The following is a 72,089-nucleotide window of genomic DNA, read 5'->3' as shown; positions in this document are numbered from 1 at the left end:
ATCCCAAGCGCTCAAACTCACAAAACACTCTAAATTCCTAAGTCTTCATAACTCTTTCCTTAAGAAATTTTCTAATGATCATTTTTAGAGGATCAGGATTAGCACACTCACTTTTGTAAGTCTCCGTCTTTGTAGACTTTCTTTCACTTCTCGGCCAATCTCCTCGGCCCATTTAGTTCTTATTTCTTCACCTACAAATTCCAGTCGCTTTTTCTTAGGTTGACCAAATGGGTAGATTTGTGAACCTAGTAGACTCCCCTTCAAAATAGAAGCCTTTAAAGATAAGTACCACATACCCCAGGAAATTGGCCTACGATATTGTTCCTCAGAAAAAATCGTGTCACACAGAGAGGAAGGGGAAGTCATCATACCCATCATAGCTTTCATAGAAGGAGGGATGACTCTTCCCATGGGTAGGATAACACAGGACTACCTCCTCAACCATAGGTTATGCCCTCATCAATGTGCACCAAATATATTTAGGATCCTAGGCTGTGTCGATGCTCTTAACGAGCATCTCCAATTAGGACTCACCTAGCACGATGTGGTCCACCTATACAAATGCCATTCATAAGTCGACAGAAGGTATTACCTCAAGTCCAGGTCGCCCATCATCAGGCTTATCTTGTGCCTTCCCAAATCTAATAAGGGGATGAGGACAATTACCTCATCGCTTCGGGGACGTGGCATGATGGTCTTCATTGCCCAATCCAAGAGGGAGTGCCAGGTGGGATACCTTAGAGTTAGGTTTCCTAGCAATAGACTTAGATTCTTTAACCCTAACCGTCCTATTATCTCTCTGTTATTCTGCTGTCTTTTGATGATAGAATTAGATTTTCAAACTGTGTTTTGTTTCTCGGCTATGTTTGCAAATAAGAATCAAGTTGCTCCTCAGCTCAACGTTGTGGCTCTTAACTACCTGCTCAGATCGAAAATATTTGTGAGTGAGGACGGACAACTGCAAGTCGTCCACCTGGTTCTAGATTTTGAGCCCATATCGAAGATATTCCAAGAGGACGAACACGCTATTAAGGCAGGAGACCCATGATTGGCCAAAATCGATGTATCAAAGCTAGATTTCCTTGCCCAAGATGACCTTCCCCCAATCGTACTACCGATCCAGCAGAATCCTCCACCGTTCGCAATACCACTCCAACAGGTTCCTCCCCAAGCAACTGCAGTAAAAGAAGAGATAGCATCCTCCCGTTTATCTCTTGAAAATGAGATAGACAAATTCCATTTCGAGGAGGAAGAAGGAGCACCAGAGAGGCCTGTGTAGTTATTGGACTCTGAAACCGAGTCTAACAAATTTTTGGTAGCTCATCCTCTAAGATTAATTGTTACCCGAGTCGCCACCAGCTCGGAAGAAGAAGAAGGCATGGATTTGAAGCCGAAGACTGGCTTGAGGGGCCTAATGGCCAACAGGAATAAAGGGGGGTCAACCTCAAAAGAAGTTCCTAAGACCCAAGTTACTCCCAATCTTCCTCCTCCTCCGCCTCAGCTCCCTACTGGCCTTGGAATGAAGGCCAACCTGAACCTAAGGAAGAAAAGGCCAATTGAGGTCTTGAAGGAAGGTGAAGTGGCACCTCAAAAGAGTGCCAAGCAACAGAAGAAAACTAAGGACCCTCAGGACAAGAAGGCCAGATCAGTGGAGAGCAGGGACGAGGTTGAAATGCGCCGAAGGCAGAGCTCCTGAGCCCCTCAGCTAGAGGTGGAAGGTGCTCCCATCTCTTAGGACGCTACAATCTGAGAGTCCCAAAAGGGGCACGCCGGCATCCTCGTCGAGGCCCTAAAGCAGCCCCTTCTCCTCCCTAAAGACATGGAGGGCCTTAGGCGTATTAAGCAACTTGACCTCTTTATGTCACTGAAGAGGGACCTTGCAATGGTAAGTCAATTAGCCCCCTTTTTCGCTAACTACTAAGCTGCACGTTTATTCATGTATGGATACATTCTTTATAATCCCTTTGTTACTTTTATACAGGTCACCCAGCAGATTTATGTAGCTGAAGAATGGGTCAAGAACGCTTATGATGAGGTCAAGGCTAAGGCCCACTCCCATCTTGAGGTAGAGAAGGCGTTAGGAGCTCTGAAGGAGGAGCACACATAGCTGTTCGAAAAGCTGAAGAAGGCGAACAAGGCTCACCTAAGTGCCTTGGCGAGTTTAAAGACCGCAAAGAGGCAGGCTGAGGATCAGCTCCAGAAAATGCACGTAACTGAGATTAACCTGGCCACTGAAAAGCAAACCATTTTGGATCTAAAGGCAGAGCTGCAGAAAGCCAAAGACGCAGCTCAAGTGGCCAGGGAAGCCACTGAGGCCGCGGTGACGGCATCCACAAGTGTGGGGTGCGTGACACGAAGACCTGGCTGGCCGAAGAAGTGGCCGTAATGTGCAGGGACTATTGCACTAAGTCATGGGGAGTAGCCATAGACCGAGTGAGAGTCCCTGTAGACTCCGAGATGAGGAAGGTCGAGAATATCTTTTTCCCGACGGATATTCGAGAAATTTCGGGGTTGGACCCTCCTCCCAAGCAGCTCCCTTCCACCCAAGCTCCCCTTCTTAAGCCTAAAGTTTCTAAAGAGGCTGGAATGGATAAGGAGGCTTAATCTCCGACGAAGGCCAAGCCATCTAAGGATGACCTCTCAATCAAGGAAGTGGTCTCCTAGGCCAAGGATGCGGAGGCTAAGTCCAAAACTGGTGATGTCCACTCCAAGGCTGCTGATCCCAAGAAAGACACTCCTTAAGCCAAGGCCTAGCGTCTCGAACATAGGATTTTCTTTTGTAGTAGTTATATATATATATATATATATATATAACTTTTTGTAATGGCGTTCTATCCCTAAACAATGTATTCCCTTTTTTATTTAATGAAAAATGTTTTTCTTTTTATCTCCCATATCTTTATTGTTGTGTGCTTCAAAGCTTATTAATACTGCCCTCAACAAAATTTAACAATAGTATGCTAACAACAATCTACGCAATTTGATTAAGTACCAGTAATAAAGAGGTCTAACACACACATTTGTATTGAGAATCGAATCTTCTGCAATGAAATAAACATATACCTTTGGGAGAAAAGAAAGGGAGAAACAACCTTCATCCTGCTCATCACTTGGATAAATAGGCAAGGACTTCAACTTATTTAGAGCCATTGATAGACCGGTAGGTATCACAGTGTTAACTTTTCCCAAGCATGTGACCCTAGGAACCATGCATAATTAAGATTCTATTTTATACTTAGAAAGATGCCTGTAAGTGTTAGTTTTCCCCAAGCATTTGGTTCAAGGACACAAGCATGACTAAGGTTCTATTTAGGCACTTATAAGGATGTCATAGTGTGTTAATTTCCCCATAGCATCTAGTCCAAAGACTTCAAGCATGAATATGGTTCTATTTAAACACTTCTAAAAATGTCATAGTGTGTTAATTTCCCCATAGCATCTGGTCCGAGAATTTCAGGCATGACTATGGCTTTGTTTAAATACTTCTAAAAATGACATAATGTGTTAATTTCTCCATAGCATCTAGTTCGAGGACTTCAGGCATAACTATAGTTTTGTTTAAATACTTCTAAAAATGTCATAGTATGTTAATTTTTCCATAGCATCTGGTTCGAGGACTTCATGCATGACTATGGTTCTGTTTAAACACTTATAAAAGATGTCATAGAGTGTCAACTTTCCCAAAACATCTGGTTCGAGGACTTCAGGCAAGACTAAGGTTCGGTTTAAACACTTATAAAAATGTCATAGTGTGTTAATTTTCCCATAGCATTTGATCTAAGAACTTCAAGCATGACTATGGTTCTATTTAAACACTTATAAAAATGTCATAGTGTGTTAATTTTTCCATAGCATCTGGTCCGAGGACTTCAGGTATGACTATGGTTCTGTTTAAACACTTCTAAAAATATCATAGTGTGTTAATTTTTCCATAGCATCTGATCCGAGGACTTCAGTCATGACTATGGTTCTGTTTAAACACTTCTAAAAATGTCATTGAGTGTTAATTTCACCCAGGTATGTGGTCCGAGAGATCTAACATAACTTAGGATCTCTTTAACACTTATAAAAGATTGAATAATGAGAAGTATATTGTCTTTGATAATTGAACATATTGACAAAAAAGACTTTCATTAATAATAATACATTTTCAGGTTATTTACATTCCACGGACGTGGTATTACATGCTCATCTAAGTCTTCCAAAAAATATGCTCCAATACTAACCACCAAGGTGATGCGGTATGGTCCTTCCCAATTAGGCCCTAACTTTCCCCACATTGGGTTCTTCATAGTACCCAGAACTTTTCTCAACACCAAGTCACTAGGCACTAATGGTCTTATCTTTACGTAGGCATTATAACCTTGCTTAAACTTGTGTTGGTAGCATGTCAGTTGGACCATTGCATTTTCTCTCATTTCCTCAATCAGGTCTAGGCTTTTTTCCAGCAATCCGTTGTTATTACTCGGATCAAAAGTACTTGTCCTCAGCATTAGGAAACTGGTCTTTAAAAGGATAGTGGCTTCGACTCCATATGTCATTGAGGAAGGAGTCTCCCCTGTCGACCTGCGAGGTGTGATTCGGTATGTCCACAGGACATGTGGCAGTTCTTGCACCCATTTTTCCTTCGCATCATCCAACCTCTTCTTGAGTCCGCTTACAATGATCTTGTTAACAGCCTCGACTTGTCCATTTCCATGGGGATAGGATGGGGTAGAATATCTATTTGTAATTCCTAGATCACAGCAGTATCTCCTGAAAGATTTGCTATTAAACTGAAAGCCGTTGTCTAAGATGAGGATACGAGGGACTCTGAATCTTGTGACGATCTTCCATACAAACTTCTTGGCATCCACGTCTCTGATGTTTGCTAAAGGCTCGGTTTCGACCCACTTAGTGAAGTAGTCCGTGTTGATCAGTAGGTATCTTTTGTTTCCTACTGCCTTAGGAAAGGGGCCCACTATGTCTAAGCCCCATTGAGCGAATGGCCAAGGGCTGGACAATAGATTAAGGGCTCTCCCGGGTTGGTGTATGTTTGGTGCGAATCTTTGGCATTGGTCGCACTTCTTTACATATTCTTGTGCTTTCTTTTGCATATTTGGCCACCAATAGCCTTAAGTGATGGCTCTGTGTACCAAAGATATGCCTCTAGTGTAGCTCCCACGAATTCCCTCAAGTAACTCCTCAAGGAGTAATTTTGTTGCCTTGGGGTGTATACATAGTAGTTATGGCCCAGAAAATAAGCGTTTATATAACTTCTAGTCCTCGGACAGCCAGAACCGAGGAGCCTTTCTACATACTTTGTCTGCTTCTGATTTCTCCTCAGGTAAGGTGTCTTCTTTTAAGAACAGTGCTATAAGGTCTATCCAGTTAGGCCCCACCTTAACTTGGTGAACATGAACCACCTCTCTGTTCATCTCTATAGGCTTGCATAAGTCTTCTACAAGGATGACCCAAGGAGGTTACGAGCATGGCTAGGGTGTAATAACCCAAGGAAAAGCGCTAGCCACATCTGCGCTATACCTCAAAAGAACTAATCCTTTTGAGGTATAGCACAGATATGGCTAGCACTTTTCCTTGGGTCATTACATATGGTATCAGAGTCGGCTCGGTAACTCCATGTGGGCTCGAAGATACTACTTCACAAAGTGAGCCCTAACGAGAACGTTAGGGATTTAAGTGGGGGAGATTGTGATGCCCCAATTTGATTGATTGTGTGATATGTGTGGGTGTGTGATGAGTCCCACATCAAGTATTTACTGGGTAGATCTGGGCTTTATTAACAACTGCAAGGAGCCTCAATAGTCACTAGTCCTTTTAAGGTATAGCGTAGATGTGGCTAGCACTTTTCCTTAGGTCGTTACATAGGTTCCGCTCATTGTAGTGACCCAAAAAAGAGGGGTCTTGCATTCCATAGAATCCCACATTACCTAGGGAAGTACATGCAAATGTGTTTATAAGGAATGACTTCCCTTCAATGTGTAGAGGCCTTTTCCCCAGCGCAACTTGGGGAAGAACAAAACCGTGAGGGATATGGGTCCCAAAGCGAACAATATCTACACAGTTGGGGTGGGGTCGTTACAGATGGTATCAGAGCCGGCCCGGCAACCCCGTGTGGGCTCGGAGATACTACTTCACAAGATGAGCCCTAACGAGAACGTTAGGGATTTAAGTGAGGGAGATTGTGATGCCCCAATTTGATTGATTGTGTGATGTGTGTGGGTGTGTGATGAGTCCCACATCGGGTATTTACTGGGTAGATCTGGGCTTTATTAACCACTACAAGGAGTCTCAATAGTGACTAGTCCTTTTGAGGTATAGCGCAAATGTGGCTAGTGCTTTTCCTTGGGTCGTTACATATGGTATTAAAGTCATGCCCTAGTCGGAAGTGTGAGTCCCACACGCGAGGATGCGTGTGCTCGTAAGGGGGGTGGATTGTAGAGACCCAAAAAGGAAGGGTCTTGCATTCCATGAAATCCCACATCGCCTAGGGAAGCACATGGGAATGTGTTTATAAGGAATGACTTACCTTCAATGTGTAGAGGCATTTTCCCCAGCGCAACCTAGGAAAAAACAAAATCGTGAGGGGTATGGGTCCTAAAGCGGAAAATATCTACACAGTTGGGGCGGGGTCGTTAAGATCTATCCAATTAAGCCCTACCCTAACTTGGTGAACAGGAACCACCTCTCTATTCATCTCTATGGCTTGCATAGGTCTTCTACAAGGATGACCTGAGGAGGTTATGAGCGTGGCTAGGGAATTGACATGTGTGTTTTCGCTCCTAGGGATGTGCAATAGGTTGAAAAATTCAAATTCTGATTGTAGGTGTCTAACCTGACTCAAGTACCCCTACATTCTTTCATCCTTCGCTTCAAAATCTCCTTTCACTTGGCCGACGACCAATCTGGAGTTTGAAAACATATCTATGGCCTTTTTGCCCATTTTTCAGACCATGACCATTCCCATTAGCAAAGCCTCATATTCAGCTTTGTTATTGGTGGCCGAGAATCCCAATCTTAATGATTTCTTGATGGTGATCCTTTCGGGGAATACTAGTACTAACGTCACTCTGGAACCCTTTTGATTGGCTGCACCATCAATGTACACTTTCCAGGATAAGGGGCCCTGTTTGGAGATCATGCCAACCAATTTTCCATCCATGTGTTGTGTTTCTGTTTCTTTTTCTAACGAGGATTCAGTAAACTTGGCTACCAGATCTATGAGAACTTGACCCTTGACAGAGGTGCGAGGCCTGTATTCGATGTCGAAAGCCCCTAGGATTGTGGCTCACTTAGCAATCTTCCCCGTGTAATCAACACTACAGAGCAGAGCTCTAAGGGCAAGCTGAGTTAAGACAATAACCGTGTGTGCTTAAAAGTAATGGGGAAGTTTGCATGTGGTGTATACCATTACTAAAATAGCCTTTTCCAGTGGTAGATAACAGATCTCGGTCTCATGTAGTGACATGCTCACATAATAAACTAGCATTTGTGTGCCGCCATTAACTCGTATCAGGACTAAGCTTAGGGGCCACAGCAATATAAGCGAATAGGACTTTGTCAACTTCAGGGTTGGACATGATAGGGGGCCGAGAGAAATAATCCTTAAGCTGTTAGAAAGCCAAGGCACACTCCTCAATCCACTCAAACCCCTTCCATTTATTCATTAGTAGGAAGAATGTTCTACACCTATCTGCCGACCGAGAGATTAGTTCATGGCAGCAGTCATTCCGGTCAATTTCTGGACTTCTTTGGGATTCCAAGGTGGTTATAAGCTGTTGATCACTTTAATCTGGTCAGGGTTAACTTCAATTCCCCTATAGGTTACCATGTAGCCCAGAAATTTGCCTGATCCCACACCAAAGGAACATTTGGAAGCGTTGAAGTGCAACTTGTGTTTCCTCAGAATTTCGAAGATGTTCTTGAGATGCCCTAAGTGCTCAGATACTACCTTACTTTTTACCACCATATCGTTTATATAGACCTCGATGCTCTTACCTAACTATGGTTCAAACATCCTAGTCATCATCCTTTGATAGGTAGACCCTGCATTATTCAAACCGAACAGCATCACTTCGTAGTGGTAGTTTCCAGTGGGAGTGACAAAAGCTGTCTTCTCTTGATCATCCAGTGCTAGTGGTATTTGGTGGTATCCTTGAAAGGCGTCTAGGAAGCTCATCCGAGGATGGCCTACGGTTGCATCCACCAGCTGGTCTATCTTAGGCATAGGGAAGGGATCCTTTGAGCAAGTCATATTCAGATCTGTGAAGTCCACACACACTCACCATTTCCCACTTTTCTTCTCCACCACCACTTTATTGGCAACCAACTCAGGGTAAAATACCTCCTTAATAGCCCCTGCTTGCTTTAGTTTATTCACCTCATCTCTAACAGAATCAGAGTGGTCCCTAAACGAGCGCTGAGGAAGTTGCTTCTTGGGAGTGACAGAGGGATTAACGTTTAAATGATGACAGATGAAGCTCAGATCCACCCCCGGGGCTTCGTAAGCACTCCATGTGAAGACATCAACATTTTTTCTAAGGAACTCTATTAGCTCTTCCTTCTTTGGAAGAGGTAGTCTAGCCCCGATCTGAAAGAATTCTCTGAATCGTCACCAATAACAACATTTACCAAACCTTCACATTTTTCCTCCTTGTCCGACCCATCAACAAGCAACGTAGGAGCTTTTAATTGCTATAAGCCCCCTTCGGCATGGACTGAGGACTCGGCCTCGGGCTGATGCCAGATGGCAACTACCAGGCATTGCCTGGCCACAGATTGATATCCCAAGATCTCTTTAACTTGGCCCTCAGAAGGATATTTCACCTTCTGGTGTAGAGTAGAAGAAACAGCTTCTAGGGTATGAAGCCAAGGTTCGGCCACAATGGCTGTGTAGGGTGAATAAGCGTCTACCACGATAAAGTCCACCTCCACTACTTCTGAACCAGTCTACACGAGTAGCCTAATTTGGCCCTTTGGGATGATGATCTTTCCATCAAAACTTACTAGAGGCAAGCTGTAGGGTGTAAGGTCCTCAGGTCTCAAGCTCAGCCCCTTATACAGGTAGATGTACATTATCTCGGCATCATTGCCTTGGTCTACCATCACCCTCTTCCCATCATACCCCCTAATCCTGAGTGTGACCACCAAAGCGTCATCATGGGGCTATATGGTTCCGATCTTATCCTCTTTCGAAAAACCCAGTGTTGGTTTGGTGTTCCTTTTAGCCCTCTTCGACTATGGATTGGGGTCCTCGGTGGTCAACCGAGTCATAGACATCACTCTGGAAGGACAAGGCCTAGTCCTCCCTTGTGCGGCAAAAATGACTTTTATCATGCCTAATGGAGGTCTCGAAGGAGCATCTCTCCGTGGTTCCTAGCCAGTCTAGCTCCCCTAGCCACTGGAATGATGTAAGAGGTGTCTTCATTTTCCTTCCCGGACCAGCTGGTCCAAATGGTCCTACAAGTTCCTACAGTCTTCTATAGTATGTCCCTAGTCTTGGTGATATTGGCAATAGAGGCTCTGATTGCGCCTCATAGGGTTTCCTACCATCTTGTTTGGTCATTTGAAGAATGGCTCATTTTTAATCTTCACTAGAACATAATGCATCGGCTCTGAGAACACCGCATTGACCGCCTGAGCATTAGTAAGCCCTGGCTACTCAACGTAGTCCCTCATAGGCTGATTGTTATTGGACCTATCTGACCTGAAATCCCTCCTCTCTTGAGAAATAACCTTTGCCTTACCTTTCCCCTGCTGCTGGCCTTCTTCAACCCTCTTATACTTGTCAATCCGTTCCATGAGTTGGCGCACGCTAGTGACAGGTTTTCCTATCAAGGACTTCCTTAAACCGTGATCGGTTGGGAGGCCACTCTTGAAAGTATTGATGGCGNCCCCCCTTCCTTTCATTTCTAGCAGCAATGAAAAAAATATATGATCCAAATTCAAGGCACTTCGTTTTATATTAAAATACAATTGTTTTTCTCGGTTGATGAAACACATTGATCACAGTTGTCTCAATGTATTTTTGGTTTGATGTAGTTCTCCATGTCTCTGTTGTCTGTATTAGGTCTAGCCTAATGTCATAAAAATTATGAAGGTAGCAGAGATAAGCATATTCATTTGATGAGAGAGTACCATTTGCTCACTGCAATGAACATGCTAGCCTGAGTATTTGTGAATTACTGTAATGTTAAAAAACATGGCACCACGGTTTACTTTCATTAAATTCATCACATTTCAGAACACCCGTTTCTTGTTTTCTTTATGTCCCATTGTATAGCATTTGCTTACCAGAAAAAGTCATGAGTGAAAATGACCTTAATTTAACTGTACAGGAAATTGATCTATGCATGATGTCCTTTCCTATATGCTTTGATATCTTATTGTGGATAAAATAGTCAACTCTTGTTTGATTGAATGTGCTGGATGTTTTTGCAGTCATTGATATCCACTCAATCGCGACTTGTGATCATGTCCTCTGAAAGTGATTCAAATGCTGATAGTGTACTTTGCTCTGATGCAATATGTATTGAGGTTCCAACTGATGACATTCGAGTTGGAGACTCCGTGTTGGTTTTGCCTGGAGAAACTATTCCTGTAGATGTAAGTGTTCAGAATGCTTATGGATTTCCATGGTTTAAAATCAATTGTTATGAGAAATCACATTTGAATCTTCAATCAGCTCCTGCCAGTGAGCTATAGTTTGATTGTCACTTCCCCCTCCCATAATGTTGAGATGGAGATGAGGTCATGGTTTTAAGACATATTGGTGCATTTAACATACCATTAAATAATTAAATAAAATCTTCAATCGGTCTTATAGTCTACCTGATGTGGGAGACGCAAGAAGATTTTTATTTAGTATTATTTATATTTGCAAGTCAATTGTATTTTTTATGTTGGTCCTAGTAGTTTATTAGGCTATTAATATTTTAATTTGGAAGCAAGGTTATTTTCATAATAAGGCAATTAGGGTTTCCTAGCCAATTAGAACTAGGGTTTAGTAATCCTTTATAAGTAACTTATTGTACTTTTTGAGGAGATAGTTGATATTTTGATGAATGAAAAATAATGGCCGTTTGGTCTCCTTTGGTCTACCCTAGGTGTTGACTCCTAGTGGTTTCCCCGCTTGGTGCTGACTCCAAGCAAAACTTAGGTGCTGACTCCTAGATCATATCCATTTATTTTATTGTTGTTTCAGTTTTGTTTTGGTTGTCTTGCGTCAGTACCCTTTCCTCAATGCAATTTATCTCTAACTTGATATGTTTTACCCTTTTAACATAAAAACCATCGTTGTTATGAAATCAAATAATTTCTTGTTAGGTCAAACATTTGTGTATAGCCTTAAGATTTCATTAATATGTTGTATGAATACATATTAGAGCAATATATGTTAGAGCAATACATATTAGGTGTTGACTCCTAGTGGTTTCTCCGCTTGGTGCTAACTCCAAGTAAGGCTTAAGTGCTGACTCCTAGGTCATATCCATTTATTTTATTGTTGTTTCAATTTTGTTCTAGTTGTCCTGCGTCACTACCCTTTCCCCAGTGCTTATCTCTAACTTGATATGTTTTACCCTTTTAACATAAAAACCAACCTTGTTATGAAATCAGAAAATTTCATGTTAGGTCAAACATTTGTGTATAGCCTTAAGATTTCATTAATATGTTGTATGAATACATATTAGAGCAATATATATGCATAACATGTTTTGCTGTAAAAATTGATTTGTTGATTATTTAAGATAGTGTCTCATTCATTTTTTTTTCCTTTGTGGAGCCTCTTTCCGTTATATATCGACACAAGATAGAGAAAACTATAGTTAGGTTTCTTAATGAAATGTGGGTTGGGAATTTGATGTAAAGTTTATATATATGGCATTATGGCTAAGTTGGTTGAGAAGGAGTAGTGGATGAAGGCTTACACATGAGTTTCAAGCCACCTAAAAATGAGTACTCAGACCTCGAAGGTAGCTCTAGTCACACATAAAGCCAACATCTAACTCACTTCTTAGCTAGGAAGCATGGACATGGCCAAAAAAAAAAGTTCTCTTATTTTTTGTTTTTCATTTTTTATTTCGGATACAGTTAAGACACTTCTGGGACATGGTTGCAAATGGTGATGATAAAACTAGGGGAAAAAAGGTGGATTGATTTGACCCGTCAATCAGTGTTTAGATTGTAATACGCTCTCTCTCACTCTCTCTCTCTCTCGTTGTCATCCTACATCTACACTCCGACAAAGCTCATCAGCACTTGTCTCAGCCCATCGATGTTGCTCTCACCATTCTCTCTTCTCTATGTTCTCTGTTATGTCTTTTTTTATTCTTTGCTATTGCTTATGTTCGAGAGCCAGAGGCTTCTCAGTGAAATTTTACATTCAATTTTTTTAGACTGAGCTGATTGTGTATTTTCCAATCATTAAGACAGCTGAATGTAATTAATGCTTTATTTCTAACTCTCTCAGTCAAAACAAAGCTATATGGGAACAGGGATTAGTGTTAAGCAATTAAAACTTAAAAGTTGTAATATTGCGAACAATATTTTAATTATCATCACTAGTTAACATAAAACATGCTTAAAAATATATATAATATGCATAAAAATAAAAATTATTTATTTATCGTTTCCCACTATGTCGTGTACTAGCTTCCCCCCTCTCCCCTTTTGATAAGTTGTGAAAGAGGAGTGGTCAAGTAGGACAACACCACACGAGGTTGGCTTCATAGAGTAGCAATACCTCTCACTCATGGCAGTGGAACAATAACAGGTCAGTGCCAGTTATAAAGGGGCTTAGGGGTAACTAGGTGTTTAAAAAAAATAAAACGGATCTTGATGATTTGGTGCTCGATAAAACCAATATGGAAAAGAAGAAGGAAACAGCATAGGCAATCACACCTTAAAAGCTCAAAAGCTACTGGAATATGTATTAAAACATTCTCTGAGTTTTTGGCCTACATAATGATAAAGGTCTTTATATAGGCTGTTATCAATCCTATTACAACAAAGACTAGGATTCCCAAGTTAAAAATGGAAAAGAACCGCTAACCAGGTAGAAACTACTAGAATAAAATAGAAAAGGATTCCAAAACCTAAAATAAGACTCACAAACCTTTAGTACTGCTCATTCCAAAAATATAAAAATTACCAGATCACCCCTAGCTTAGAAAAATTAAATAGAACTGAACTAACAGCTTACTAGTACAAATAGAGATAAAGTTAAGGCCAAATTTTTGTTTGAGATTTTATTACTAGTTTTTTTTTTTTTTTTTTTTTGTTTAGGGTTTATTGATGAGATTTTATCACGATGGTGGCAAAAATTTTCTTTCGTGATTCGTGGGTCCGTCGTGTATTTTTGGGTGGTTGTTCTGGGTTTGGGTTGGTGGTGGGTGGATGAGAAAGAGAGAAAAACAGAGAGACGGAGAACAAAGATGAAGAGAGAAAAGAGAGAACTTTTTTATATTATTTTATTCTATAATTTATATTATTTTAATATATTGTAGGTAAAAATAAAAGTTGGGATGTTGGGTGTATTATAAAATGGTATTGTATAATTAATAAAGTAATTTTTTGGGACGGTAAAATATGATAGAATAGCATTTGAATGCTCTAAAAGATTTTCCCATACTTTTAGCAATAGCAAGTCTGGATAATATGAGCACAAACTGATCAACCATTTCCAGAAGAAAAGGACTTGATGAGTATGATTTCTTTTGAGTTTCAATAAACTTGCTAAAATATACGTCTTATACCATTTGTACTTACGAGTGTGTACGTATTTTTTAAAACAAATCGTTTATTGAGTAAAACAAAAGTATTCTAAAAAATAAATATTTTCTATAACTAAAAGTATAGAACACATATTAAATATTTTTCATATTAATATTTATATACAAATATTTTAACTTGACTACTGAACAGTGAACATTGATATTGTTATCGATAGTATAATTGTTTATTTTGCTAAACTATGTCATTATACATGATGTTTAATTTTCAAAATCAATATTCTTAGTTTCATTTTTTACTAGTTATATTAAACAATAATATTTTCTTATTTTAATTTTGGTCTTGAGTTTTTATTTATTAAAATTGTAGGGACACAATTTGCAGCATAAGCCCAAGATGTATGGGATGTTAGCCAAGTGAGCCCAATACAATAAATTTGTAGAGAGTGTGTCAAAGAATTAGGCCCTAATGAATTTGACAACAACTAGTATAGATTTAAAAGATAATCAAGCAGGAACAAGACACATAAGACTGAATGAATTCACTGTCCGAGGAGGCAAATCTTGCATAAATCGATAGAACTGATTACAAATACAACTTCGATTGCTACAGTATTCTTTCTCTATTTTTTCGATTCCCCTTCCTTCAGGGGTCTCTTACATTATATATCTCATTCCTAGTGATCTTGGCTCTCCATTTGTCAATCGTCCAAGCCACTACTCGAATGCCCATCCCATCAGACACCCTTTCTAGCTCTCTGTGAGTTGCGGTAGCCAAGGAAGCACTGTTCAGGGGTCTTCTCTACATAAATGCAGCAAAAAAAGTAGCTGCAGTGCATTTAATGCGGAGATAGCAGTTTTTCCTTAGATATTTTTTGGTTTTCTTCCTTCTCATGTGTTCATAAGGTACGCTTCTAACACTGGAGCTTCTATGAAGGTCATTTTCATCATTGGAATGCGTATCTGAGCTATATTTGTCATGGCTGAGAAGGAATTCTTCCTCAGACCACCTTCTACTCCTTTCTTACTCATGAAACTCTAAACTGGAATCCCTCATTACTATTTGTCCCTCCTCGGATATGCCAACGTCCTCGGATATGCCAACATCCTCGGATAAGGCCCAAGGCCCAATATATAATTTTGGGCCCTTATCCCTACATTAGCCTCTCAAAACTCTAGTTTTTCCCTCTCGTCCAAAGAGAAAAGGTAGGGTTTTGATTTTTAAGAGATAAAACCATTTATTTCTCTGGTTCACACGTGTGGGGGTGTCGTTTTATGTGCCCCATGATTGCTACTGACGCTTTATGGCTTGCAAGGCGTCATTAATTGCTCAAAGCAGCATTATGTTTCCCACATCCAACGGCGAGGCGTAGATCCAATGGTTGACATTTTTCCTTGGGTTTTGAGTGGGATGACTCCCACTCAATCCCGCCTCTATATAAAGCATCCGGAGAACTCATTTCCCTCATTTTACAAGTCTTCAAGCTCTCTAGAGATCCCAAGCGCTCAAACTCACAAAACACTCTAAATTCCTAAGTCTTCATAACTCTTTCCTTAAGAAATTTTCTAATGATCATTTTTAGAGGATCAGGATTAGCACACTCACTTTTGTAAGTCTCCGTCTTTGTAGACTTTCTTTCACTTCTCGGCCAATCTCCTCGGCCCATTTAGTTCTTATTTCTTCACCTACAAATTCCAGTCGCTTTTTCTTAGGTTGACCAAATGGGTAGATTTGTGAACCTAGTAGACTCCCCTTCAAAATAGAAGCCTTTAAAGATAAGTACCACATACCCCAGGAAATTGGCCTACGATATTGTTCCTCAGAAAAAATCGTGTCACACAGAGAGGAAGGGGAAGTCATCATACCCATCATAGCTTTCATAGAAGGAGGGATGACTCTTCCCATGGGTAGGATAACACAGGACTACCTCCTCAACCATAGGTTATGCCCTCATCAATGTGCACCAAATATATTTAGGATCCTAGGCTGTGTCGATGCTCTTAACGAGCATCTCCAATTAGGACTCACCTAGCACGATGTGGTCCACCTATACAAATGCCATTCATAAGTCGACAGAAGGTATTACCTCAAGTCCAGGTCGCCCATCATCAGGCTTATCTTGTGCCTTCCCAAATCTAATAAGGGGATGAGGACAATTACCTCATCGCTTCGGGGACGTGGCATGATGGTCTTCATTGCCCAATCCAAGAGGGAGTGCCAGGTGGGATACCTTAGAGTTAGGTTTCCTAGCAATAGACTTAGATTCTTTAACCCTAACCGTCCTATTATCTCTCTGTTATTCTGCTGTCTTTTGATGATAGAATTAGATTTTCAAACTGTGTTTTGTTTCTCGGCTATGTTTGCAAATAAGAATCAAGTTGCTCCTCAGCTCAACGTTGTGGCTCTTAACTACCTGCTCAGATCGAAAATATTTGTGAGTGAGGACGGACAACTGCAAGTCGTCCACCTGGTTCTAGATTTTGAGCCCATATCGAAGATATTCCAAGAGGACGAACACGCTATTAAGGCAGGAGACCCATGATTGGCCAAAATCGATGTATCAAAGCTAGATTTCCTTGCCCAAGATGACCTTCCCCCAATCGTACTACCGATCCAGCAGAATCCTCCACCGTTCGCAATACCACTCCAACAGGTTCCTCCCCAAGCAACTGCAGTAAAAGAAGAGATAGCATCCTCCCGTTTATCTCTTGAAAATGAGATAGACAAATTCCATTTCGAGGAGGAAGAAGGAGCACCAGAGAGGCCTGTGTAGTTATTGGACTCTGAAACCGAGTCTAACAAATTTTTGGTAGCTCATCCTCTAAGATTAATTGTTACCCGAGTCGCCACCAGCTCGGAAGAAGAAGAAGGCATGGATTTGAAGCCGAAGACTGGCTTGAGGGGCCTAATGGCCAACAGGAATAAAGGGGGGTCAACCTCAAAAGAAGTTCCTAAGACCCAAGTTACTCCCAATCTTCCTCCTCCTCCGCCTCAGCTCCCTACTGGCCTTGGAATGAAGGCCAACCTGAACCTAAGGAAGAAAAGGCCAATTGAGGTCTTGAAGGAAGGTGAAGTGGCACCTCAAAAGAGTGCCAAGCAACAGAAGAAAACTAAGGACCCTCAGGACAAGAAGGCCAGATCAGTGGAGAGCAGGGACGAGGTTGAAATGCGCCGAAGGCAGAGCTCCTGAGCCCCTCAGCTAGAGGTGGAAGGTGCTCCCATCTCTTAGGACGCTACAATCTGAGAGTCCCAAAAGGGGCACGCCGGCATCCTCGTCGAGGCCCTAAAGCAGCCCCTTCTCCTCCCTAAAGACATGGAGGGCCTTAGGCGTATTAAGCAACTTGACCTCTTTATGTCACTGAAGAGGGACCTTGCAATGGTAAGTCAATTAGCCCCCTTTTTCGCTAACTACTAAGCTGCACGTTTATTCATGTATGGATACATTCTTTATAATCCCTTTGTTACTTTTATACAGGTCACCCAGCAGATTTATGTAGCTGAAGAATGGGTCAAGAACGCTTATGATGAGGTCAAGGCTAAGGCCCACTCCCATCTTGAGGTAGAGAAGGCGTTAGGAGCTCTGAAGGAGGAGCACACATAGCTGTTCGAAAAGCTGAAGAAGGCGAACAAGGCTCACCTAAGTGCCTTGGCGAGTTTAAAGACCGCAAAGAGGCAGGCTGAGGATCAGCTCCAGAAAATGCACGTAACTGAGATTAACCTGGCCACTGAAAAGCAAACCATTTTGGATCTAAAGGCAGAGCTGCAGAAAGCCAAAGACGCAGCTCAAGTGGCCAGGGAAGCCACTGAGGCCGCGGTGACGGCATCCACAAGTGTGGGGTGCGTGACACGAAGACCTGGCTGGCCGAAGAAGTGGCCGTAATGTGCAGGGACTATTGCACTAAGTCATGGGGAGTAGCCATAGACCGAGTGAGAGTCCCTGTAGACTCCGAGATGAGGAAGGTCGAGAATATCTTTTTCCCGACGGATATTCGAGAAATTTCGGGGTTGGACCCTCCTCCCAAGCAGCTCCCTTCCACCCAAGCTCCCCTTCTTAAGCCTAAAGTTTCTAAAGAGGCTGGAATGGATAAGGAGGCTTAATCTCCGACGAAGGCCAAGCCATCTAAGGATGACCTCTCAATCAAGGAAGTGGTCTCCTAGGCCAAGGATGCGGAGGCTAAGTCCAAAACTGGTGATGTCCACTCCAAGGCTGCTGATCCCAAGAAAGACACTCCTTAAGCCAAGGCCTAGCGTCTCGAACATAGGATTTTCTTTTGTAGTAGTTATATATATATATATATATATATATAACTTTTTGTAATGGCGTTCTATCCCTAAACAATGTATTCCCTTTTTTATTTAATGAAAAATGTTTTTCTTTTTATCTCCCATATCTTTATTGTTGTGTGCTTCAAAGCTTATTAATACTGCCCTCAACAAAATTTAACAATAGTATGCTAACAACAATCTACGCAATTTGATTAAGTACCAGTAATAAAGAGGTCTAACACACACATTTGTATTGAGAATCGAATCTTCTGCAATGAAATAAACATATACCTTTGGGAGAAAAGAAAGGGAGAAACAACCTTCATCCTGCTCATCACTTGGATAAATAGGCAAGGACTTCAACTTATTTAGAGCCATTGATAGACCGGTAGGTATCACAGTGTTAACTTTTCCCAAGCATGTGACCCTAGGAACCATGCATAATTAAGATTCTATTTTATACTTAGAAAGATGCCTGTAAGTGTTAGTTTTCCCCAAGCATTTGGTTCAAGGACACAAGCATGACTAAGGTTCTATTTAGGCACTTATAAGGATGTCATAGTGTGTTAATTTCCCCATAGCATCTAGTCCAAAGACTTCAAGCATGAATATGGTTCTATTTAAACACTTCTAAAAATGTCATAGTGTGTTAATTTCCCCATAGCATCTGGTCCGAGAATTTCAGGCATGACTATGGCTTTGTTTAAATACTTCTAAAAATGACATAATGTGTTAATTTCTCCATAGCATCTAGTTCGAGGACTTCAGGCATAACTATAGTTTTGTTTAAATACTTCTAAAAATGTCATAGTATGTTAATTTTTCCATAGCATCTGGTTCGAGGACTTCATGCATGACTATGGTTCTGTTTAAACACTTATAAAAGATGTCATAGAGTGTCAACTTTCCCAAAACATCTGGTTCGAGGACTTCAGGCAAGACTAAGGTTCGGTTTAAACACTTATAAAAATGTCATAGTGTGTTAATTTTCCCATAGCATTTGATCTAAGAACTTCAAGCATGACTATGGTTCTATTTAAACACTTATAAAAATGTCATAGTGTGTTAATTTTTCCATAGCATCTGGTCCGAGGACTTCAGGTATGACTATGGTTCTGTTTAAACACTTCTAAAAATATCATAGTGTGTTAATTTTTCCATAGCATCTGATCCGAGGACTTCAGTCATGACTATGGTTCTGTTTAAACACTTCTAAAAATGTCATTGAGTGTTAATTTCACCCAGGTATGTGGTCCGAGAGATCTAACATAACTTAGGATCTCTTTAACACTTATAAAAGATTGAATAATGAGAAGTATATTGTCTTTGATAATTGAACATATTGACAAAAAAGACTTTCATTAATAATAATACATTTTCAGGTTATTTACATTCCACGGACGTGGTATTACATGCTCATCTAAGTCTTCCAAAAAATATGCTCCAATACTAACCACCAAGGTGATGCGGTATGGTCCTTCCCAATTAGGCCCTAACTTTCCCCACATTGGGTTCTTCATAGTACCCAGAACTTTTCTCAACACCAAGTCACTAGGCACTAATGGTCTTATCTTTACGTAGGCATTATAACCTTGCTTAAACTTGTGTTGGTAGCATGTCAGTTGGACCATTGCATTTTCTCTCATTTCCTCAATCAGGTCTAGGCTTTTTTCCAGCAATCCGTTGTTATTACTCGGATCAAAAGTACTTGTCCTCAGCATTAGGAAACTGGTCTTTAAAAGGATAGTGGCTTCGACTCCATATGTCATTGAGGAAGGAGTCTCCCCTGTCGACCTGCGAGGTGTGATTCGGTATGTCCACAGGACATGTGGCAGTTCTTGCACCCATTTTTCCTTCGCATCATCCAACCTCTTCTTGAGTCCGCTTACAATGATCTTGTTAACAGCCTCGACTTGTCCATTTCCATGGGGATAGGATGGGGTAGAATATCTATTTGTAATTCCTAGATCACAGCAGTATCTCCTGAAAGATTTGCTATTAAACTGAAAGCCGTTGTCTAAGATGAGGATACGAGGGACTCTGAATCTTGTGACGATCTTCCATACAAACTTCTTGGCATCCACGTCTCTGATGTTTGCTAAAGGCTCGGTTTCGACCCACTTAGTGAAGTAGTCCGTGTTGATCAGTAGGTATCTTTTGTTTCCTACTGCCTTAGGAAAGGGGCCCACTATGTCTAAGCCCCATTGAGCGAATGGCCAAGGGCTGGACAATAGATTAAGGGCTCTCCCGGGTTGGTGTATGTTTGGTGCGAATCTTTGGCATTGGTCGCACTTCTTTACATATTCTTGTGCTTTCTTTTGCATATTTGGCCACCAATAGCCTTAAGTGATGGCTCTGTGTACCAAAGATATGCCTCTAGTGTAGCTCCCACGAATTCCCTCAAGTAACTCCTCAAGGAGTAATTTTGTTGCCTTGGGGTGTATACATAGTAGTTATGGCCCAGAAAATAAGCGTTTATATAACTTCTAGTCCTCGGACAGCCAGAACCGAGGAGCCTTTCTACATACTTTGTCTGCTTCTGATTTCTCCTCAGGTAAGGTGTCTTCTTTTAAGAACAGTGCTATAAGGTCTATCCAGTTAGGCCCCACCTTAACTTGGTGAACATGAACCACCTCTCTGTTCATCTCTATAGGCTTGCATAAGTCTTCTACAAGGATGACCCAAGGAGGTTACGAGCATGGCTAGGGTGTAATAACCCAAGGAAAAGCGCTAGCCACATCTGCGCTATACCTCAAAAGAACTAATCCTTTTGAGGTATAGCACAGATATGGCTAGCACTTTTCCTTGGGTCATTACATATGGTATCAGAGTCGGCTCGGTAACTCCATGTGGGCTCGAAGATACTACTTCACAAAGTGAGCCCTAACGAGAACGTTAGGGATTTAAGTGGGGGAGATTGTGATGCCCCAATTTGATTGATTGTGTGATATGTGTGGGTGTGTGATGAGTCCCACATCAAGTATTTACTGGGTAGATCTGGGCTTTATTAACAACTGCAAGGAGCCTCAATAGTCACTAGTCCTTTTAAGGTATAGCGTAGATGTGGCTAGCACTTTTCCTTAGGTCGTTACATAGGTTCCGCTCATTGTAGTGACCCAAAAAAGAGGGGTCTTGCATTCCATAGAATCCCACATTACCTAGGGAAGTACATGCAAATGTGTTTATAAGGAATGACTTCCCTTCAATGTGTAGAGGCCTTTTCCCCAGCGCAACTTGGGGAAGAACAAAACCGTGAGGGATATGGGTCCCAAAGCGAACAATATCTACACAGTTGGGGTGGGGTCGTTACAGATGGTATCAGAGCCGGCCCGGCAACCCCGTGTGGGCTCGGAGATACTACTTCACAAGATGAGCCCTAACGAGAACGTTAGGGATTTAAGTGAGGGAGATTGTGATGCCCCAATTTGATTGATTGTGTGATGTGTGTGGGTGTGTGATGAGTCCCACATCGGGTATTTACTGGGTAGATCTGGGCTTTATTAACCACTACAAGGAGTCTCAATAGTGACTAGTCCTTTTGAGGTATAGCGCAAATGTGGCTAGTGCTTTTCCTTGGGTCGTTACATATGGTATTAAAGTCATGCCCTAGTCGGAAGTGTGAGTCCCACACGCGAGGATGCGTGTGCTCGTAAGGGGGGTGGATTGTAGAGACCCAAAAAGGAAGGGTCTTGCATTCCATGAAATCCCACATCGCCTAGGGAAGCACATGGGAATGTGTTTATAAGGAATGACTTACCTTCAATGTGTAGAGGCATTTTCCCCAGCGCAACCTAGGAAAAAACAAAATCGTGAGGGGTATGGGTCCTAAAGCGGAAAATATCTACACAGTTGGGGCGGGGTCGTTAAGATCTATCCAATTAAGCCCTACCCTAACTTGGTGAACAGGAACCACCTCTCTATTCATCTCTATGGCTTGCATAGGTCTTCTACAAGGATGACCTGAGGAGGTTATGAGCGTGGCTAGGGAATTGACATGTGTGTTTTCGCTCCTAGGGATGTGCAATAGGTTGAAAAATTCAAATTCTGATTGTAGGTGTCTAACCTGACTCAAGTACCCCTACATTCTTTCATCCTTCGCTTCAAAATCTCCTTTCACTTGGCCGACGACCAATCTGGAGTTTGAAAACATATCTATGGCCTTTTTGCCCATTTTTCAGACCATGACCATTCCCATTAGCAAAGCCTCATATTCAGCTTTGTTATTGGTGGCCGAGAATCCCAATCTTAATGATTTCTTGATGGTGATCCTTTCGGGGAATACTAGTACTAACGTCACTCTGGAACCCTTTTGATTGGCTGCACCATCAATGTACACTTTCCAGGATAAGGGGCCCTGTTTGGAGATCATGCCAACCAATTTTCCATCCATGTGTTGTGTTTCTGTTTCTTTTTCTAACGAGGATTCAGTAAACTTGGCTACCAGATCTATGAGAACTTGACCCTTGACAGAGGTGCGAGGCCTGTATTCGATGTCGAAAGCCCCTAGGATTGTGGCTCACTTAGCAATCTTCCCCGTGTAATCAACACTACAGAGCAGAGCTCTAAGGGCAAGCTGAGTTAAGACAATAACCGTGTGTGCTTAAAAGTAATGGGGAAGTTTGCATGTGGTGTATACCATTACTAAAATAGCCTTTTCCAGTGGTAGATAACAGATCTCGGTCTCATGTAGTGACATGCTCACATAATAAACTAGCATTTGTGTGCCGCCATTAACTCGTATCAGGACTAAGCTTAGGGGCCACAGCAATATAAGCGAATAGGACTTTGTCAACTTCAGGGTTGGACATGATAGGGGGCCGAGAGAAATAATCCTTAAGCTGTTAGAAAGCCAAGGCACACTCCTCAATCCACTCAAACCCCTTCCATTTATTCATTAGTAGGAAGAATGTTCTACACCTATCTGCCGACCGAGAGATTAGTTCATGGCAGCAGTCATTCCGGTCAATTTCTGGACTTCTTTGGGATTCCAAGGTGGTTATAAGCTGTTGATCACTTTAATCTGGTCAGGGTTAACTTCAATTCCCCTATAGGTTACCATGTAGCCCAGAAATTTGCCTGATCCCACACCAAAGGAACATTTGGAAGCGTTGAAGTGCAACTTGTGTTTCCTCAGAATTTCGAAGATGTTCTTGAGATGCCCTAAGTGCTCAGATACTACCTTACTTTTTACCACCATATCGTTTATATAGACCTCGATGCTCTTACCTAACTATGGTTCAAACATCCTAGTCATCATCCTTTGATAGGTAGACCCTGCATTATTCAAACCGAACAGCATCACTTCGTAGTGGTAGTTTCCAGTGGGAGTGACAAAAGCTGTCTTCTCTTGATCATCCAGTGCTAGTGGTATTTGGTGGTATCCTTGAAAGGCGTCTAGGAAGCTCATCCGAGGATGGCCTACGGTTGCATCCACCAGCTGGTCTATCTTAGGCATAGGGAAGGGATCCTTTGAGCAAGTCATATTCAGATCTGTGAAGTCCACACACACTCACCATTTCCCACTTTTCTTCTCCACCACCACTTTATTGGCAACCAACTCAGGGTAAAATACCTCCTTAATAGCCCCTGCTTGCTTTAGTTTATTCACCTCATCTCTAACAGAATCAGAGTGGTCCCTAAACGAGCGCTGAGGAAGTTGCTTCTTGGGAGTGACAGAGGGATTAACGTTTAAATGATGACAGATGAAGCTCAGATCCACCCCCGGGGCTTCGTAAGCACTCCATGTGAAGACATCAACATTTTTTCTAAGGAACTCTATTAGCTCTTCCTTCTTTGGAAGAGGTAGTCTAGCCCCGATCTGAAAGAATTCTCTGAATCGTCACCAATAACAACATTTACCAAACCTTCACATTTTTCCTCCTTGTCCGACCCATCAACAAGCAACGTAGGAGCTTTTAATTGCTATAAGCCCCCTTCGGCATGGACTGAGGACTCGGCCTCGGGCTGATGCCAGATGGCAACTACCAGGCATTGCCTGGCCACAGATTGATATCCCAAGATCTCTTTAACTTGGCCCTCAGAAGGATATTTCACCTTCTGGTGTAGAGTAGAAGAAACAGCTTCTAGGGTATGAAGCCAAGGTTCGGCCACAATGGCTGTGTAGGGTGAATAAGCGTCTACCACGATAAAGTCCACCTCCACTACTTCTGAACCAGTCTACACGAGTAGCCTAATTTGGCCCTTTGGGATGATGATCTTTCCATCAAAACTTACTAGAGGCAAGCTGTAGGGTGTAAGGTCCTCAGGTCTCAAGCTCAGCCCCTTATACAGGTAGATGTACATTATCTCGGCATCATTGCCTTGGTCTACCATCACCCTCTTCCCATCATACCCCCTAATCCTGAGTGTGACCACCAAAGCGTCATCATGGGGCTATATGGTTCCGATCTTATCCTCTTTCGAAAAACCCAGTGTTGGTTTGGTGTTCCTTTTAGCCCTCTTCGACTATGGATTGGGGTCCTCGGTGGTCAACCGAGTCATAGACATCACTCTGGAAGGACAAGGCCTAGTCCTCCCTTGTGCGGCAAAAATGACTTTTATCATGCCTAATGGAGGTCTCGAAGGAGCATCTCTCCGTGGTTCCTAGCCAGTCTAGCTCCCCTAGCCACTGGAATGATGTAAGAGGTGTCTTCATTTTCCTTCCCGGACCAGCTGGTCCAAATGGTCCTACAAGTTCCTACAGTCTTCTATAGTATGTCCCTAGTCTTGGTGATATTGGCAATAGAGGCTCTGATTGCGCCTCATAGGGTTTCCTACCATCTTGTTTGGTCATTTGAAGAATGGCTCATTTTTAATCTTCACTAGAACATAATGCATCGGCTCTGAGAACACCGCATTGACCGCCTGAGCATTAGTAAGCCCTGGCTACTCAACGTAGTCCCTCATAGGCTGATTGTTATTGGACCTATCTGACCTGAAATCCCTCCTCTCTTGAGAAATAACCTTTGCCTTACCTTTCCCCTGCTGCTGGCCTTCTTCAACCCTCTTATACTTGTCAATCCGTTCCATGAGTTGGCGCACGCTAGTGACAGGTTTTCCTATCAAGGACTTCCTTAAACCGTGATCGGTTGGGAGGCCACTCTTGAAAGTATTGATGGCGACGTCATTAAAGTCACCATCTATCTCATTGTACATTTTCTAGTATCTGTTCGAGTACGTTTTCAGGGTCTCCCCTTCTCGCATGGATAAGGACAGTAGGGAATCTAAGGGCTGAGAGACTCTGCTACAAGTGATGAAGTGAGAGCCAAATGCTTAGGTGAGCCTCCTGAAATCCCTCCTCTCTTGAGAAATAACCTTTGCCATACCTTTCCCCTGCTGCTGGTCTTCTTCAACCCTCTTATACTTATCAATATGTTCTATGAGTTGGCGCACGCTGGTGACAGGTTTTCCTATCAAGGACTTCCTTGAACCGTGATCAGTTGGGAGGCCACTCTTGAAAGTACTGATGGCGACGTCATCAAAGTCACCATCTATCTCATTGTACATTTTCTAGTATCTGTCCGAGTACGTTTTCAGGGTTTCCCCTTCTTGCATAGGTAAGGACAGTAGGGAATCTAAGGGTCGAGGGACTCTGCTACAAGTGATGAAGTGAGAGCCAAATGCTTGGGTGAGCCCCCTGAAATCCCTCATCTTTTGAGAAATAACCTTTGCCTTACCTTTCCCCTACTGCTGGTCTTCTTCAACCCTCTTATACTTGTCAATCTGTTCTATGAGTTGGTGCACACTGGTGACAGGTTTTCCTATCAAGGACTTCCTTAAACCGTGATCAGTTGGGAGGCCACTCTTGAAAGTACTGATGGCGATGTCATCAAAGTCACCATCTATCTCATTGTACATTTTCTAGTATCTGTCCGAGTACGTTTTCAGGGTCTCCCCTTCTTGCATAGATAAGGACAGTAGGGAATCTAAGGGTCGAGGGACTCTGCTACAAGTGATGAAGTGAGAGCCAAATGCTTGGGTGAGCCCCCTGAAATCCCTCATCTCTTGAGAAATAACCTTTGCCTTACCTTTCCCCTACTGCTGGTCTTCTTCAACCCTCTTATACTTGTCAATCTGTTCTATGAGTTGGTGCACGCTGGTGACAGGTTTTCCTATCAAGGACTTCCTTAAACCATGATCGATTGGGAGGCCACTCTTGAAAGTACTGATGGCGACGTTATCAAAGTCACCATCTATCTCATTGTACATTTTCTAGTATCTGTCCGAGTACGTTTTCAGGGTCTCCCCTTCTCGCATGGATAAGGATAGTAGGGAATCTAAGGGTCGAGGGAATCTGCTACAAGTGATGAAGTGAGAGCCAAATGCTTGGATGAGCCCTGAAGGAATCTATGGAACTTGCCCTCAAGCCATCGAACCACCTCATTGCCACGGGTCCTAGACTAGAGGGGAACACCTTGCACATTAAGGCTTCGTCCTTGAAATGGACGATCATTCTCTGGTTGAAATGGCTCACATGCTCCACAGGATCTGTTCAACTGGTGTAGATGGTGAACGTTGGCTTATTGAACCATCGAGGTAGTTTTGCACCCTGAATCTTGTGCGTGAAGGGTGAATTGGAAATATGGTTTAACACCTTGCTCATAGGGTCATTTCCCAGGCTTCCACATGGCGGACTCTTATGCCTACGCTTGTGGTGGTGCTCCTCCTCGTAGGAGAAGGACTTGCTAGGCGGGATGCGAGACCTTCACCTATAGCTGACATCCATTTCATCACCAGAAGAAACGTCTGAGTTAAAGGGGGTTCGCCTTCGCCGTGCATGGCGCAACTCCTTCTTCAACCGATTGATCTCCAATTGCATGCCCTTGTTACTCTTCGCATGGGAGATACGACTTCCACCTCGAGGTTGACTCCTATCAGTATGTGTGGTATGCACACTTCCTTCACTGTCACCTCTCCGCTTAAGGTTGACAAAGGGGTCGCCTTGCTGGGATCCCATAGATTCTGCTCGGTGTGGACCTGAACCTATCATAATTAACCGCTGCACGCACTATCGCACAAGTTCTCCCCATAGATGGCACCAATTGTAAGGACACAGTTTGCAGCCCAATCCCAAGATGTATGAGATCTTGGCCCAGTGAGCCCAATACAATAAATTTGTAGAGAATGGGTCAAAGAACTAGGCCCTAATGAATTTGACAACAGCTAGTATGGATTTAAAAGATAATCAAGCAGGAACAAGGCACATAGGACTAAATGAATTCACTGTCTGAGGAGGCAAATCTTGTATAAATCGATAGAACTGATTACAAATGCATCTTCAATTGCTACAGTATTCTCCTTCCTGGTGACCTTGGCCCTTCATTTGTCAATCCTTCAAGCCACTACTCAAGTGTCCATCTCATCAGACACCCCTTCTGGCTCTCTATAAGTTGCGGTAGCCAAGGAAGCACTATTTAAGGGGTCTTCTCCACATAAATGCGGTCAAAAAATAGCTGCAGTGTATTTAATGTAGAGGTAGCAACTTTTCCTTAGATATTTTTGGATTCCCTTCCTTCTCGTGTGTTCATGAGGCATGCTTCTAACACTGGAGCTTCTATTAAGGTCATTTTCGTCATTGGAATGCGCATCTGAGTTATATTTGTCATGGCCGAGGAGGAATTCCTCCTCGGACCGCCTTCTACTCATTTCTTACTCATGAGACTCTAAACTGGAATCTCTCATAACTATTTGTCCCTCCTCGAATATGCCAACATCCTCGGATTAAGCCCAAGACCCAATATATAATTTTGGGGCCTTATCCCTACAAAAATTTTCTATAATTTGAATGAATCAATCTTATAATCATATACAATATGTATATATGTATTTGAGATTCCAAATAAACAAAAATGAAATTATCTTAAATTATACTAATATGAAACCATAAATACTTTTTATTTGTCTACGTGAATGAATGATTTTTGTACTATTAGGTTAGATTTATGCTCATTTGCTCTCTCATGGAGCGGCATACCCACACAAAAAAAGGGTATCAATCATTCTCTCTATAGTCAATGCTTAGCTTAGCTTCGAAGATTGACAAGAAGACCTCCATTGTGCATCTTTCTTTCAGAATACAAGAACACATTATTTACTAATAGAATATAAGGTAAGGCAAAAGCAAGAGTGAAACTACAAGCTAAAAGCAGCCATCTCAAACATCCTAGTAGGAAAGACAAATATAATATTCTTTCTAAATAATCGCTTTACTGCATCAAAACACGTAGGTTAACAACACTGCGGCTTCAAAAACGTACTTGGTAGAAGAGCTTTCCAAGCTTGTATTCAAGATAACCCTTAACGAAGAGGTATCAAGGAAAACCTAGGAATATATTGTTGCAACAAAGTGGGGAGATTCATCTTAATGTCTCCGATAATATCATAGACATAATCCAAATTTGTTGGTGTTGTTATAGACTCAAAAAATAGAGTTATCTATCATCTTTGCCAGCTTAATAACTTTATTAATGGGAAATCGAGACAGATAGAACTTCACCAACAAATCTACCATGTCATCACGCTCCTAATTGTCTTTATATGAAAAAGAAGGAATTATGCGAGGCATCCCAAATCGAGTGAGGGATAACAACATTGGTAGGAGATCATGGGGTCACTTAATACCACCATAGGTGTTCTGTGTTGAGTCCATTGCTTAGTGATAGCTCGAAAATGTGTTAAAAACATAAGAGTTGTTTAGACCCCCAAATTAAATATTACGGCTCGATTGATTTTACTATAACTTATATTAAGTGCGGAATTAAAGCCAACATAAAATAGTTGTAAATTACTAAAGGGAGGTTAATATGAACGTTCACACACCCTTTAGTGGAGTTCAATAGAAGCCATTAATCCATAGGTTGAGGGGTTAAGCTAGAGCCCTAATAAGGAATAGTTAAAGACCCTCATACTACTAAGGATCGTTACCCCCCTTAAGTCTCCCTTGATGGGATATTGGAAGAGCATCAAAACTCCTTAATTCCCGTGTTGTTCTGTTAAGGAGTAGGTCCTCCTAAATCTTAACTGAAATCATAAAGATAATAATTTACAGTAGTTTATTATGTAATAACTCGAGAGGCCCGATTTAGTGTAAAGCCCAATTGTGACTAACCCTATCTTCTAGTCTATATATATATATATATATATATATATACCCTACTTAGGGTTAGTTGTAAATAGCACTTGAGCATACAATAAAAATGCAACCGCTAGAGCCTTTATTTTATTGACGTAAGTTGTCAAGCCAAACCACGTAACTCTCCATGTTCTCTATTTTTCTCTTTTCTTATTTCTGCTCCCTCTACAATTTTTCTTTATGAAATTTTCTATTTCATTTTAATTTCAACATAGTGTCAAAGCAAATTTAACAATCTTAAAAATTAAACAATAAAATTATTATCATTTCATTATTTATATTAAAAATTTTAACATTGTACTAAAGACTAAAGTAACAACATCACATTCTCAACTTCACCTTAAAGCCGTAGCTTTAGGGTGGGGGGCGGTTGGGAGAAAATACTCTTTACTAATGGTAAATTTGCTAAATAGCTTTAAGGGGCTTAAAGCTTTTTAAGCCCTTCTAAATGCAGAGTAAGGCTCTTAAGCTCCGTCCAAAGTCAAATCAAATTAATTGTAGAACTAAGTAAAACCAAATCAAATACATTTGGGGTAGTGTGTATATATATATATTAGAGATAAGTTGATAGTGAGGAGGGGGAAGGGGAGGGAGAGTTCTAACCAATATATGTCATTACCACTATATTACCACTTTTTTTTTTTAATGGTCACACTATATTACCACTTGAACCCACCTTTATGCTCGTTTTGATATACGTTGGTTTGGTCCAAATTTTTTTTTATTTTAAAGACCCGTTTAGTCTATTCACTATACAATATAAAATAGAGATGTAACCCTCTTCTTTTACCAAAGTCCTCCAACCCATTTGGCGTAGGTGGACATGTGACAAGAAACTTTTAACAATTGTATCAACTAACACTTATCTATTTTTAATATGGTTAAATTTTAGGTATAATATCTTAGATGTAGTACGTTAGACTTCTCAATTATATTCAAACACATGGCTATGTTGACTAATAAAGCACAAATAATATTATCTTTTTAAAGGACAAGTAAATTCAATACAACTATATCTATGTGATTAAATTTTATTGAAAAACCTAATGTATCGCACCTAAGTACCTATGCCTAAATTTTTCCATTTTACTAAAATCGTAAAAATTTATATTAGAGAGAACCAAAAAATATGGGGGAAAAAAAAAAAAAAAAAAACCCAACAACAACAACAAAATACAAGACAACCCACAATATTTGAAATATGGAGGGTTTTTAAGTGTAGAGCATGTATAATTTAATATTGAACAATACCTTAAAAAAAATTAAGGGTTTTGTAGCTAAGTTGACACTTTTTCATATACAAAGTGTTTGGGGGTTTAGGGGGAAAAAGGTAGTTGCAAGGTTAGTAGCATGTTGTAATTATCTCTAAAAAAAAATGGTATCTCTTGGTGCATTCAATAAATATGTTTAGCCTTCAAGTACTCATTCCTAATGTTTTAACTATGGAATTATCTTTACTCAAAAAAAAAAAAAAAAAAAAACCTAAGGAATTATCCTTGCATCCATATATAATATGAAGATTTTTATTTTCTTCTTTTGGGATAAAATATATAAAGACACGCACATACTAACATAATTGAGACAATATTATACATACGAAGTTCGATTTTGATTTGTCAAAGTAATAGTGCGTTTGGATACCGCTTATTTTGTTAAAAACTAAAAACTGAAATTAAAAAAAATTAAAAAAAATCTGATTACTGACTACACTAAAAACACTGTTTATATATCTTGATACACTATTCATACCAGGCGCTGGTCCAAAAAAAAAAAAATATATATATATATATATATGGCTGAAATGCAAAACGTCCAAACGTGGACGTTATCTAAACCAACCCTATAATGTGACCTTGGAGGGGTTATCATAAACGAATGGCCCCAAAAGCTTATTATTATCTATAACGAGCGAGCCTTCATTGTCACAAACACTTTTTGTCCACAATTGACAATCCACACCATGAACACAAAAGAAAATAGGCATCAATTGGTGGGGGCTTTTTTCATTTATGGGTAATACGAGTAAAAACGAAAGTATTGCTTACCTCCACGTGGCCTGCACTGGTTGGTGGACCAAATAGAGAGTGTTGCTCTATGAGGAGCATACCCATAATCCAGGAAACATTACTGCCTGTTTAAGAAAAAGACTTCTTAAGAAATGTTAATGATCCCCCCCCCCCCCCCCCCCCCCACAAAAATAAATAAATAAGTTAATGAATGTTTAAAGACATTAGTTTAAGAATTATTAATTAATTTTGTTGACAGTTTTTTATTTTTTATTTTGAAAATGATCTTAAAACTTTTTTAATATAATTTATTAATAATTATTTTAAAGACACTCGTTATCGTTACCTTATTTTCATGAGATTAAATTCTGTAAAGATGTGATGTAAAATTCATGTTTTAGCGTTCCAATCTTAATATGTCATATCATCTTATCATATATTTAAGAATAAGTATAACCACACTAAATTAATTATAATACTTATATATAAATCCAACCAAATTGAGAGTTTATTCAGATGTTATTAGGATTGGTAAAACGTATTGAATTTTAAGAAAAATGCTAACGTGACAATTTCTTATTGGATAATGTAGGGTTAGGATTTGTGGCCCAAGCCCAAAATAATAAATTTGTAGAGCGTGAGTGATAGAGCTAAGTTGACTGTGGAATTCACAACGGTTGATTACAACGTCCAAGTATAAACCAGCATAAAGATACACGTAAAAATGAAATAAGTTGAAGTCCGAAGAGGCTTATGATAAATTGGATAATGATTACAATTCTTAGGGCTACAGTAAGACCTTTCTTTTTTTTTCGTCCCCTCTCTTATCAGAAGCCCTTCTTCTTTATATAGCATCCTTCCCCATCATCCCCCTCGTCCACTTGTTCTTCATCTGGGTACCTACTTGAGTGTATGTCATGTCATGTATCTTCTTTAACTTTTTGTGAGTAGCGGTAGTTGAGGTTACACTGCTCAGGGGTCTTCTCCACATAAATGCGGCCAGAAAAGTTGCTGCAATGTATTTAATACAGTGGTAGCAGCTTTTCCTTTAGATATTTCTTCGTTCTTATCGTCTCCAGATATACTCAGAGCTTATCTTGATCACTGGGGTTGCTAGGAAGATCATTCGAACCTTCCACACGTTTGATTAATCAATATTATTCGTATCCGAGGAGTAGGACATTTTTGGACCGCTGGTGACCTCTTCGGATTGTACTCCTCCTTCGTTTCTAGGTATCCTTCTTCCAGATGGACTTTATCTCAACCGGTTTCTTCTCTTCAGACACACAGTAATCCTCAAGTAGGGCCCTATGCCCTCTACGTTAGATTGGGCTTTTCCCCCCACAATAGCCCCTCAAAATTTTAATTTTTCCCTCGCATCCGAGGAGAAAAAATAAGATTTTGACCTGTCACGCAGTAAAAAAATTGAAAAAACACATAAATATCCAAGCTTGCACGTGTGTAGGCATAGATGCAAGTGCTTCATCATTGCCGCTGTCGTTTCCGCATTCCCAAAACGCTGTATTAATTACTCCTGGCGGCGTTTTGTCTTTTACATCCAACGATGGGTCATTGATCTAACGGACATGGTTCTTCTTCGGGATTTGGGCGGGATGAGTTACACCCCTTCACCTGTCCCCGTATATAAGCCCTCAAAGGAGGTTATTTCTTCTTTACCTTACGAATCCTCAGACCACCCAGCAAACTCACGCACTCAAATCCTTCGATCTTCTTCAATCACCTGTCTTATTACTTCCCAAAATCTACAAAAAATCCAGTTCGAGTTCAGAGATCATTCTCCAGTTCCGTCTGTGTAAGTTTCGACATCCTTAATTCATCATTCTCTTCTCGACCAGGGTTCTTAACCTTCAAACCCCTATCTCCTAGTTATTGCTTCGAGTATTTCTTAAAAATGGGTAGATTTCAATACCTCGTCAATAGTCCTGCCTTAATAGAAGAATTTAAGCAAACCTATAGTATACCGTAGGGGGTAAATCTGAGGTATTGCCCTCCAGAGCGGATATTAACTGACCGAAGAGAGGGGGAAGTCATAATCCCCATGATAACCTTCATTGAAGGGGGAATGACCCTTCCAATGGATTCCATCACCATGAACTACCTTCGCAATCATAGACTTTCTCCCGAGCAGTGCGCGCCCAATACCTTTAGGATCCTAAGAGCCATTGATGCCCTGAACCTTCATCTAGGATTAGGACTGACCTGGTGTGACTTGGTACATATGTACGAGTGTCATAGCCAAAAGGGAGCGGGATATTACCTTAAATCCCGGTCCGACACCGTTAGACTTCTCTCCTGCCTTCCCAAGTCAAATAAAGGGATGAAAGACGACTATTTAATCATCTCGGGCATGTGGCATGATGGTCTTCACTGTCTGACCCAACCAGGAAAGCCAGGTGTGACTTCCTAGACTTAGGATCTCTAACAGTAGATTTAAGATCTTCACTCTTCATAATCTGTCTTTTCCTTTATGTCATTATTTTCCAGTTTTCTGACTAAGTTTTTTTATTTATTATTATTATTTTTTTAATGTTTATAGATAAAGATCACACTTCTCCTCGGCTTAGCCTCACCAATACAGCCGCGCTTAATTATTTATTACGCTCGGAGATCTTCGTGAGTGAAGACGGGCAGCTTCGGTCCGTTCCTCTCATCCTCAGCTACACACCAAAATCAACCGATATTCAGCCAGTTGGCAACGCCATTACACAAGGTGATTATCAGCTCTGGCAAATAGACGTCGCTCGGCGTGGCTTCTTAGTGCCATACGACCTTGAACCCGTACCATACCCAAATCCACAAGGTGTGCCATTGCTTGTTCAGCCAGTTCAGTAAGTCCCCCTTGAACCGGTGGTTATAGGCGAGAGGGTTGGCTCCTCGTCCTCTTCACTAGAGGAACAAATAGACAAATTCAAATTCGAAGGAGAAGCTTCAGGAGGGGTTCAAGTGATACCATCCTCAGACTCCGAGGAGGAGATTGATAGGCAGTTCAGTGTCCATCCTCCCATTCTGATAACTGCTCTTCCAGAAGACTCTTCGGAAGAGGAAGACATGTCAGACTTAAAGGCTTTGATGAAGAATAGAGGCAAGAAGGCTGAGCCGAAAGGGACTGGGACTTCCCAACCAGTGGTGAGTTTGCCTCCACCGCCACCTCAGGTTCTTGATATTGGCTTAAAGCCCTTACCGGATTTGAAGAAGAAGAGGCCCCTCGAAATTGAGGAGAGGGAGGTGGTGGTGCCACCAAAAATAACCAAGCAACAGAAGGAGGCGAAAGACCACTGGAGCAAGAGGGCCTCATCTACTGAGAGCCGAGATGACCCTCATGTTGCTGATGTGCGCCGAGGGCCATGCACATGGTCTCCTAAGTTGGAGTTGGACGGCGCTCCTATTCCTTGGGATACTTCCCTCAAACACTATGATAGGGGAAGAGCAGAACTAGTAGCTGACGCCTTGGAGCAACCATTGCTCCTTCCCCAAGACATGGATTCATACAGGCGCTTTAGCCAGTATGAACTCTTCGTATCCCTAAAGAGGGATTTGGCCATGGTAAATGAGTTACTCTAGCTCTTCAATTTGGGATGTTAGTTTTTGTTTGTTTTGCGCTAACTCTTTCACTTTACTATGCAGATTACTCAGCAAGTCTTTGTGGCTGAAGAGTGGAACAAGAAAACCTATATCGAAGCCCAAGCGGAGGCCCACTCTCTGTCCTAGGCAGAAAAGTCTTTGGGCAGCCTAAAGGAAGACTTTTTTCAACTCTCTGAGCAGCTCAAAGAGGTAACTAATGAAAGAAATAGTCTTAATGCGAGCCTACAGAATGCTGAGAGCCAAGCCGAAGCCCAACGCAAGCTACTAAATAAGACTGAGACCAATTTGGCAGCTGAGAAAGCGCTTGTGAAGGAACTTTGCGCTGAACTCCAAAAGGCCAGAGAGACTGTCAAGCTGGCTCAAAAGAATGCTCAGCTGGCTAAGGAGGCGACCGAGGTTGAAAGAAAAGCAACATATCAGCTGGGGGTGGAGGAGACCGAAAAAGGCCTCACTGAGCAGTTTACCTCGGTCAGCCGAGACTATTGCGATATAACGTGGGGCAAGGCACTGGATGCTGCTGGGGTCCCTGCGGACTCAAAACTGAAACTGCCTGGGAGCATATATTACGATCCTGATATCCAAGAGCTCCCAGGGTCTGATCCCCCCCTCCAACACAACTCCAGGAGGCCTCGAAGCAACTCTTGGTCAGCCAAGTTCCTCTAATCACCCTCGAGGCCTCCAAGGAGTCTAGTCAGCCTGGTGATTAGAGTAAGCCAGCTGAGGCACCCAAGGACAAGGTGAGGGCTTGTGAAAGAAGAAAACCCCTCCAGCACCTAAGACCCAGCCCCAGATACTACTGTAACTCAGCCCAGTCAGGCTGCCGACCCTTGGTCCCTCAAGCGAGGACTTAGATACTTACGTTTTTTTTTTTTTTTTTTATTGTACTTGTACTTTTTTTTTTTTATGTAAAGGGTTGTAAACTATTTTCTTTTGATCAATGAAACAGTTTTCCTTTTACTTCTGGTGTCTTCGTTGCATATCTTATGATTTACTTTTGCTGCAAATAACTGTACTTTGTAATTATGGCAATGTAGGTAAACATAACCACCATATCATACTGACAATGTACATAACCAAAATTGGTACTGAAAGAGCAGTTTGTACAAGAATTACTACTAAGTAATGAATGCAACGAGTGATATAAAAGCTTCACAGGTCTTTTCAAACATGCAGAGAGAAGTTATCATAAGTTAGGGTTAATTTAAATACATTCAAGAATTTAAGGCATGACTCATTCCAAAGTTAAACTTCAATAATAATAACTGTACAGAAATGTTGACTAACCCATATTATCTAGTCCGAGGACTGCAGACATGATTAGATTTAAGTGTAAACACTTAAAGAACCGTGAAGGAGTGTTAACTAACCCAAATCATCTGGTCTGAGGATTACAGGCATGACTGGATTTAAGTTTAAACACTTATAGAACCGTGAAGGAGTGTTAACTAACCAAATCATCTGGTCTGAGGACTACAGGCATGATTGGATTTAAGTTTAAACACTTATAACACCATGAAGGAGTGTTAACTAACCCAAATAATCCGGTCCGAGGACTACAGGCATGATTGGATTTAAGTTTAAACACTTATAGAACCGTGAAAGAGTGTTACCTAACCAAATCATCTGGTCCGAGGACTACAGGCATGATTGAATTTAAGTTTAAACACTTATAGAACCGTGAAGGAATGTTAACTAACCCAAATCATTTGGTCTGAGACTACAGACATGATTGGATTTAAGTTTAAACACTTAGAGAACCGTTAAAGAGTATTAACTAACCCAAATCATCTGGTCCGAGGACTACAAGCATGACTGGATTTAAGTTTAAACACTTAGAGAACCGTGAAGGAGTGTTAACTAACCCAAATCATCTGATCCGAAGACTACAGGCATGACTGGATTTAAGTTTAAACACTTATAGAACCGTGAAGGAGTGTTAACTTACCTAAATCATCTAGTCCGAGAACTACAAGCATGATTGGATTTAAGTTTAAACACTTAGAGAACCGTTAAGGAGTGTTAACTAACCCAAATCATCTGGTCCAAGAACTACAGGCATGATTGGATTTAAGTTTAAACACTTAGAGAACCGTTAAAGAGTGTTAACTAACCCAAATCATCTAGTCCGAGGACTACAGGCATGATTGGATTTAAGTTTAAACACTTATAGAACCGTTAAGGATGACGAATTGTCATAGTGATTGAAGAGAAGATTTGATTAATAATAGTACCTTTTGAGGTTATTTACATTCCAAGGGCGCGGTATCACATAACTATCTAGGTATTCCAGGAAATATGCCCCAATGCCAGTCCCTAAAGTGATACGATATGGCCCTTCCCAATTGGGTCCTAACTTCCCCCAAGCTGGGTTTTTTGCAGTACCCACAACTTTCCTGAGTACCAAATCACTAGGTTCTAGAAGCCTTAGCTTTACGTTGGCATCATAGCCTTGCTTGAGCTTTTGTTGGCAATGTGCTAATCAAACCATTACATTTTCTCTCCTTTCCCTGATCAAATCCAAACTCCTTTCTAACAGCTCATTGTTAACAGTCGGACTAAACGAGCTGGTTTTTAGAGTTGGGAACCCAGTTTCTAGAGGGATGACAACTTCAGCCCCATAAGCCATCGAGAAAGGAGTTTCTCTAGTAGATCTGCAAGGCGTAATTCTGTAAGCCCAAAGTACGTGTGGCAACTCTTCCACCCACTTGCCCTTCGCATCGTCTAGTATTTTCTTTAATCCATTAACTATGATTTTGTTAACTGCTTCTACTTTTCCATTCTCCTAAAGATAGGCAGGGGTGGAGTATCTGTCTGTGATTCCCAGTTCGCTACAATAATTTCGGAATGCTTTGCTGTCGAACTGTAGGCTATTGTCCGAGATGAGAGTATGAGGAACTCCGAAACAAGTAATAATATTCTTCCATACAAATCTCTGCACATCTACGTCTCGAATGTTGGCTAGAGGTTCAGCTTTAACCCATTTGGTGAAATAGGCTGTGCCAACCAGAAGGTACTTCCTGTTTCTTGCGGCTTTTGGGAATGGACCCACTATATCTAAGCCCCATTGAGCTAACGGCCATGGACTAGATAGTGGGTTGAGGACTCCACCTGGTTGGTGTATGTTCGGCGCAAATCATTGACATTGATCACACTTCTTAACATACTCATGGGCTTCTTTTTGCATATTCGGCCACCAATAATCTTGAGTAATGGCTCAGTGAGCTAAAGACCTACCTCCGGTGTGACTCCCACAGATTCCTTCATGCAATTCCTTTAGTAGCAACTCAGCCGCTTCAGGATACATACATAACAGGTACGGTCCTGAATAGGAGCGTTTGTATAATTTCTGGTTCTTGGATAGCCAGAATCTGGTTGCCTTCCTCTGAATTTTGTCAGCTTCCCCCTTCTCTTCAAGCAGAATATCTTCTTTCAAGAATTTAACTATCGGATCCATCCAGCAGAGCCCGGTTCTGATTTGGTGAACTTGGATTACGTCTCTTCTTGCCTCAATAGGCCCATGCAAGTCCTCGACGAGGATAACTCTTGGCAAATTTTGTACCAAAGAGGTAGCGAGTGTGGCTAGAGAGTCAGCATGTGCGTTACCACTTATGGGGATGTGCAGCAAACTGAAAAATTCGAACTCCAACTACAGACATTTAACTCGGGTCAAGTATCCCTGCATTCTCTCATCCTTCGCTTTAAACTCACCTTGTACTTGACCCACGACTAACCTTGAGTCCGAGAACAATTCCATTGTCTTTCCTCCCATTCTTTGGACCATAGACATTCCCATTAATAGGGCTTCATACTCCGCCTCATTATTTGTTGCCAAGAAATCCAGCCTTAACAATTTTTCAATGATGATTCTCTCGGGGGATATCAGCACTAGCCCCACTCCAAAACCTTTCTGGTTCGCTGCGCCGTCCACATACACTTCCCAATGGGAGGGGCCTTGTTGAGAAATCATGCCAACTAATTTTTCGTCCATGTCCTTCTCTGCCGTTACTTCTTCTAAACTAGGTTCCGTAAACTCGGCCACCAGATCTGCAAGGATCTGCCCCTTAACCGAAGTGCGAGGCATGTATTTGATATCGAAATCCCCCAGGATAGTGCCCCACTTGGCTATTCTTCCTGTGTAGTCGGAACTTCGAAGTATGGATTTAAGCGAGAGTTGTGTAAGCACAACAACCGTATGTGCTTGGAAGTAACGAGACAATTTTCATATTCCAAGTACTACTGCCAAGATAGCTTTCTCCAGCGACAAGTACTTAATCTCGGCCTCATGCAAAGATTTATTCNGTACTAAACTCACGGCATAAGAAACCACAACAATGTAGGCAAACAGGACCTTATCTGGTTCAGGACTGGACATAATTGGTGGCCGAGCCAAGTAGTCTTTGAGTTGTTGAAAGGCCAAAGCACATTCTTCAGTCCATTCAAACCCTTTCCACTTGTTGATTAGTGAGAAGAAAGGTTTACACCTATCTGCTGACTGAAAGATGAATTGGTTCAGGGCAACGGTCATTCCTGTCAATTTCTGAACCTCTTTCGGATTCCGAGGAGACTGTAGATTTTGTATAGCCTTTATCTGATTGGGGTTAACCTCAATTCCCCTGTGTGTCACCATGTACCCCAAGAACTTGCTTGACCCTACACTGAATGGGCATTTGGAAGCGTTCAGACGTAGCTTGTGCCTTCTTAGGATTTCAAAAGTGTTGTCAAGGTCCTTCACATGCTTGGAAATGACTTTGCTTTTCACCACCATGTCATCTATATAAACTTCGATACTTTCGCCCAACTGTGCCTCAAACATCCTTGTCATCATTCTTTGGTAAGTAGAGCCTGCATTTTTTAGACCAAATGACATCATTTTATAATGGTAGTTACCAATAGGGGTAACGGAAGCAGTCTTCTCCTGGTCATCCGGAGCTAACGGTATTTGGTGGTAGCCTTGAAAAGCATCCAAGAAACTCATCCGAGGATGGCCGACAGTGGCATCTACTAGCTGATCAATTTTCGGCATAGGGAATGGATCTTTAAGACAAGCCTTATTTAGGTCGGTGAAATCTACATAGACTCTCCACTTCCGTTCTTCTTCTTTACCACCACAGTATTTGCTAACCACTCAGGGTAAAAAACTTCTTTAATAGCTCCAACTTGTTTGAGTTTTATTACCTCTTCTTTCACTGCATCTGTAAATTCCTTAGATGGGCGCCGAGGAGGCTGCTTCTTGGGGACAATCAGTGGGTTAACTTTCAGATGGTGGCAAATGAATTCCGGATCCACTCTTGGGGCTTCCTAAGCATTCCAGGAAAATACGTCAAAATTTCTCTTAAGAAACTCTATTAGCTCTTCCTTTTCTGGTTGAGGCATCTGAGATCCGACTTGAAAGAACCTTTCGAGATTGTTTCCAATTAGAACCTTTATTAAATCCTCACATCTAACGCCTTCATCTAGATCTTCAACGGGCGATACCCGACTTTTTAACTGCTATAAATCTCCCTCGGCCCCGGCCGAGGACTCAATTTCAGGCTTGTGCTGATGGCAGCCACTAAGCATTGTCTGGCCGAGGATTGATCTCCTCGAATTTCACAAACTTGCCCTTCGTATGGATATTTAACTTTTTTATGCAAAGTAGAGGAAACAGCCCTTAGCGTATGTAGCCAAGGTCTAGCCACAATTGTCGTATAAGGGGAATACACATCTACAACAATGAAGTCCACCTCCACTACTTCCGAGCCAGTTTGTATAGGTAACCATATCTGGCCCTTCGGGGTGACGATTCTTCCCTCAAAGCTAACTAGGGGAGAACTGTATGGTGTTAAGTCATCAGGTTTTAGGTTCAGCCCCCTGTAGAGGTCAGGGTACATTATCTCCACCGCGCTACTCTGGTCCACCATTACCCTCTTCACATCATATCCTCCAATTCTGAGGGTGACTACTAGAGCGTCATCATGGGGTTGGATGGTTCCAATCTTGTTTTCGTCCAGAAAGCCTAAAACCGGTTGGATATCCAATCTAGCTCTCTTCGAATCTTGGCCAAAGTCCCCTACCGGTAACCGAGCTATTGACATAACCTTGGATGGCCAGGACCCTGTTCTTCCCAGTGCTGCGAAGATGACGTTGATAGTTCCTAATGAAGGTTTCGAAGAATCATTCCTCTGGGGCTCAGAATTCATCTGACCTCCTCGGCCACTAGAGTGATGCAAGAGGTGTCTTAGTTTACCTTCGTGGACCAGTTGGTCCAAATGATCCCACAGACTTCTACAATCTTCTGTGGTATGCCCATGATCTTAGTGGTATTGGCAATAGAGATTATGGTTACGCCTTTCAGGGTTTCCAACCATCTTGTTTGGCCACTTGAAGAAGGGTTCATTCTTAACTTTTTCCAAAACCTGGTGGACTGGTTCTTTGAATACAGTGTTAACTGCTTGAAGATTTGTTGATCCTGATTGCCCAGCGAAATCTCTTCGTGGTTTGTTGTTATTGTAACGGTCTGACCTGAAATCCCTCCTCTCTTAGGGGATAACCTTGTCCTTACCCTTCCCTTGTTGTTGATCTTCTTCAACTCTTTTGTATTTTTCAATACGGTCTATGAGCTGACGCATGTTAGAAACGGGTTTACCAGACAAGGACGTCCTTAAACCATGGTTAGTAGGGAGGCCGAGCTTGAACGTGTCGAGGGCCATTGCATCCAAGTTGCCCTCCATATCATTAAACATCTCCCAGTACCTGTCCGAATACGCCTTTAGGGTCTCACCCTCCTGCATGCTCAAGGATAGCAAAGAAGACAAGGGCCTAGCCACTCTTCGGTATGTGACAAAACGTGAACTAAACGCTTGAGTGAGCTCTTTGAAGGAATTGATGAAGTCTACTTTCAGGCTGTCGAACCATTTCATTGCAAACGGTCCAAGACTGGAGGGGAAGACCTTACACATCAGAGCTTCATCTTTGGAGTAGATAGCCATCCTTTAATTAAAGTGGCTCACATGCTCCACAGGATCCGTTTTACCATTATAAATGGTGAAGGTTGGCTGGTTAAAACGCCGAGGAAGTCTTGCTCCTTCGATCTTATGCGTGAAGGGTGACCTAGAGATTTGATTCAAGACTTTGCTCATAGCATCGTTTCCTACACCTCCCCATGATGGGCTTTGAGGTTGCCTTTTGCAACGGTGCTCCTTTTCGTAGTAAAAGGATTCACTGATTGGTGTCCGAGATCTCTGCTCGTAAGTGACATCTTGCTCGTCACCCCAATCCTCATCAGAATGCGAAGAAATCCATTTTCTCTTTGCATGGCGCAACTCCCTTTTTAGCCTCTCAATTTCCAGTTGCATGTTGTTGTTCTTCTTTGCATAAGACATATGACTTCCTTCATGTGGTTGACTCCGCTCAGGGTGCGTAGTATGCACGCTGTCTTCACGATCTTGTCTCTACTCCAAATTGAGAAAAGGGTCTATGTGTTGGGACGCCCTAGATTCTGCTGGTTGTTGCCCTGGTTTAGCCATTATCAACTGTTGCTTCCACTCTCGCTCAAGCCCTTCCCACAGACGGTGCCAATTGTGGGGTTAGGATTTGTGGCCCAAGCCCAAAATAATAGATTTGTAGAGCGTGGATGATAGGGCTAGGTTGATTATGGAATTAACAACGGTTGATTACAACCTTCAAGTATAAACCAGCATAAATATATAAGCAAAGACGAAATGAATTGAGGTCCGAAGAGGCTTATAATAAATCGAATAGTGATTATAGTTCTTAGAGCTATATTCAAGCCTTTCTTCCCTTCTCTATCTTCCTTTTTTCTCCTTTATATAGCATCCTTCCCCATCATCCCCATCGTCTTCATCTGTGTACCTACTTGAGTATATGTCACGTCATGTATCTTCTTTAACTCTTTGTGAGTGGCGATAGCTGAGGTTACACTATTCAGGGGTCTTCTCCACATAAATGTGGCCATAAAAGTTGCTACAGTGCATTTAATACGGTGGTAGCAGCTTTTCCTTTAGATATTACTTCGTTCTTATCGTCTCCAAACATACCCAGAACTTATCTTTATCATTGGGGTTGCTAGGAAGATCATTCGGACCTTCCACACGTTTAATTAATCAAGTCTATTCGTATCCGAGGAGTAAGACCTCTTCAGACCATTGGTGACCTCTTCAGATTGTACTCCTTCATTTCCAGGTACCTTTCTTCCAGACGGACTCCATCTCAACCAATTCCTTCTCTTCGGACACATAGTAATCTTCAAATAGGGCCCTAGGCCTACTACATGAGGTTGGGTTCCCCCCCCCCCACAGTAGGAATCAAAAAGACATTTTTGCCATTTTTTTTCATTAAGTTTGACAAAAATTAGAGAAATTCTTTCAATGGGAGAGCCCTACCTAATACGAGCCAAAGTGATAATTCTATTTCACTCTCCCATAAGCCAAACAGAACATAAATAACAAAAGGATATTTAACAATTTTGGCTCCAACAAATTTTTTCTTCTTCTTTTGATAAGTAAGACTCCAACAAATCAATCAAGTCAAAATATCTCAATCACCCAATTTGAAAGAACAACAAAAGTATTAATTTGAAATCAAATCACAAACAGGCAATAGCAAGATAAAAATGCAAATCTTTGACAAGAAAAACTCAATACCAAAACGAAAATAATCTCTTTTCCACATAAATAAAATACCTAGCTTGGATATAAAAAAAAAAAAAAAAAAACCCAGCTAAAAAGGAAAACAACCCAAGGGAGAGAGAGAGAGATCTAGTGAGCTATTTTTGTTTCACTTTATTACCAAAATTTAATTATTGTTTTTTAAAAGGTTATATAGGTGAGTTATATAACAAATATAACCATACAATTGATGTATTATAAGTTTATAACCAATTTTTACATTTTTTTTTTTAAATTTGTCTATTCAAACCATTAGGATTATCTGCTACTCTCATTGAATGTAAAAATTTATTAATTGCCAAAAAAAACTAGTTTAAATACCATATATTAAAGCTCATATATATCAACATGTCAGCGAGCTCCTCCAACGGCCACAAATGGTCTCCTTTTCCTTCAACACACTACAGCAAAAGCACTTCTTCTCCGTCACTCTCTGTAAGTCCCCTCTGACACTCACGCCTTTCAAATTCCCTTCTTTTTCTTCATGTTCCACTTTCTCACCTCAAAAACACACACTTAAACCAAGTTTTTTTCCCTTTCTTGTAGTTAGAGCACATGTTAGTCACACCGAAACAAAGGTGTCTATCACGGACCACACTTTAACAAAAACCATGAATTTAAGAACTGCTAAAGAAAATGTTGCTGGGTTTTCTTTTATGAGGGATATGGATGAAAGAACACAAAGAAAATCTTTGAAAAATCTTGGTGGTGGTTCAGTGGTGGAAAAGACAGAAAGGAAATTAACGAAAGATAAAAACAGAAGGAAAAACTTGGGTTTTAGAAGAAGCAAGGAAATGGGTTCTGGGAAGTTTTCTCTAAGGACTAGAGATGAGAATATGATGGTATATTCTTTGGAGAGTGTGTGTAGATCAGTGGTTAATGAAAAGATGGAGAAGAAACCCAGAAAAGTTGATGATAATCAGGTAGGGAAGGAAGATAAGGGGAAGGGCTCTAAAAAAAATAAGGATGAATCTTCTGAAGTTCAGTTGAGGCCTGCATTGGATATGTGTTCGAAAAGAGGGGATGTCTTGGGTGCAATTCAATTGTACGATAAGGCACTTAAAGAAGGAATTAGGCTAAGACAGTACCATTATACTGTCCTATTGTATCTTTGTTCTTCTGCGGCTAGGGGTGTTATTCATCCTGCTAAAAGTGGGAGTGGTAGTAGGATTTTAAATCCATTGGACTTGTCTAATGGAGTTTCTAATTTGAATAATATTCTGGTTTCAAACGAGCAGCTAGTTGATTTTGGTACAATTGATGGAACTCCAGGTAAAATGGAGTTGAATTCTAGTAGTAACTTTCAAGATTTTAGTAGTACTTCGAATGAAAAGAACTTAAGCAGCTTTTCTAATGGCTTTAAAAAGTCAACTTCTCAGCTTTTGGATAGACCAAATTCTCCAATAAAGGATGTGGATGACTTTTCAAACACAAAAAATGACCAAGAAGAACATAAAATTCAGGTAGGTGAAGATTTCAAGAAGTATGCACTTCAAAGGGGATTTGAGGTATATGAGAAGATGTGTTCTGATAATGTCCCAATGAATGAAGCAGCATTGACATCTGTAGCTAGAATGGCAGTGTCAATGGGTAATGGTGACCTGGCATTTGATATGGTGAAGCAAATGAAGCCGTTGGGGATAAATGCAAGATTGCGTTCTTATGGTCCTGCTCTATCTTATTTTTGCGATATTGGTGATATTGAAAAAGCATTTGCTGTTGAGAAACACATGTTGGAGCATGGTGTCCATCCAGAAGAGCATGAATTGTTGGCACTCCTAAGAGTAAGTGTAGGAGCTGGTAAAGGTGACAAGGTGTACTATTTGTTGCATAAACTAAGAACAAGCTTACGGAAGGTCTCATCCACTACTGCAGATTTGATTGTTAAATGGTTTAATAGCAAGGCAGCTTCAAGAGTGGGGAAAACAAAATGGGATACAAGTTTGATAAAGGAAGCAATTGAAAATGGAGGTGGAGGCTGGCATGGACAGGGTTGGTTGGGGAAAGGAAGGTGGAATGTTTCATATACTACTGTTGGAACTGATGGTTTGTGTGATTGCTGTGGGGAGAGATTGGCGCTGATTGACCTTGATCCTAAAGAAACAGAGAATTTTGCTGAGTCAGTTGCATCTATAGCTATAAAGAAAGAGAAAAATTCAAGCTTTCAGAAATTTCAAGTATGAAAATCCCTTGGTAATTCTTATTTCTAGTCTTATATGCGGCTTTAATATGGAAAATGAATAAATTTGTTATTGGCAGAAATGGCTTGACTATTATGGACCTTTTGAAGCAGTGGTAGATGCAGCTAATGTAGGTATTTATAACCAGAAGAGATTTGTACCATCCAAGGTAAGTTATTTGATAGCTTAAGTGAATGTGACACTTTCAAAGGTTCAAATTTTTTACTATTAGTGGTTTTTTTGTTGGGGGGGTTGGGGTTGGGAATTCTTAAGGTCAGTGCTGTTGTTAATGGAATACGTCAGAAATTTCCTTCAAAGAAATGGCCTCTCATAGTTTTGCATAACAAGCGTATAACTGGACGTAAGATGGATGCACCAGTAAATAAGGCCTTGATTGAGAAGTGGAAAAATGCTGATGCACTCTATGCGACGCCCACTGGTTCAAATGATGATTGGTACAAAATATATACTGTTGTAATTCATTTTCCTTTGCACATTTATATTTATACATATATGTTAAACTTGAAATTTTTTACTTATTATAATTTCAAAATATTTTTATGATGCTATGCAGTTAAAGCATTATGGTTACCTGTGTTTCAGGTACTGGTTGTATGCAGCTATAAAGTTTAAGTGCTTAATTGTGACCAACGACGAGATGAGAGACCATACATTTCAACTTCTAGGAAATGATTTCTTCCCAAAATGGAAGGAGAGGCACCAAGTGAGTGAAGCTCTTGAGGACTTTTTTTTTTGTTTTTGTTTTTTGAGGAGAAGCTCTTGAGGAGAAGCTCTTGAGGACAAGCTCTTGAGGACTTAATGCTTTAAAGAATCCTTTTTTTAGCTGTATATAGGTTGCAGATAAATAATACTAATTTCAAATTTTTTTTCCCCTTTTCTAGATAACAAGTTGTGCAACTGACAATGCTTGAACTTCTTGAATGATTTTTTAATGCATCTGTTCTAACAAATTTCTTTTTTTTTTTCTTTAATATAAGGTCCATTTCAGTTTTTCTGATTCTGGTCCAGTCTTTCACATGCCTCCTTCTTGCTCTGTTTTAATTCAGGTCAGAACCAATGGAATCCCAATATCCTTTATTTTAATTTAAAAATAAACTAAAAAATGGATGAATTTTAGTATGATGTGCATATTTGAGTTGATGTGAGTAATAAAGTACTGAAAGCTGATAAATCAGCTAGATAAAACATTCTTGGTTCAACATGTTAACAGGAATCTGATCAAGGACACTGGCATGTTCCAATTGTATCAGAACGCGATTATGAAGTCGAAAGAACATGGCTATGTATTACACGTGCTAAATTAAGTGCAGCAAGGAAAGATTCTGTCACAAGTCCTGAAGGTATATTAACCTTCTTGGTTGGTAACACGAAATCACCATGCCTTTCAGCCTATTAATAACCATCTAAAGTGCATGTTTCCTTACAATTAAAATAAAAGCATTCTTAAGTGTACTTTATGTTGCCATTTGAAACGAGTTCATGTGGGACATCCACAAGATCTGGAATGAGTGTAATTTACTTTGAGGAATCACTTTTACCCAATAGGATTTCAAGTATATTTCTGTTAGTAAATTACTTTTTAAGTATATATCCATAGATAATTCACAAAGTTATATTATAGCATACTTCTCTGTTTAGTAATATGTGCAAGTAATTGAGCACTATGTATAATACTTAGACCTAAACACCAGTGAACTGCAGGACGTTAATATGCATTACAAGATGTGATTCATTTTTCTTTAATGGAAAATATAATTCAATGTTTGTTGGCCTTTTTAAGGGCCAAAAGATACTGTTCCCTGATATATGGAGCGTGAATACAACTTTATTTTATTTTAGTTTTAGAAGAAATTGTGTTTTACTTTGCTTCGTTGGATTTTATTTTATTTTGTGCAATGGGCACAACCTTTTTCTAATTAGCATTTTATTTAATTTCCTAAAGTCAGCGTTATTTTTACTATTTAATAATTGGACTTTGACTTAAGTTAATTAGTATAGGGGTTTAGTCCTAGTAGTCTATATATGTACACTAAACTCTACTTATAAAAAATAAATACACTAAACTTCAGTGGAGACAATTTGCTTGAGTAATAAAATTTCCTATTGGAAATTTTCCAATGGCTCAGTGATTATTCCTAGGATTTGTTTTCTCTTTCTTGTTTGGTGCTAATTCCGAGCAAGCCTAGCTGGGTATTGACTTGTAGTTTTATTTTTATTTTTGTATTCTTGTTGATTCTCAATTGCCATTGAGAATTCGTGTTGTATCACACCCTCATTATGAATGAAGTTGAGAACGATTAATTCCTTTTTAATTCAGGGTTTTTCTGCATTTCTTTTTTTGGTGTTTTGCTAGTTCCATTGTTGGAAACTAAAACATACAAAAGGTTGCATGCCTATTTAGAGCATTCTCATCAAGAGTGTTATAAATGCTAAAATGCTATTTTTAGCATTTATAACCATAAAAACTTACTCCATCAAAGATGCCATATACTAAAAAATTTGACATCTTGCTATAGTGAGCTCTCATTTTTGAGAGCGCATTGTCGCGAGATGTTATAATTTTTTAATGTTTTTAATTCTCTTTCTCCTTAGACTCAAACTCACTCTCATTCTCTCGTTCTCTTTCTCAGGCTCTCCTTCTCCTTCTTTGTCCTCTTTCTCACTCTCCCTCTCTCTTGTGGATTGATTGGTTCTTGGGTCACAGTGCGGTGGTTTGTTGGTCCGATTTGGGTGGTTGTGTAGTGGGTCATGGGTCTGATGGGGTTGCGGGTCGATGATGGGGTTGTGCATCATGGGTCCGATAGGGTTGTGGGTCTGATGGGGTTATGGTTCCGATGGGGTCATGGGTCTGATGGGGTCATGGGTCGTGGGGGTGATGGATCTGGCTATGGATGTGGATGGTGGTGGTGGGTGGATGTGGATGGAGGTTTTTTTTTCTTTGCTGTGGTTTGTGGTGGTGGTGGTGGGTAGATGTAGCTAGTGGTTGAGGATGGAGGGTTTTTTTTTTTTTTTTTTGAGAGAGAGAGAGAGAGAGAGAGAGAATAAAAATAATAAAGAAAGAATATTTAAATGAAATGGTAAAAAAAATAGAAATTTTGATGTTAAGGATATTGTAAAATAATGTGTTAAATGCTATAAAGTTAGATTTTTAGATGCTAAATGCTAAAATTTTTAAAACTCTTGATGAGAATGCTCTTATTATGTTAATTATAACACACAACATCCTTTCATATCCTATCCTTCTGTTTAATTCTTTTTTGGCCAAATATGGGTATGCTTTGAATTTTTACTTACAATCATCGTTTTACTGTTCATGCACATATTCGGACATGTTCATTGTTATCTATCAGTTGATTGCCTTTTTTGTTTTATGAGGCCAAATCAACTTCAACACTGACGGACTGTGTTCACCTGTACTATATAGAATCACAATCTCTTCAGTATAAGAAGGGACACTCAAGGTCATCTGCTGAAATCAAAGTAAAGTCACAACCGAATCATGCAAACCATGAAAATGCTAAAAGTCAATCTCAGGAAATCTACAAAAATCTCAGAGATATTCTGTCAGCATCTTTGTGCTCAAATCATCAAACAATACTACCACAGCTTGAGGCTGCAGAGATGTTTGGTAACTGTATAATTGATTTTCAAATATAAACATATGGCTGTCTTGTTGGGGACCTGAAATGATGCTGTGGAGAAACAAACCCTAAACGGAGATTTCCTTGAACTGTTATGCGGCTCATGCAGCTGGCTGTATTGTTTAAAGCACATAAAGGTCTGCAGTACAGATTTTTTTTTGGCTGCAGCTGATGTTAAATGTGCTTCATTATGTTTTTTTGGCCATCAAAAGGTTAATCTTTTTGGAGTAATACTTTTTTGAGTAGTCATTTCCTCTTTCTGGGGCTTCTTTCAGGTTGGTTGGGAACTTGGGGATGTGGCAATTCGTGCAGGGTGTAATCTTGTACCTTCTTTCTGTATATTCATTTGATACATTTGCTCATATAAAATAGATTTTGCTAAGCATTAATAAATTACAAATTATCTCAAAAGTTTAAACAATTAGGAAATGATAAATCTAATCCCTTAATCATAATTCTAAACACTCCTCCTCATGTGTGAACATGTGAGAATTTTAATATTTTAAATGGGAGGTAGATCTCATGCTCTAATATCATAATAATTTATTATTGTCCCAAAGACTTAAGTTTTTAGGAAATGATAAATTGAAACACTTATCCATTATTCTATCAAGCATTTATGTTAAAATGCTTTGCTAGTAAGCATCATTTGTCTGACACTTCTTCTCATGTGTGAACATGAGAGAATTTTAATATTTTAAATGGGAGGTAGATCTCATGCTCTAATATCATAATAAATTATCGATTATCCAAAAACTTAAGCTATTAGGAAATGATAAATTTAACACTTATCCATAATTCTATCAAGCATTTATGTTAAAATGCTTTGCCAGTAAGTAGTCATTTTTCTGAGCCACATGCCCAAGATGTTTAGGTACTAGGATTGCTGGCTCTAAGGTTCTAAATATTTTTTCATCTGATATTGCATTTTAGTCTAAACTATCAATCATAACCAATCAGGTGGATTCCCGTGGCGCTTTGATTCAGAAATCATGATGCATGTCTCTTAGGCCAGTAAATTGTTCCTTTTTGCTTTGTTCATTACTTCACTGCAAATGATCTCAATTCTTAATATTTTGGTGCTGGTAAAAGAGCAGAAGAAGAAAAAGGAAAGGGAGAAGGATAGAAAGAAAAAACAGAGAGATAGGTAGGTAGTAGCTACCAAGACTTTTCAATAAAAGAAAATGCAAAATCTATTACTAATTTCACTATAAAAAAGTTTACACATTGACATTGCAATCAATGTGATTTATGACATCAAATATAATAAATAAATTTATATATATAATGTGCTAGAAGTTGACAACTTGACATATTTAATTGGATTTGGAAGATCAATAAATTTATTAATAACCTCTTTTTTTTTTTTTTTTTTTGGGTGCGTTTAGAAGATGACATATTTGTTTGGATTTTGATAATAAAATTTGTAGTTTCCTTAGTATCATTTTTTGTGTACAAGTAAAGCCAATTTTTTTTTTTTAACAATAAATCTAATTACACACACAAATATTAATGTGACATTTTGTGATTGATTATATATATAGTGAGTTAGAAATAATACAAATTTGATTACATAAAAGCCTTACAAATTGATTTATCAAAGTAAAAAATAATAATAATCATAATAATAAAGCCACTATAAGTTATACTAATATCCCCCCCCCCCCCCCCAAACAAAGCTTAAAAATTGATATGCCAATGAGTATCGTGGGAGTCAAAAATAGCCAACAAGTGAATAGTGATGAAAGTAATTGATTTACACAACAAATTTCTAAAAGATGGGAAAAAAAATCCACAATGGGAGGGTTAAGTAGTAAGTTAAAGCATATATGAACTAAATCAAGCTTTCTTATATGAAGGAACAATGTTCTAGAGGTACATGAGAAGGATTCAAAGGATAAAAACTCAGGAAAACAGTCTCTCTAGTTCTCTCTCTTTTTCTTGCACAAACTTTCTCTCGCTAATTTTCTGAACCCTTTCCTCTGTTGCCTCCCTTATCTTTTTATAGCCATTTCTCCTCTTCTCCTTATCCTCCAACTGTCCAGTTCCCAGTTGGATTTGGGGGATACTTGTTCCATCATCCTCTTTCACTGCCACTTAGTGATCATGTAGAAGGACTTTTGGGGGTGCTTCCACTATTTAGGCTAGTCATTCAACATTGAATGTAGCTGACATTAGGTGAGGAGTTTCATTAATGCGGAGGTAACTGTTTCATTGGGCTTTGCATTTTCTCTATTTTGTCCCTCAGGGTATTTTTGGAAAGTTAGAGATCCTGGCTAACTGAGAGAAGCATTACTTGAGATTCCCTAGCTACCTCAGGGAGAAGGCTTTAGCTATCACCTCGGTTATGAGTCCTGGGAGAGGTAGCCAGCTTGGATCTCCATGGTTGCAGGTCTAGATGGTTTCCTTCCACTTAGGTTGTTTTATCTATAACCATACCTTGGGTCAGACCTATTCCTTTGGTTAACTTCTTGGGCTTTGGTCTACAGACCGACCTAAGTCACCCTACCCCCCTACAATAGCCCTCCACAATCTCTTTTTCATTAATGATGAAGTGGAGATTTGGCTCGAGATAAGGGGGTAATCATTGACTGTTATTGATGGGAGGTGGTCCAGCTTGGCAAAAAATCCTCCAGATGTGACCGATTTCTTTATTCTTCAATGCGTGACACGTGTGTTTCTGAATGGTGCAATTAGGATTTGGGGAATTAAGGAGGCGCGGGAAACTATGAGCCACTTTCATTATTTCTCGCTCCTTTTTTCCCCTATATAAAGGGGGAACCCAAACCAGTTTCTAGGTTCCCATTTCTCTCATTATACTTCATTACTTCCTTGAGAAAGAGTGAGAAAAAGAGATCACATTTGGTCATTTTGGACTTCCCGTGGTGCCTTGTTCCAGTTTTTCCAATTAGTAAGTCCTCTACATGTTCTTCATTTTTTGTTTCCACTTCATTTTCTTGATCTTCCAGTCTATTTGGGTAGGGAGATGGGTAAATTTAAGCCCATGGTAGATTCGCTTGAGAGATTAGTAGAGTTTCATAGGGCTTATGGGATTCTTGGTGACGTTAGGGTTAGTCATTGCCCTAAGTTAGAGGTAGACTTTGTAAAAAGGGAAGGGAGGGTGGTTATCCCTTTGGTTCGTTTGTAGGGGGAGTTAGAATTCCCATGAGCGGCCTTTTAGCAAATTTTTTGAGACACTTTAAAGTCTACCCAGATCAATGCTCCCCTAAAACATTTAGAGTAGTTAGTAGCATAGTTGAGTTCAATAGGAGGCTTAGTCTTTGTTTTACCAAGCATGACATCAACTATGTGTATGGTTTTCAAGATAGTAAAACCTTGGGAAAGTGAGACTCATTTTCTGTCTCCCTGATTCGGATAAAGAAATGGAGGGAGGTTATCTTTTTATCACGGGGAATTGGTATCCCGACAGACTCCTGTGCCCCCGTATATTGGAGTTTTTATAATGCTGGTAAAGCAATTAAGGCTAAAGATCCCTGGCTCCCCTATATCGACATCTAGGTTAAAGGATTTGTGCTATCCCACACAGAGATTGCACAAAGGATTGAGGGCAGAGTTCACAACAACTCTCCTCCTCCATTTATGCCGAAAAGCCTCGACGTCATGGTAGCCATCCTGATTGCCTAACATTGAAGAAGAAGAAAAAGAACATGGAACTCACTGTGAGTGTTGTGGCTTCCTCCTTAGGAAAGGGGGAGGAGTATGCCTCGGCTGAGTGGACTAGGGCGGAGAAAAGATTGGAGTTGCCATGTAGATTAGGTCTAGGAATCATTTAATAGCGTCCTTGCATGGAAGGACTAAGTCTTACTACTAGAGTATTGGTTTGGAGTTTAGGTATGGTTTTGAGAAGGTGTTAGGCACCCAAAATTGATCGACCCGTGGGTCGGCTTCCAGTCATTATGTCTTATGCCTTAATCCTATTAAGGACATATTCCACATTGTCATTCTAACTCTCACACACACTAGCATACATCTAAGCATACACACATGAGACTAATCATCCCAAAACCCTAACATGCATCTATCATGCATCATATCATCATAAACCCTGATAATCATGTTAAGGACAAAAAACAAATAAAAAGAGAAACAACAACTCAAGAACATAAAAACAAGGACAAAACAGAGGCATATGATGTAAAAGAAACAAAGAAACAAAAGTAAAAAAACTCAAATTAGGGTTCTAGGCTGAAGTATGCATGCGTATACATAAGCCTGCATACGCGGGCTAGTTGTATATGCATACTTCAAGCCTGCGTGCGCATACAAAATTATGCATGCACAGACATGCCCCAAGAACCCTAACCTAGAAATTTAAGACAGAAAACAAAGTAGAAACAAAAACTAAAAAAAATAACAACCTAACATGCTTTAAAACATAGAAGCTACTAAATCCTAGGCTAAACAAACATATTAAGATATAAACAAAGCAAGAAAATAGATTAAAACATAATTAAAATGAAGAGAAAAAAAGAAAACCTTAGAACTTAATACCTTGAAACAAAAGCTCCTAGGCTTGATTTTGATTGTTCCTCTCAGTCAAATTTATTCACAATCAAACAAGGAAGTGATTAGTAATCTTAAAACTCAAAGATCAAGGCCATAAAAGGCTCCAATAAAAAAATATTGACTTGATGATGTTTTGCGTGAAAACTCCCCCTTTGATTCACTATTTCTGGTGAATCTTGTGTTTTCTCTTAGGATTTTCTCTGTCCTTGAAATATACCATGTAAGGCTTTATATAGTTGAAAAATAGGGGTTTGGAATGGCTTCCAAACGATGTGGGATTCATTACAGGCCGAGTTTTTCCTTGACTATTATTTTCCAAAATGGATATATTTGCTCATAAAAGGTTATTTTTTCCATTTTAACATCTCTGAAGTCAATTTAGAATTTGATTGGGTCTTAAACTAACCTTGGGCTTTAGAATTTTACCATTATTGGGGAACGAGGGCCTAAGTCATAAGGGGTACAAAATGCAGTGTGTATAGATGCCCCTCTTTTGATTTGTGAGCTTCACTAATAGAATCAAAATAATAACAGACAAAATATTTTGTTTCGTCGTATGGATCAAGCCTAACCTATGCACACGACACACAACATACATACATGGGACAGGGTGCAACTTTGCAGAGTTACGTGAGATTCAAATGTGAATTCCCATATTGCACGAGAAACGAGCAACTACAGGTTCACTATCCTAGAACCTGCTTAGCCAATTGCAAGCAAAAGGCGAGTGACTCATTATCTTAGAGTCACTTAAAAAGAAAAATAAACATGGCCAACAGCCGTAGCCATCAACCAGACAAACAAGGTGCTCTTATGAGCTTAAAATGATACATATCTATGGTGTCCTTATGGGGATTTTGCCTCAAACTTCCTTGGGTGGCTATCCTAAACTTAGAATCAAAGACACAAAAAGAATGGCTACCATCCTAAGCCAAAAGAGAACTCATGACATCATCATACCATGTTATCATCACATCAATGACATATGGAAAATACAGTTTTTTTATCTTATACAAAAACATGCAATGGAATATAAATGGATCTACTTCATTCATGTGAGATAGTATGTAACGTCTGAGTTTTAGAAACAAAGAACAAAAAGTGTACCTTGATTTAGCAAAATTCAAAACAAATGAAGATCAAACTTGAGAAGACTTTCAATCTTCACTCCAATTCCACAATGTGCCCAAGATGTGTGGTCTCTCAATTAGTTTTATATGTAATTGTTCAAGAGAATAACCAAGTGTCTCACTTGAGAAAAACTCTGAATCTTTTTCCTTTTTAATCATACATATAGTTTTGCACTTAGCAGTTACTTTATTTAATAACTCTTATTAAATAAATAATTGATTATCTAATTGGGTTAGCCTTTTGGGCTTGCCTAATTGGCCTTTAGTGTGTGGCTTGGAGTGTGACCAAAAATGACAAATGAAACTCTAGCTCCAATGGGTTTTGGACTTATCTGTCAACTCTTGACATGCCCAAAGTTACCATTAATTATATTTAATACTACTATATAAATATAATTGTACTCTAGGCCTTATTAATAAATTATATCCCATGACTTTATTAAGCATTTAACTCTTTCATGAAAATATTCGTAGTAATACAAAATCATAATGTGTAACTGTCACTTTGAAGATTAATACATCTTGATCCTTGAGTACCCGATTTAATCCTTTATGTTATTCATATATATTTTATGAAATCTAATTTCATAAAATATAAAATTTAGTAACTCTTTGTTAAAGTGGTTAGGCCTAACACTCTGAATAACCAAACTCATTAAACTTATCTCAATGGAATATTTTACATCTCTATAAAGTGACTATGAATTTCATCTTAATAATATGTGTTCTTTCAACATTACGTGTGGTTGCCTAATACACCGAGGTTTTGACCATTTATCTAGACCTCACTCATGATATATTAAAGCAACCTACATTTCATGATTGGGTTCACTACTCTCTTAGGATTGAGAGTTTATGTAAATGAGAAGTCGTGTGATATATTATTCATTTGACAGTTGTTAATAGAATAATAAATCTCACAGCGGTTCAATTCAATATGTTTTATACACTTAAAACATATTAACATATCAACTAGAAGTATCCGCTTCCATTATCAAGCCAAATCATCTTAATTGACATGTTATAGTATTCGCAGATGAAATGCCCAATTTCATCACCGATTACGAACTAAGATTTTAAGTTTACAAAGAACTTGTGATTTATATCTTCTGTGACTAAATCACATAAATCACATATTATGCATCTCAAGGACTGTATGATAATGTCCAAACATTCATGCTACCATTATCTTAGATAATAATAAAACAAGTTTATTACATAGAATATAATGTCATACATGGCATACAATAGGATTTTAGGGCACTAATTTTAATAATCTCGTACTTGCCCTTAAAGACTATTGCGCATTAATGTAACTCCTATTCCTTCCAGGTGTGACTCAAAAGTCTTCTGGGGCAAAGCTTTGGTAAAGGAATCTGCTAGATTATTTGCACTATCAATTATTGCTACTACCACATCTCCCCGAGCCACAATGTCTTAAATAATATGATACTTTCTTTCTATGTGATTTCCTTTCTTATAATTCCTTGGATCTTTGGATTGTGCAACTGCTCTACCATTGTCACAGAACAAAGTGATTGGAACTTGCTCCATTCTCATGACACCAAAATCATAAAGGAATTTCTTGAGCCATACAGTTTCTTTTGCTGCTTCACAAGCAGCAACATATTCAGCTACCATTGTGGAGTCAGTAATACAAGATTGCTTAACATTCCTCCAACTTACGGCTCAACTTCCCAAGGTGAACACATAACCTACAGTGGACTTTCTAAAATCAAGATCTAACTAAAAATTAGAATCTGTGAAACCAATAGGCATCAAATCCTCACATCAGTAAACAAGCATATAGTCTATTGTTCTCCTTAGATACTTAAGAATATGCTTTATAGCCTCCCAATGTTTTGGTCCTGGATTTGATTGATATCGGCTAACTATGCCTACTGAATAACATATATTTGGCCTAGTGCATAGCATGGCATACATGAGCCTTTCCATTGCTAAAGCATATGGAACTTGTCTCATTGTCTTTTCCTCTTCAAGAGTTTTAAGCCTTTGGTCATCAAACAGAGTGATAGTTCAAAATGTGTATAAAACACCCTTGAACGTTTGGACTCCAAATTATAAAATATCAATTCAAACTTATAATAAAACAATTAATGTGCGGAATATGAACATAGGCCAATCACAGAATTGATAAAGATCAAACTTAAAAAAAATATATATATATATATATATATATATATGTATGCATGTATATTGCATAGAGTTTGGGAAAGGAGCACTTCCCTAATTAGTTTGGGAAAGGGGGCAAAATGCTGGATTTTTTTTTTTTTTTTTTTAAATAAAGGGCAAAAGCCCATTTTTCTCCCTTGGTTCTCTTCACTACCATATAAGCATCAGACCTCATATTCTCTAAGGTATGCAGAAATTCCTTAGCCTTTTCACTATAGAGTTCTTAGAGATCTTCCATTCACTAACTTAAACTTTGGAGGGTCTTTGCCGGCACCCCACCAATGCTCTTTGTTAGTTCTTGGTTTTTTGTTCTTTAGGTACCAATTGGAGCGATCGAGGACAATCATCTCAATGATGATTTTTGTGCATCATCAGCTAGCACTGTCTGTGGGAAATGAGTGATTAGCCATATCCTTGCTTCTAAGACAACGAGTTGCATGGTCTATGAATGTTCAATATATGTGTAAAACACCCTTGAACGTTTAAACCCCAAATTACAAAATATCAATTCAAACTTATTATCAAACAATTAATGTGCGAAACATGAACATAAGCCAAACATAGAATTGATAAACAATCTAAGCCAAATATAATCACATCCACAACATAAAATAAATGGCAAAGATAAAGGAAGAGAGATGCAAACACTAGGATAACACTCGATGGGTTATCGAAGAGGAAACCGAAGCCCTCAGCGTAAACCTCTCCGCTGCCCTCCAAGTGGTCAATAATCCACTAGAAAATGTAGTTGGGATACATGAACAGCAATAGACCCTCCAAGCCTAATCTACCTAGGTACCTAAGCCCTCTAAGCTTCTTGCTCCAACGAGGTTGCACCGAACCTTTTTCTTTTCTAGCTTACCAGATTCCACCTCAAACCATAGCATTAACCAATAGTCATTGGTCCCTTCCAAACTGCTTCCCTTAGCACCAAATGAACCTTCTCACAGACGTCGGTGTGATGAGAAAAGGATTTGGTTAAGAACCTCTCAAAGATGTATCAATGGAGAGGAAGAGAGTAGAGGAATTTAAAGAGTCTCTTAGTGAAGATTAGGAATTAGGCAATCTTGTTTTTCTCTAGGGTTTCTCTCACAAAATGCTTGCAAGCCTCGAGTCAGTCGTGAGTCCTAGCCGCGAGTCTCTGCTTCTTTGCACAAAGATGAGCAATTCTTCATACTCTCTTCACACACTACCCTTACATGAATCCCACCTAAATATAGGGTTACTAAGTGCTAAATTACAAGCAAATTGGCACGGGATAAAGCCAACAAGATAGTTGATAAATTTCAACCTTACAATCTCCCCATTTAGCTATTCTGTGACAAAACCCTATAACAAACTCTAGACTTAACGCGTGAGTTGGGAATAGTTGAAAAACTCACTCACACCTAACTCTAGAATCTATGAAGCTTTTGAACCATAAGAACAAGAACTCCTAAAACACAACAACACAATAAGTTCATTGTATGCAAAAAACTTGTAATGCATATGGAGCAAGCACAATGTGATCAAGCACAATGGAATAAAGCAATAAACTATGGAAAGACCAAAACAAGCAATCACTATAAACAAGTGATCACAATGCTCATTCACACTTGGAACGAACATCCGGACATTCAAGTTGACAAACACAAGACAAATCACTTGAATGACCAACACTCAACCAATGCACAGTACAAGAAGTATATGCATTTAGGAATAGTCCTACAAGGGCACAAGAGTGACAGTACTTAAAAGGAAATGCATAACATTTAGTTATAACTACTGGTTTAGCAAAGCACACAGGCTGCATAAAGCAAGGTACAAACCATAAAGCCTACAAAGTGCATAAAAACAAACCCTAAAAGCTTACAAAAGCAATATGGGTACAAATCGTAAACAGAAACCTTAAAAACCTACAAAGGTACCAGGTACAAACATAAACGCATAAAGTAAGCTGCCTCATATTATATACTGAATAACTACTAAAGATGTAAAACTATCCAAGAGTTAAGAGTTTTAGCCAAACAAAAACTGAAACCACAGTGTAACAAACCTATACTAACAGCAGTTGTCCAAAACATAGTATCAAACCTATAGACATAACATTATAAAAAAATGAAAGCTCCCCCTCAAACAAGAGCTCCCTTTCAAAAGCTGCCCTAAAAATTCTCCCCTTTTTTGACTAGAATGGCCAAAGGGTCACTGCTCCTGGTTGGTGTGTATGGTGTCAAACTTAGCTGAAAGTATATCAAGCTAATCCTGCATTATTGTCATCCTTTTAGTATGCTGATTTTGAACCTTTCTGAGTGTATCAAGCGTCTCCAGGATGATCTGAAATGCATCAGGAGGTACAACTGATGAAGTTGAGGCTCTACTCCTCTTAGTTCTGCTCCTGGGTGTGACTGATTCTTTTGCAGCTTCTGCTTTAGTCTCCATTGGATCTCTTTCTTCTTGGACATTCTCCTCTTCTTCACCTGGAAGACGACTTTGTATCCTTGAGAGGGTAAACTTGTTTATGGTTGATAGAGGAGCTATGAGACTGATATCTTGAGGGATTGCAACATCTTTTACTCTGAAAATCCTCATAAGAAGACTAGAAAATATTAGCTTGGGTCTTATGGTGGTTCTAGTCTTATCCACTATAGTGTCAAAGATGTGAGAGCTAATGTCAATGAAGGTTTTCTCCTTAAGTTCCATGAGAAAGATAGCTCTGGCATTTGTCAGTGTAGTCATCTTCCTTATAGGATACAGGTTGTACATCATTATAGTGGTTGAACACCTCATGTCTTTAGGAAAATCAGTAGTGTTGAGACATCTGTTTTCTTTAACGCCACTGATCTTGGTTTGGACAGTGTCTAGAGAGAGCATTCTATCCTTATAATTAGTGAATTCATAATCCTCTAAACCCTCAAGCCCTAGAACCTTATCAATGTCATGAGCATCTAAGGTAAATTCCTTTCTTCTCACACAACAACTCAACTCCTCCTCCCTTATCACAACATTTGCATAGAATTCTCTGATTAGAGGCTCACAAATAGGAGGTAGGTTACTCAGCAATTTTTCCTAACCTTTACCCTCAAAACAACTTGGAATGAATGTGTCCTTCAAATCCCTTAAATCAACAAATCTTTCCTGAATGATGGTTCCTTTTGAGAAAGAATCCATATATCTCTTAAAGTGTTGAATAGACCTAAATAGGTTAGGGTCCATTTTCAGTCTTTTCTCAGATTTCTTAGCAGCAGTCTTCTTCTTTGTAGGAGATGCAGCCATCTGTAAACAAGCAGAAAAGGCTACAACAAGACATAGCATAATGGATGAAATTTAAAACATTAGCAACATATTAAACAACCCAGAATACTTTAGAACACAAACCCAACCACATTTTTCACAAGAGATAATCATAGGAACAGAAGCAGTGAACATAAGATAACACAAAGCAAGACATAAGGCAGTAGGATAAGTCAACATGAAAATGAGATGAACAAACCAACCCAGAGTAGGCAATAAACACTATGCAGAAGGAATAAACTATCTTTTAAAGAAAACACCCAAATAGGACAGGCTAAAACCTAGTAAATCCAAACCACTAACAACATGGGTAAGAGCAAAAAAATATAAACATTGCTGATAGACAAAACATGATATCACATATGCAGAAAATATTAGATACAGAGTAAAGCATAGACAAGAACATCAAACACTCACAAACCTTGAAACCAAGATTGAACCCATAAAAACTCAATAGCACAAAAACACCTCAAAAAAAAAAAAAAAAAAAAAAAATGCTCGATTCAAGTACAATGAAGTGAGAAATAGATAACTCATACCTTTTTCTAGGTGTCTGATGAAGACATGATGCAAAAAATGAAAGCTTTTTCAGAGAGAAATCAGGAAGATAATGAACAGTAACTGATATTCGAGGGAAAACTGAAAAACAATTTTAAAAACTATCTTTAAAATGCAAAACACGCATTTTTCGCGACTGAATTAAGTCGCCAGTCAGTCACCAGGGTAAGCCGTGAAATACTGTGAACCCAAGATTTTCAAACAAATCTTCTAAGTGTTTTTCACGATTGGAAGGTCTACTCGCGAGATAGTCACGATATGAGCCATGAAAATCTTTATGTACCCCTTGCGACTGGACCTTCCACCTGCAAACAAGTCGCCACACTGAGCCGTGAAAATCATAAAAACTCAAATTTTGAAAAATTTTCTAAGTATTTTTCGCGACTAAGACTTTGACTCGCCAGTGAGTCACGAAAAGTGTTAAAGTGAGCTTGCGACTGGAGCATGCGACTGGTTCTACCCGAGACTGAGTCACCAAAATAGTGCAACACTATTTTTGAAATTTTTGACATTTTTGTAAAAACAAAAAGCTTTCTAGAAACAAACTAAAACACTCAAAAATCGTTTTGTGTTTGATCAACAAAGATTGAGCTTATGAAAACACATTTAAACAAGTACAATCACACAATTGAATATAGCATTTATTGAACATGGACTTGTGTGTTGTGTGTGGATATCAAGCATAAGATAGTCCTTATTCTAATGTGAAGCTTCAATGATCAACTCAATCAAGGCATACATAACTAGTACTAGATAATGCATATATGACCTCCCACATAAACTTGAGTACAATTCTTTGAAGCTTTTCATTTGGCTCCATTTTCAACATATCATTTGATCTTTTTGAATAAACATATCTCATTATGAGATCGATGTCTGAAATTTGAATATTTCAACTTGATGGGTTAGCCTTTGGCTTTTTGGGCATCAAACAATTTATTTTGGGTGCTTTCCCTTTTTCCTAGTCAAATACTAATATGTGCGACAAGCTTTTGCAGATCAATATCTCTTTTCATTTGGAGATTTACATTTGGTGAGCTCTTTGAGTAAAGCAATAAAATAAAAGTGGGAAGATATATAGGCACAAGTCTATGCATGTCTCAAAATCAACAAAACCATTCACTAATCATTCATGACAAGGTTGAAGATTTATTTACAACAGTCACATAGATTTCAGAATTTCTTCCACAATGATATGAGTGCATAAGAGACAAGCTAAGCTCATTAAATGCACAAAGCCACTAGTACAAAGGTACAAGGCAAAACATGTTTTGAGACAACACTTAACAAAGTTGATCAAGCTTTTTAGATTTTCTATTTTTTATGTGTTTTTGGATTTTTGACATAAAAGAAGAAAATATTGATAAAAAACAATGTAAAACATTTTAGAAAGAAACAAATAAACAAGCAACATAACAAAACCAACAGAAGTATAAAACAAACAACTAAACATATTCACAAAGCATAGGAAGAATTGATGCATAGACATGTTATGATGCTTATGCATGAGTACCCTTCGTCACCCACACGTCACGTGCGTTTGGGGTGATATCTTTGACAGATTGGGTACGAAAGTTAGGACTGTCAAACCTCTTTGTGAAGCTTTCCAAGTAATTTGTGAAGGCATCAATCATCTTCATCATGTCCATCATTCCTAGATCACGGTTTTGACTTCTTGGTTGCTCACCACCCCAAGACCTCTCGTCATTTCGCCTTCCTCGTGATCGAGGAGCGCTTGCATTGTTCAATGCTCTCAGCTTATGGCAGTTGGGTCTAGTATGTCCTTACACTCCGCAATAGTGACAAAGATAGTTCGTTCTAGGACCCTGTTATGATCTTGGAAGTGATCTTCCTCTAGCTCCATATCTGGATTCTGATCGATTACAGGACTTATTTAAAACCCGTTGATCAGCCACATTCTTCTTCTTCTCGGCCTTGATTTTCTGAAGAATGGACCTATCCACAGTCATCTCTTTAGCCTTCACAAACTTCACTTCTTTGTTGACATTTGCTGATGAGCTACTCCCTCCGGTATATCCCAACCCGGACTTGTCTGAGGCATGTTTTTGAAATGAAATAACATCATCTAGTTTCTTGGAGGAGACCCTTTCTATCTTGGCATGAACTTGCACTACCTCTTACTCAAGAAATCTTACTTTTGTGTAAGCTTTTGATAGCTCACCATTAAGTGCTTCAATCTCACACTTTGCCTCCTTGTATCATACCAGCAGACTTTTGTAATCTTCCTCAGCTCTCTTCATCTTCTTCACAACCGTCTTTGCCACCTTTGCATACTCACCCGATTTCTCAAGAAGTAAGGCGTAATTCTCTTGAAGACCAAATGTATCTTCATCTTCTTCAGCTTCCGATTCTTTAACAACCCCAATAGACTCCACAAGTGCAATGGTCATGAATGCGGAGTAGTTTCCTTCTCCGTCACAACTTTCTTCAGAATCAGAACTTGCAAAGTCCGAATCACTCAGTGTTGTGGCATACGCCTTGCCTTCCCTCTTAAGAAATTAGGACACTCCTTCTTGAGATGTCCATGGCCATTGCATTCATAACACACAATGTCCGGAGGAGATTGAGAATCCTTCACTTCTTTCCTTTTAAACTCTTTCCTATCACCTCTTGAAGATGAAAACTTCCCTCTGTTGAATGGTTTCCCACTGTTCTTCATCTTCAGAAATTTGTGGAAGTTTTTCGCAAGATATGCTACTTCCTTCTCCACTTCATCTTCTTTGAAAGAATCATCCATTCTTCTGGTGATGGTTTTGAGAGCAAGTAATTTTCTCATCTTGTGGGAAGGCAGTCCCAGTTCATATGTTTGGAGAAACCCAATTAGCTCTTGAATTTTGATCTCATCCAAGTCTTTACTCTCTTCTATGGCTGTGACTTTTGCTTTAAAGCTTTCAGGCAAAAACCTTAAAATTTTTCTCACCACCTTAATATCTTTAATCTTCTCACCAACATTAAACTTAGCAATGACAATTTCGTTGAGCTTCCCATAGAATGAATCAAAAGATTCATCTTCACCCATCTTGAGCTCTTCAAATTTGGTGGTAAGCATTTGGAGCTTTGTGTCTTCACCTTCTTCGCCCCCTCATAAGTTGTCTCCAAAATCTACCAAGCTTCCTTGGCAATTGTCATGTGAGATATCCTGTGAAATTCATCTAGAGACACACCACAAAAAATAGCATTTAAAGCTTTACTATTAGCATTGGCTGCCACAAGAGTTGTCTTATCCCAAGTAGATTTAGCAGCCTCTGGTCTAGTCCAACCTGCTTCAACCGTATCCTAAATGGTGTCATTAATAGAGTATAGAAATGCCCTCATTTTAACCTTCTAGAAGGCATAGTTGTTACCATCAAAAAATGGTGGAACATTTAAGGATTGAGACCTATCCATCTCAAAAAAAGGTCAAGGATCACACTTAGGTATTTAAATCACAGCGAGTGTACCCGCTCTGATACCAATTGAATGTTCAATATGTGTGTAAAACACCCTTGAATGTTTAGACCCCAAATTACAAAATATCAATTCAAGCTTATTATCAAAAAATTAATGTGCGGAACATGAATATAAGCCAAACATAGAATTGATAAACAATCTAAGTCAAATATAATCACATCCACAACATAAAATAAATGACAACGATAAAGGAAGAGAGATGCAAACACTAGAGCAACACTCAATGTGTTATCGAAGAGGAAACTGAAGCTCTCGGTGTAAAACCTCTCTGTGGCCCTCCAAGTGGTCAATAAACCACTAGAAAATGTAGTTGGGATACATAAACAACAATAGACCCTCCAAGCCTAATCTACCTAGGTACCTAAGCCCTCCAAGCTTCTTGCTCCAATAAGGTTGTGCCAAACCTTTTTCTTTTCTAACTTACCAGATTCCGCTATAAACCATAGTATCAACCAATAGTCATTAGTCCTTTCCAAACTGCTTCCCATGGCACCAAATGAACCTTCTCATAGACGTGGGTGTGATGAGAAAAGGATTTGGTCAAGAACCTCTCAAGGATGTATCAATGGAGAGGAAGAGAGTAGAGGAATTTGAAGAGTCTCTTAATGAAGATTGGGGATGAGGCAATCTTGTTTTTCTCTAGGGTTTCTCTCACAAAATTCTCTCTGGAAGCTCTCTACATTTTGTGGGTATAAGGGTCTATATATAATTGTGTGTGTTTGGAATACGAAGAGTCAGTTTTTGCCAAACAGGGCTAGTTGGCGGCTTGGTCTCACGGCTTGTCCAAGTCGCGAGTTCAAGTCGCAAGGTAATGGCCTGGCTAGCTTGGGACTTTTGTCCTGTAGTGCGACAGCTAGAGTGACCCTTCACCTTCCCGCATGCTTCTCACATGCACAACATTTGGCAGCTTACAAGCCGCGAGTCAGTCGCAAGTCCTAGCCATGAGTTTCTGCTTCTTTGCACAAAGATGGGCAATTCTTCACACTCTCTTCACACACTACCCTTACCTGAATCCTACCTAAATACAGGGTTACTAAGTGCTAAATTACAAGCAAATTGACACAGAATAAAGCCAACAAGATGGTTGATAAATTTCAACCTTATAGTCCAGACACAATCAATGACTACCATCAACCAAAAGACAAGGAAGCCCCCCTCCCCCAAAATGCCTTGGAGAGATAAGTGCAAACCCTAGCCGCAGCAGTTGAGCAGCTCACCTAGTGTAACTAGGAGTTGGAGCAATAGCTAAACCAGAGGAACAAATGATGTCCCGAAGATCACCATGATGGATGGGACAACAAATAACAAAATGGTAGTCACCTCCTGACAGGAAAGGGAAGATATGGAAGAAAGCAACATCCTCAGCAGGTAGGACAGGCAGGAAGACATTGACCACTTGTCAGAGCTGGAAAGCAATGCGATATGCATGACGTAGGACATGTAGATGATGAAAGAGAAGATGGACATGATGATGAATGCCATGAGGGGATGGGTATCCACTAACTTAGACGAGCTAGTTCAGCAAACTGACTCACCCTTCACAGTGCAAGCGGCTTATTTCCCCCTTACAACTAAGTTCCAGATGCCGTAGGTGGAAACATACGATGGATCACGAGACCTGCTCGATCATCTAAAATCATTCAAAACCCTTATGCACCTATAAGGGGTTTTTGATGAGATCATGTGCAGGGTATTCCCCACCATGCTCAAAGGACTGGCTGGAGTGTGGTTCAATAAGTTAGCCCCCAACATCATCTCTACCTTTAGGAATTGAACGGACACTTCGTCACTCGCTTCATTGGCAAGCCTATTAAACATCAAGCAATGGGAAGATGAAAGCTTGAGATCATACGTGACTTAATTTAACAAGGAGGTCCTTTTGATTGACGAGGCAGATGACAAAGTTTTGGTCACTGCATTCACCAACGGACTCCAATCGGGAGAATTCCTTTTTTCCATCTGCAAGAATGACCCAAAGCTAATGACAGAAATGTTGTACAAAGCTACTAAATATATGAACGCTGAGGACTCCATCATAGTCTGAGAGGGTAAAATGAAGAAAAGAGAAATTCAAGACAGCACCTATCAAGACAAAGGAAGAAAGTCTGCTTGGACAAATGATCAAGGGACGATAAGAGACTAAGAGCACTTCAGAGGACTATTAACTTTACCTAGCTAAACAATCCACTTGACCAAGTCTTCATGCAGATAAGGGACAACACGACATGGACTTGGCTGGACAAGCTAAAGGGCGATCCAAACAAAAGACCTAGGAACAAGTATTGCTGTTTCCATTGGGACCACGGGGCACAAGACTTCTAAATGCTATGACTTAAAGCAACAAATAGAAGCTCTCATCAAGGAAAGGAATCTACGACTATTCATTAAGGGCGAAGAGAACCCATGAAGGGACCTTAAACCCAACCAACGAACCGAGGGCTTCACTTGGGGACATAAGGGTAATCGTAGGAGGGAATACAATAGCTAGTTCCTTAAGGAAAGCAAGAAAGATGTATTTGTGGATGGTGTAAAACGTCTAGATTTCCGGTCAACTACCTAAAATGACTAAGGTTAACAACCCAATCATTAACTTGTCAATAGCCGACTTCAATACCAGATACACCTTAATGGACAATGGGAGCACAGTCGACATCCTTTACTATCCCACTTTCCAGCAAATGAGGATCGACAAGGAGTGGCTTCTACCCTTGGATACATTGCTAGTGGGATTAGGTGGTACCAAGGTTTTCCATGTTGGGACCATCATCCTACTGATAACCATTGGCACATACCCTCAACAACTCACTAAGGAGATCAGCTTCTTTGTTGTCAATTGCTTTTCCACCTACAATGCCATTATTAGGTGACCCACGCTTAACGCGTGGAGAGTAACCACGTCTATATACCACTTGCTAGTGAAGTTCCCGATGTAATACAGGATAGGACATGCACGCAGAGACCAAATGGCGGCTCGTGAATGCTACATACCCATGTTAGAAATAGACGACCACCTGTAGGTGTTGAACATCGAGGAACGACAAGTCACGGTAGAACCAACGAAAGACCTAGAAGAAATCTCCCTAGAGGACAACTGCCGAAGTCAAATTACCCATATTTGTACACAAGCTGGCCCTTTGATCTGCAAGGAGCTTACCTTCTTCTTGAAGAATAATCAGGACGCCTTTGCTTTGAGCCATAAGGATATGACGGGGATTAATCCAAGTGTCATGGGTCACAAGCTCAATCTGTCTTTATCCTTCCCTCCCATCCAACAAAAGAAAAGAGTCTTTGCCCAAGACAGAGACAAAGTAATAATGGAAGAGGTTCGCAAGCTGCTAGAAGAAAATTTCATCAGAGAGGTATATTATCCTGATTGGTTGGCCAATGTAGTGATGGTCAAAAAGGCGAATGGCAAGTGGGGGATGTGTGTGGACTTCACCAACCTAAATAGAGCCTACCCAAAGGACAGTCACCTACTCCCACGTATCGACCTCCTTGTTGACTCGACAGTTGGACATCTACTGAGCTTCATAGACACATTCTCCAACTACAATCAGATTAGGTTGGATGAAGTTAACTAAGAAAAGACTTTTTTCATCACGAGCTAGGGACTCTTTTGTTATAAGGTCATGTCATTCAGATTTGAAGATCGCAGGAGCGACGTATCAAATACTTGTGAATAGAATGTTCATCCAACAGAATGGATGGAATGCTGGTAAAGAGCAAGAAGGAGGATCGTCACCTGGACGACCTTCGAGACCTTCTGTCTCTACAACATGAAACTTAATCCCAGCAAATGTGTGTTTAGAGTATTGTCAAGAAATTTCATGGGCTTTATGGTGTCACAACGAGGCGTAGAGGCCAACCTTGATAAAATTCAGGCCATATTGGAGATGATGCCTCCAAAGAATATCAAAGAGGTGCAAAGTTTGAACGGAAGAGTTGTACCTCTTCATAACGCTGAAGAAAGCCTTTGAGTGGATAGATAATGCAAGAAGGCCTTCGAGGAACTAAAGGCATACCTTATGTCCCCACTGTTACTCTGTCTATCTAAACTTGGCAAGGAACTCTCCTTCTACTTGGCAGTGTCCCTAACTACCATTAGCTCAGCTTTCATTCAGGATGAGGCCTACGTGTAGTTACTCGTTTACTACACTAGCCAAGCACTTCGAGGGGCGGAAGAGAGATACCCTCCTATGGAAAAGTTAGCTTTCACTCTAATCATGGCCGCCTGTAAACTCAAGCTATGCTTCCAAGCCCTCACCATAGTGGTCTAGACAGACAAACCATCGCAAAAGGTAATGAACAATCTAGAGGCAATCGGATGACTAGGTTTATGGGCGATAAAGCTCGGTGAGCTTGACATACTATACCGCCCAAGGACTACGATCAAGGTCCAGTCCTTAGCCGACTTCGTCGCCGAATTCAAAACAAAAGAGGATGAAGATAGAGGACCGACACCTTGGATGATTTGGACGAACGGATTGTCCAACCAGCACATAGGAGGAATTGGGGTCTTCCTACATTCAACAGAGGTGGATTTGATAAAATGTGTAGTCCGTCTCCAGTTCCTAATGACCAATAACGAATTTGAGTGTGAAGCAGTCCTGACGGGTCTCGACTTGGCCAAAGCAACAGGGGCCTCGTCAGTGGTCATACATAGTGACTCTCAATTTATCGTTAGACATATCAACAGAGACTATAAGTGTAATACCCCAATTTTGATTTTATGATTATCACTGTACCTTGTCAATTTTAGTATAGAGTTGAGGTATTGTATGTGTGTGCATAGTAAGATGGGAGTAGACAATTTTGTGGTGCTACAAATAGGTGAGAAAATTAAAGTTTTAGTGCATACAATTTAGTGAGGCAATTAAAATAAATAAAAAGAAAAGAGAAAGATGTTCTGTGGGCCTCTTGGAGACTAAAGAGATAAGCCTAAGTGGATTTAAACTCCAGCCCACTACCCCACCAAGCCCACATTTCTGATGTGTTAAAATATAAGTTGGAGGAAAAGATAATTAGGGTTTGGGTTAAGAAGGGTTTCATCACTAAGGAGGCTAGAAGGTGTATTTTTCCTTGGAGTTAATTGAAGAGGCAACTGATTGTTCAAGGTATGATTTCTCATCGTTAGAACAAGAATTAAGGAATTAGAATTTTATCATAGAAAACTTTAGTGATGTGTAGATTGTTGAATTGGTAATTTCTTAGACTACGATTTTACAGTGTTGCAATAATTCTGAAAATTTTGGTTGCCACTGTTCGGACCCTAGAGCAAAAGCCGAAATTCTCAAATTCATGTATAGGCTAGCGTCACTTTAGTAGGATAGGAACTTTTGGCTGCTGATTCTTATACTGTATCATTAATTCTAAATTGTTGGACAATTGCAGCCGACCCCACCAATGTGCCACTAGTTCTCTCTTACTTTTTGTCAAGGTCCAGGTTACCTGATTGTGTATTGATAGCTTCAATTACTAGGTGTTGACTATCTCCTACACAAGGAACCATTTAAGGGTTTCAAGTGACACGGCTACAATTTATTTATAAAGGATAAGGACAAATGTGATACTTTCATGCCAAAAATTCTCATATTAAATCTATAGGGTCAATGAATGGAAATCGATGAGCAATATCATTATCATATTGGTTTTGGCCACCGTTTGCATTGGGGATTATTTATTAAATTCTAAAGTGTTAGCTATTGCATCCCTCTTGGTAAAATAAGTTTCGATTAATGCAAGGATGTATTATTAATTAGAATACCATTGATTAGAAAAACGTTAATTTAGTGCTGAAAGTGTTATTAGTTTAGCAAAGTATAATCCTAGTGAGTCCAGTTGTATAGTTCTATAAGCTTTATATTTTGTAGAAGATATTAAGTATATTTTCCATGATTGATTATAGGTTCTATTTAAGAGTATTCTAAGACTATTTGGAGGATGTTTCAGCTGGACTTTCAGAGGGATTCAAGTGCTGTAAGTAATTATGCATTATATGCACAAGTTTTGTCCATTAGGTTCTTAGAAGTTAAAAGTTTTCAAAAGTTTTGTATTTCAAACTTATATTTCGAAAGTTTATCGAAAGCATTATTTTTACATCATTGAAAGAAAAACTCCGACTTTTAGACAATGTTTTAAAGAGAAACTTCGAATTTTAAATAACGTTTTGAATGTATAAATCTCATTTAAAAGATGATTTCTAAACTAAACCATTTTCCGAAAATAATTGAGTTCAATGTAAGTTTTCTAAAAAAGTTCTGGTTCTTTAAATTGGTTAAACCAAGTGATTTCAAAGTCATATTCCTATTCTCCAAATGGTATTTGAAATGTTTCTTTTTAGCAAATCAAATTTTCAGATTTACTCAAGAATTGTAATATATTTATATAAACTTCTCAGTTTCTATTCGTTTCCCATGAGAGTTAAGCATCCTTTGATTTAGGTTCAATTCGATATTGTGATATTCCCTATGCTTGTATATTTGGAATGATTGTTAATATTAAGAAAATTATTCTATTTTGTATATATTTTGTTTTGTGATATGTGACTCAGAATGAAAGTTTTTAGAATTGATCAGATATATCAAATTTATGTGTAAATCCGCTCACAGGATTGTATGTGAGAATATGTGATGTGTATATGTGACACTATGCTCTGATCAATTTTATGTATGTGATTTCTAATGATTTTAAGATGTGATTACATATGTATTAAGTGATTCATTATATGTTTTGGAATAATTATTTTTGATATCATTAAATGAGTTTGTGAAAAATCAAAATACTCGTGCGTTGCTTGACTCTGTTCTGTTGTGTATTCTGTATAATTACTTACTAGATGTGGCTCACCCCATCAATTATTATTTTTCAGATTGAAGTGTAGTTGGGAATATAGGACCTTCTGATCACTTTGTAAGGTGCAAGGTTGAGCGTGGAAGTTGTAGGCGAATTCTATATTACTTGAAGACTTATAGAATTTTAGTTATCCTTATTTTGTAATTCATGATTTATATTTTGGAGATTATTTCCAATTTGTGGAGTTTATAATTTTGTAAGAGATTATTTATTAAGAGCATTTTTTCTTTGGAGTTTTAAATTATTTTGGATTAATTTTACTTTTAGTTGTGCAAGATTAGCACGTTAGTCATGCATCTAAATTCATGTTTCATGGATTTGGGTCGTGACAATAAGGCCAAAGGGGAATGGATGAAAGTATACCTAAGCATGGTGAAAGAAAGGGTAAGTTAGAAATTCTTGGCTAGATTTGTGCAGATTTTGAGAAAAGAGAATGAGCAAGCTGATCGTCTAGCCAAAGTAGTGTCCGTAGAGAAATCCATGAGGGAGTATGTGGAAACCATTCGAATAGGATACTACTAGCCCACCATGCAGAAGGACACATATTCTATGTAGAGGCATGTGACAAATGCCAACACTTCAGCAACACCATACGGCAACCGTCAGAATAGCTCACCCCAATGAACGCACCCTGGCCATTTGCTTAATGGGGGCTCAACATAATGGGACCCTTCCCCATGGTAATATGGCAGCTCAAGTTCTTTTTTGTAGGAATTGACTACTTCACTAAATGGGTCGAAGTAGAGCCCTTGTCCACTATCACTGAGAAAAACGTCTGACACTTTGTCTAGAAAAGCATCATTTGTTGCTTCAGAATCCCTAGTATCTTCATCTCTGATAATG

The 72,089-nt window shown here is 39.6% G+C and overlaps 4 protein-coding genes across 6 annotated transcripts in view; 2 read left to right on the top strand and 2 right to left on the bottom strand.

Annotated features, from left to right (window-relative positions):
- LOC111997859 (copper-transporting ATPase PAA2, chloroplastic) overlaps positions 1-10,719 on the top strand; it is a 16,135-nt gene extending 5,416 nt beyond the window's left edge. Inside the window, exon 6 of the mRNA XM_065779747.1 lies at positions 10,441-10,719. Coding sequence (XP_065635819.1) covers positions 10,441-10,704 — 264 coding nt within the window. The 3' untranslated portion in view covers positions 10,705-10,719. The remainder of the gene's footprint in view (positions 1-10,440) is intronic.
- A 26,497-nt stretch (positions 10,720-37,216) lies between these two features.
- Positions 37,217-38,818, bottom strand: LOC136070187 (uncharacterized). The gene is made up of 4 exons (XM_065779760.1): positions 38,469-38,818; positions 37,972-38,363; positions 37,664-37,845; positions 37,217-37,519 (listed from the first exon to the last, which is right to left on the bottom strand). Exons 1-4 carry the CDS (start codon positions 38,816-38,818, stop codon positions 37,217-37,219), a joined length of 1,227 nt encoding a protein of 408 aa, XP_065635832.1.
- Positions 38,819-39,804: 986 nt separating this feature from the next.
- On the bottom strand, positions 39,805-40,916 carry LOC136070186 (uncharacterized). Its single transcript, XM_065779759.1, has 2 exons — positions 40,335-40,916; positions 39,805-40,035 (listed from the first exon to the last, which is right to left on the bottom strand). Exons 1-2 carry the CDS (start codon positions 40,914-40,916, stop codon positions 39,805-39,807), a joined length of 813 nt encoding a protein of 270 aa, XP_065635831.1.
- Positions 40,917-43,739: 2,823 nt separating this feature from the next.
- On the top strand, positions 43,740-49,614 carry LOC111985561 (proteinaceous RNase P 1, chloroplastic/mitochondrial). 3 transcript variants are annotated; one of them, XM_024017217.2, is made up of 8 exons: positions 43,740-43,838; positions 43,950-45,580; positions 45,663-45,752; positions 45,857-46,038; positions 46,187-46,307; positions 46,582-46,650; positions 46,815-46,944; positions 49,029-49,614. In XM_024017217.2, the coding sequence occupies exons 1-8, from the start codon at positions 43,781-43,783 to the stop codon at positions 49,259-49,261; spliced, it is 2,514 nt and encodes an 837-aa protein (XP_023872985.2). In that variant the 5' UTR covers positions 43,740-43,780; the 3' UTR covers positions 49,262-49,614. The 3 variants fall into 3 exon arrangements, with proteins under 3 accessions (XP_023872985.2, XP_023872984.2, XP_023872983.2); XM_024017215.2 differs by having other exon boundaries at positions 43,742-45,580; XM_024017216.2 differs by lacking the exon at positions 46,582-46,650 and having other exon boundaries at positions 43,741-45,580.
- Positions 49,615-72,089: the final 22,475 nt, after the last annotated feature.

The sequence above is a fragment of the Quercus suber genome, unplaced genomic scaffold (genome assembly GCF_002906115.3).
Source record: "Quercus suber isolate HL8 unplaced genomic scaffold, Cork oak 2.0 scaffold_216, whole genome shotgun sequence".
NCBI lineage: Eukaryota > Viridiplantae > Streptophyta > Magnoliopsida > Fagales > Fagaceae > Quercus > Quercus suber.
This window is presented reverse-complemented; position numbering and strand designations above follow the sequence as displayed.

Coding starts and splice junctions, on each gene's coding strand:
- LOC136070187 (XM_065779760.1), bottom strand. CDS start 38,818: ATGCCTCGCACTTCGGTTAAGGGGCAGATCCTTGCAGATCTGGTGGCC. Junction 37,846..37,971: donor CTGTGGGAGTCACACCGGAG/GTAGGTCTTTAG, acceptor TACACCAACCAG/GTGGAGTCCTCAACCCACTA. Junction 37,520..37,663: donor ACGTAGATGTGCAGAGATTT/GTATGGAAGAAT, acceptor GCCTATCTTTAG/GAGAATGGAAAAGTAGAAGC.
- LOC111985561 (XM_024017215.2), top strand. CDS start 43,781: ATGGTCTCCTTTTCCTTCAACACACTACAGCAAAAGCACTTCTTCTCC. Junction 45,581..45,662: donor CAAGCTTTCAGAAATTTCAA/GTATGAAAATCC, acceptor TGTTATTGGCAG/AAATGGCTTGACTATTATGG. Junction 46,308..46,581: donor AATGGAAGGAGAGGCACCAA/GTGAGTGAAGCT, acceptor CTTTAATATAAG/GTCCATTTCAGTTTTTCTGA.
- LOC136070186 (XM_065779759.1), bottom strand. CDS start 40,916: ATGAATTCTGAGCCCCAGAGGAATGATTCTTCGAAACCTTCATTAGGA. Junction 40,036..40,334: donor AATATCCATACGAAGGGCAA/GTTTGTGAAATT, acceptor TGGAATGCTTAG/GAAGCCCCAAGAGTGGATCC.